A 72,089-nucleotide genomic window follows, 5' to 3' on the forward strand; every position below is an offset into this window, starting at 1 on the left:
TCAACTCTCCTATTACCTACATATATGTATAGTTCATGATAAAGGGTTTTAATGCTTTAGTTCATGGGAACTCTTGCGTGATAAAAAATTAATAAATTATCGGTGATCTTATTTATAACTTTATTAGAGTTATATTGAAAATATGAATTTCGTTTCAGATATTTTAAAAGTTAGTGATCCGGGAGTCATTTTCTGAATGACTAAATCACTTGTCATTATATTTAAATATCACGCGATCGTGAGGATTTAGGATCGTCACATCAATATTCAATTTAATATTTAATTACGGATTACACTAAATGCTTATGATGCAACAAAACTGATTATAAGAAGAATTATTTCAGTATTCATTGACACTAAATAATAGATTATGTCCCTTGACAATTATAAAATATAATAATATGACATAAAAATCAAAATTATTTTATTATTTATCAATTGTAAATAATGGTGTAATGCAAATATATATTTATTTATGTGTTTCATTGATTTAAGTTATATTTTTATTTGTCTTAATTGTTTAGCTAATTTACAACAATTTGTATTTATTACAATTATATACTTCTAAATATCTAGGCATGTAGTAAAAACGTTAGATTTTTTTTACTACTCTCATTAGTCAAAGGTTTATTCGAAAGGGTATTTGCTCTAATCTAGAATACCGTTGCAGTTACAAGGCATCGAAGTCTAAAAAAAATTCAGTGTAGTGCTTACTTTTCTTAGTGTGTACGTTTTGTTGTTCAATATTTTTTTATAAATTAAAAAAATGATATCTTCAACAAAAAATCCATAAGAATATTTTCACTAATTACAATATTTTTAAATTAATAGTGAAAGACCTATATTTGCTAGAAATTCTTGACGTTGAATGTAATGATGATCATCATTTTGATCGTTATATATTTTTGTCAAATTTTCAAGTACATGACAAAACAATTAGTTTCTAAAGTAAAAATAATATTGAAAAAGATATAAAAATAACTTGGAATATACTAAAAAGTAAAGAAGGATTGAAAAATTGAATAGTGGGTATTATAATGCTTATTAATGTCATTAGGAATATTGAAAATATTCTTTAATCTTTATAAAAAAAATTATTCTCTAAAAGTATTATATAATATTATTATTACTTTGTAATAAACTCACTACAATATATTTTATTTACAATAATAATATAGGTACCTTTAAATGAAATAAAAACATAAGAATACCCCATAACTTATCTCATCTCACATGCTTTCTCTTTCTTTAAGGTAAGTATTCATAGATATATATTATAAAATGATGCAATCCAGTGTAGAATGGGCAGGTTAAAAAAAGAAACCAAAAATCAACATAGTAACCCTAAAAATATGAAGAATGTTTTGGAGAAGAGAAAGAATATTGTTCATGACGTTTCATTAGATCAGCTACAATCAGCTCTGATAAGAGAAGAAGGAGAAAATTATATAAACAAGGACATTTACTAGAATTTCTCAAATGCCGATCCCCAATTATACTTTGAGTCCTACAATGACTTACAATTATAACTCCGCGTCAAATCCTCAGGGCTACACTCCGTCTTATATGAGCACACACGAACGTTCAAACAGGTTTTAAATATAATTGAATCTATTTAGGACAGAATGTTCACTACTAAGAAATTAAATAATAATGACGATTGCTCAAGAAAAGAAATTACCACTTTATACTACCAATTACAAATAAACGGCCCAGCTAAAAAAACACACCGGATTTACATCTATATATTTTATCTCACTCTATGGGCATGAGATGTAAACAAGGTCATTCGAATAATCCATGAGATGGTGCTGTATATTTGGGCCCTATATAATATTGAAACACAGAATATATGAGTAATGAGTAAATATTACCATCGATTTAACATAAAATCATAGTAAATAAGCCTTGTTGTTTCAAATTATATGAAAAATGAAAGATGTGTATTTTTAGAAAAATGAAATAGTAGACATTAACTATGTATACTGTATTAGTGGTATATTTTATTAAAAGGGTACCTATACATTTTTTATTCGACATGGTAGTAATTCTTGCCGATGCCTTGGTTTATTTCCTTCTCCCCTCCTCCCTTGTCACAGTTGATCTAATGAAACGTCATAACAGCTTAGCTGCTCTCTTCCAAAACATTCTTCAATTTGTTAGGGTTACCATGTTGATTTTCGGTTCATTTTTTTACATGCCCAAAATACACACGTTTTTCATAACTAATCATTATTTTTTCCTCCCATAAATTATAATGAAGAGGAGTCAATGCTAATGAGCAACCATTGGCATTTGGTAGTGTTCGTTTAGTAATCGCTGCTTGTTCGCGAAAAGCTGTAGTTTGGCTTTGAAGGAGTGTCCCTTGATTGAAAAATTTGTTGTACATGATGTTTTTCATCAAAGATAAGTACTTTTTGATTCGCATGTACAACATTGAGAATAGTTGTAAAAAAGGAAACAAAGCGACAAAGGTATGAACGGTTAAATAAACTCGGTTCAAGTACTCATTTTTCACTTATTTTTTAACTATATTTTGTACACAATGACGATTTGCAACTTGGAGAGGAAATTTTCTCCAAGTAAAACTCTCTCAATCAGGGTCAAGTATTGCTGTTATTGTTTCAAAATTAAGGCTGAAAAAATACGGGTAAAGTGGGAATTGTGATTAAAGATACCTTTATACTTTAAAGGAACAAAATCAATTTGGATTCCAGAATTTAAAATTGTCCCATAAATAATTGCTCCGAATAAAAAACAACTCGAATTTTATTGAAATCTTTTCAAACATTTAATTTAAATATTAATAATATTTGAAATATGAATATATTCAATTTGGACACCTTTGGCCTTTTTACAGCAACCAATCTCTTTCAAACCGCATAACACCTGGCACTCACTACATTATCTGAAATTTGGTTCCATTTCTTCTCAAGGGTTATCATGAGAGTATCCTTATTACATAAAGGATAAACATTGATCTCCCTCTCCAACATTCCCTAAATAGAAAATTCCAGGGATTTAAATCAGGTAAAGAGGGATACCACATGGATTTGTTCCAAAAATGCTAGATTTTTTTAAAACCAGTTTTGAAACTAAGTGGGCACCATGAAATGGAGCTGAATCCTGAGTGAAACAAACTTCTTGGCGGGGAAATGCTTGTTCAATCCAGGGCTCCACTTTTGTCTTCCAAAAAGTCTAAATTAGCTTTTTGACTAATATGTAGTCCATCAGGAAATATGAACATGGGTTATTTTGCCCCATTTGAAACCACAGCGCCCCAAACCTTGATTGAATTTGGTTTTTGCGCTTCAAATTTTTGGGTGGAATACATGCTGACATATGTCTTAGCCAAGAATCTATATTTTGCTTGCTGAATTTCCAACTTAAAGTAAATAGCTTTTCGTTCGTCACAATAAATCATGATGCCATTCTTATGTACGCCAGTTGAGCAAAGCTTTGCTTTTATCCTTTCTCTTTCTACAGTGTGCAGCAGCGAATCGTGAAAGTAATTGATTCCCGTGTACAATTATCCCAGATTTTGAAAATAAAAGTGACAGATAATGGAAATATTTACTGGTTTACTGGGATGTCAATAGCTATATCATTTCTCAAAATGACCTCCCTTGGCCACCATCATGGCCTCAATCCTGGGGTGGAAGGCCAAGGACGTCTTCCTCACAAAGTCCTCACCATGTCCCCCACAGCCTTCAGGGACCCACATTGTGGTGAGAGGTTGCACAAACTTTCTTCTCAATGGCACCCCATAGTCCAGGGGGTTCAGGTCCAGCGAACTCACATCTTCCACAGCCAGAAATTGACAAGGTACTTCTTGCACCAATCTTCTCGTCAGAGAAAACTCGGAAGGTTGATCGATCTGTCTTTAGACAACTGAGTAGATTCGTCCCTTTCTCGATCCTACTCACCTTCTCCACCTCTGTCAACAGCTGACGTCGCCTTTTAACGTAAGAGATGCCTCTCAGGTCCTTTGTTCTCCTCCTGAGCGTCTTCTCGTAGACCTTGAGGTCCATCTTTCTCACGCTCTTCATCGGGTTCATGTCTACCTTCTCGTCCAAAAAGTCTTTAAACCGAATTTTGTTGAGACCACCTCTGCCAGGACTCCGTGCGAGGCTCAGGTAATCCTTTTTTAGTTTCTTCACCTTGAAGACGAGTCTCTTCGAGCAGTCAACAGTCCTGATAATTTCTACCACCTTAACATGAGCGTAAAGCAAGTCGGATATCTTTTTTCTTTTAACCTCCGTCGTCGCTCTAATTCATATTAAGAATGTTGTTTTAAAAAGAAAACATGTTCTAATTGGATTATAGAATAAGCTCATGTTACTTAAAATAGTTTAAATCCCACTGCATAATTCGTTGCCACACACTGGAATTACACCCTTTGACAAAAGATGACGACATTGAATTCTGTAAGGTTTGACCCCAATGTCATCTTTAACAATCTTGACATAGTATTTTGCTTACATTGTTACCCTGGCCCAGCTTTTGTATGGATCTTCGTGGATTTCGCCGGTTTTTTCACGGACAGCAATTTTCTGGATTAATTTAGAAGTGAGCCCTTACTTTTAATAGTTGTAATCTGTTCCCCATAGATTTTTCCATTTTTTGTAAAAATTATAAGTTCCAGGGCAATTATGAAAAATTCATGTTTTTATACATGTAAATTATGGAAAAAATATATAACACAACAAAACCTCTCAGACAGTTATTTTATCCAATACAAGTCTTTAAAATATGGGACGTTTTTAAAAAGCATCCCTGTATACTTCATAGCTAGTTCTGCAGTCTATAGTATATTGGGCATCTTTTATTACATTGTTGCATAAAAATAGAAAACTAACTTTAAATATGGAATTAATTCCGGTTCACGATTATTTGGAATAAACTCTATTTCAATAAATATGTTTTCTTTTACAATTTTGAAAACATTGGGATGAGATTTGACTTCTAGGAGATGGATAGGCATCGATCCATAAATAATTTTAGCAGACACCAGACATGTATTTTTCTACCATTTTCATTTCGATGCAAAAAGAAATTCTTTCAATTTGCAACGTGTATATATGTATACTTTGTATCAAGTTCCCTCCCCTTTTCTTTCTTTTCATACGTCTCAATTTTTTTTATAATCAATATTGAGACTTTCCTTTTTATGTAATAATGTGCAAAATGAAGGCCGCCAAAATTGCACTCAGAGGCACAAAGCAGAAGTTGCATTTTTGTTTTTATTTCTTTTGGAGAAAGGGTTTTAAGGCAAACATGAGAGAGAACTCTGGAAAATAGGACTTAAAAAAGTGCATAGCAACAATGTTGTTCACAAATAATAATTATTATTTGTGCCCATCCTTTCTACAAACTTAAATGAGGTACCCTAATTCAATTCACTTTTTAAAGGATGACACTATGATATTTTCACCTTGAGTTTTCGTCATTATTAAATCCAAGATAATGATCACACACAACTGAAACATTAGGTTTTTGATAAAGTTGCAGTTTGCTTAGTTCAACCTCGAGATGAAGAAGTAAAAACGGCATTGGCAAATAATCATTGATTTACTCCACGTTCCTTTGTCCATTTTGCAAAAATAAAGCAAGGTTATGAGCCTCAGAACAATACAATACCTCGGTGATCAACTCAAGGAGAGGGGATAAGACAGAGGTAGTAGGGTGAGAAGAAAGGTTGGGATGATTTGGGTGAGATTATCTTGGAAAAGGTGAATGAAGCAAAAAGTGAACTCCCACTTATACATTAGGATCCTCCATACTTATACTGGATCAAAGAAAGTAATTCAAAATGATGTTATTGCAGGGTAGTACTCCATCCCACAACTCCAAAACGTCCTTTCGACAGCCAGGGCCATAGTAAGATTTTTTAGGCGGTTGTTGGTCTTTTTGATATAATTTTTTATTTATTAATGCCAAATTTTTAATATTAATATTATGTGTATCATAATATTAGAATATAATATTTGACCCAGTACCTTTTACGTAAGCAACGACACATTTGATTTTTTCGGACAATTTTACAAAAAAATACAACTTTGAAAATTTTTAGGCAAAAGAGGTATGGCCACCCTCATTTCATTTTTTTAGCCGTAATCAAGGTAGATTTTTTAGGTAGAGCGTCCCAATTTGGTCTTCCTCCATTCGGCTCAAATAAGTGTTAATTTATGAAGACATTCATCAAACATGTTCAATCTTTCGTTCTAGTCTAAATAAATATGTCATCACCGGAGGCCCAAACTTCGGTGATAACTCATCATTAACATTTATTAATGCTTTAATAATCAAATTTTCGGATTTTGAGTAAATATCATATTAGTTTGGTTTTTAATTATATCATTATGAAATACACAACCCAACGAGCGGAAGTTTCTGTAGTTGTAAATCCCTGAGATATCCTGAGAAAACGAGATCGTAGGAGAGAAACCATAAAGTAGTTCATATACATAAACAAATCAACAATGTGTTTCAGCAGCAAATAGGGTAAATAATAGATGAACTCCGAACAATTCACTACAAAATCGATAATTTGCAGTATTTACCTATATGTACATTAGACTGTACCAAAATCACAAAAATTGGAAATCTGGTATGGTGGTATATTTTTATATTTTGTATTTTATTCTTTTAAACAAGAAAATAACCATCAAACGTAAAAAAAAATTGGTTTTTCATGACGCATTTTGATTTGAAAATCTATAAAATGTCGAAAAAGGAAATTTTGTTGTTGTTTAATTAAAATTATAGATTTGAATCGAGTTACATAATATTTAATTTATTAAGTATTATTTATTAAGCATATTGTTATGTATTTAATATGTCCTTTCTGGTTTTTATCTTCCTGTATATTCTTTTATGTATTTAAGTACTGAGTTTTGTGTATTATAAATAGTGTCGTCTCTTGTAAATATATTTAGAGTATAATTAGAACACACATGATCTAGTGTAGTATCATTCCTCCACGTCCTTCTTCCTCTCATCTCTCCCGGTCATCCTGGATCTCTCCTATTATAAATAAGCTTGCGTCTCTCCCTCGTCAAGACGCAACATTGGCGACGAGGATGGGATCAGGATCACGTGACCTCCCTGCTGTGGGTTCATCGGCGAAGCTAGCCCTTTTGGAGTTGGGTAGCCCTTTTTCGTCGATAGGGAGAACGCTCGTTCGTCTGCGGAAGGCGGAGCAATATGGACTGTGCCTATGTTTGGGCCTCGTGGAGGAAGGAAGAGAACCTTGGTCACTTTCAAGAAGTGAAGTGTGTGTCCGGGTCAGGGACCACATAATTAAAAATGGATTTGTTCCTACGCACTTTTGGTTCTCTACTGTTCCTACTCTCCCGTTCACATCATTGGTTGATGGATGTGGAACGGTCTCTCTTGTGGATCATCCCGAGTTGGATGAGGTTACATCGAGCAAGATGTCTCCCAGGGACGAGCAGGATGCTCGGGTCCTTAAAACCTCGACAAGGGTGAGTGTTGTTTCTCCCAGGGACGAGCAGGGTGCTCGGGTCCTTAAAACTTCAACAAGGGTGAATGTTATTTCTCCCAGGGACGAGCAAGGTGCTCGGGTCCTTAAAACCTTTATGAGGAGTATTGTCCTCCTTTCTCCGGTGCGCGTGCTGAGAGCACGGCACGTCTATGGAGATAAACTTTTAAAATACAAGGAAGAATGTTTTGTCCTCGCCTGGACATGGATGGAGCGGATCTATAGGCTGCTTTTCATGGAGAGGAACCTGTTTAAGCACCGCCATGGATTTGGTGCTTGGGGGGGTGATGTTATGTATTTAATATGTCCTTTCTGGTTTTTATCTTCCTGTATATTCTTTTATGTATTTAAGTACTGAGTTTTGTGTATTATAAATAGTGTCGTCTCTTGTAAATATATTTAGAGTATAATTAGAACACACATGATCTAGTGTAGTATCATTCCTCCACGTCCTTCTTCCTCTCATCTCTCCCGGTCATCCTGGATCTCTCCTATTATAAATAAGCTTGCGTCTCTCCCTCGTCAAGACGCAACACATATGTTTTGCAACAATATTTCTCTAACTTGTCTCATAATAGGAGTATTTTAGTTTCAAACATGTTGCCAATGAATATTTTTTGGTACCACGTATTACACACATGTGTTTAGATGTTTCTCTTCATTTTAATTACTAAAATCTCATTTTTTGATACCAAATATATTATTACTAAATATACTTTCGTTGTTCATTCGTCCCAAATAAGATTTTCTATTTTACCAATTTATCATTTTGGACTACAAAAACTGTCAATTAAACTCTTAAAAATACGATTTTTATTTATTATTCCTTAATTTATAGCTTTGATTTTATTTTATTTAAGCTTATTCTTATTTTTATATTCTATATTTTGGTATTTTTCATTCGTTATGAATATATATATTTTTTTAATAAAACGTAAAAGTTGACTTTAAGGAATGACTACCGGGATAAAAGGCTCAGTGGCGTTGTTCGAATCCTTGATACTAATAATTGAATTATAATCCCGATTAAGTTTAAGTAAACAGTATGGCCGTACTTTGAAATCTTCTAATCACTTATATTTCTAATGTCTTTATTTTTGATATCCCTAATTTCTATCTTCTTCCTTAGAGCTTGATATTAAGGATAGTAGAACATACTTAGAGTGCAACTAATAGAGAAACTTATGGTCCATGTATTTGTTCGAATAGAGTGTGAACTTCAATACAAAAATAATTATCTTAGGAATTGCAGATGAATAACTTCTTAAAATGAAAATCGTCATGTTTTCACATTCGATATGACTGATATCTCAAAGCATGGGTTGACTGGAGATAAAACAAAAAGTTACAAGTTATATTGGATTTCATTGGGAATTTTTAATTCCATAAGTAATTCTAAATTAAAGTAGATTTAAATATTTTAACCGGTCCCTCACATACCTACATTACATCAAATACAATTAGTTCAAAACAACTAATAAATAAAAAAGTTTCACCATGAAATTTATGGAGAAAGGTATGTGGAGTGCTCGCTCTGAGCATCTTATACTACCTTTACTATCAAGCTCTAAGCAAGAAGATAGAGTATTCAGGATCTCAAAAATAAGAAACATAAGAGATAGGAGTGACTTGGAAGATGTCAGTGTACGTCCATACTGTTCGCCTAACCTCAATTGGGATGCTGATTCAATTATTAATAACTTGGATTGGAACAACGCCACTGGGCCTTTTATTACAGCATTCATTCAAAATACCATGCCACACACAAAGTTCTGAACGTGTAGTAAAAGAAGTAACCAACACTTTAGCTCAAATTTGCTCGTTATACGCGGTACAAAACAAAAATATTTATTTATTGGCAGCATGCTTGGAACTGAAATACTCATCCTTCGATGCAAGTTAAAGAAAGATTGTATAAATGTTTTTGCAAAATATATGTTTCATCCACAATACTTAAAAAAATAAAAATCCCATAACTGGATTCAAATCGATGATTTTAAGGAAACCACATCAAGATTTCCTTCTTTTAGACCTTTTATAGATTTTCAAATCAAAACACGTCCATGAACGACATTTTCTTTAATGCACACTTCATAGTTATTTTCTTGCTTAGAGGAATAAAATGCAAAATAAAATTATCCAGCAATACCAATTTCCCAACTTTTGTCATTACGGTACACTCTAATATACGTACACCAGTTTGATTGAGTAAAATGTAAGTTGACTCATTCGCTATTAGTATCTACAAGGGTGGTCTGAAAAGTTTCCGACCTCACATAAAGATGGTAGTACTTGCAAATAAAAGCTAGTCACATTTAACGTTACAAGAACAAGGTTAAGCAATAAGAAAATGATGGGCAAGCACAGTAGATTTATTAAATAAATCTTTCTCTATTTCTGGTGACGTCATTGGGACGAGTCTTGGTTATTGATACTAAATAAATTTAAAAATAAAAAAAAATGATATCATTATCATAGAAGTGGTTACTCTATATTTCTTAAGTGATATTTTAGTAAATATAAATCCAAAAGTAAGTTTTTAAATTTAACAAATTATGAAACACTAAGGATCAAAATGATAAATTCTGGCTTCATCAGTATTGAATTCGTCTGTTCATCCACAAGCCAAATCCAAGCCTTCCCTTTTGCAAGGTCTTTCGGAAATCGGTGGTATGAAACGCCTTTTGTTTTTTTTACAAATAAACACTACACAAACTTTTAGTTGTATTTACATAATGAAATTAAATATATGAAAAAACAAAAATATTGTAATCTATTATTTATTACATGTGTTACGTCTATGTCTTTATAATTTACTTACTTTTGGCATCACATTTAGTAAAATATCGCTTAAGAAATATAGAGTAACCACAAATTTGAACTTTTCAAATTTATTTAGTATTAATAACAAAGACTCGTCCCGTTGACGCCAACAGATAAAAAGAGATTTACTTAATAAATCTGCTGTGCTTCCTCAGCCATTTTCTTGTAGCCGAACCTTGTTCTAGTAACATTGGTAACATCTATCTAGCATCTGTTGAGAGTTACTCGCCAAAGTTTCATCCAGTTTTGTAATGTAAATGTCGTTTAAGTGAGTTGATGCGAGTGTTTTTGTGAAAGTGGACAAAATCGAGTATCGAGCTGTCATTAAATATTTGTTTTTGAAAGTGTAAACTTTAAATATATTAAAAGAATAGCAGATATATAAGGGCTTGTTGTGTTAAAATTTGACGCTTTTAAGTTAATCCAACTCGTAGTAATTGGGCCAAAAACAAGTGTCTCATGAGTAATAATTTTGCAGAAAAAACCGCCAAGTACTATTTAAACAAGTTACAGAGATAGGAGCATGGCTGGGAGAAGTGTATAGAGTTACAAGAAGACTTTTATGTATAAAAATAAAAATTCAGAAAAAATGTCTATTATCTTTGTTTAATCGGAAACTTTCAGACCACCTTAGTACTAGGGGGTTTTCCTCTGGAAATACCGGGATTTTATAATGAAGATAAATATTTTTTTTCTGGAAAATCTTGCATTCAATCATTTCATTGTAAAAGTTTCATTTAAAAATTAGCTGGTAAATCACTTATATATATATACTTTTTTTTTGCAGGTAGGATAAGGTTACGGAATTCCAAAAGTCAGGATCTAATTTATAAAAAAAACCACTCCACACTATTAGTGATAGGAATAAACATAAAAATTGAGAATATATCATCATGAAGCATGGGAGACTAGCTTAAAATTTATTATTTCTTCTTAAAACAGGTAGGGTGGGGTCAAATGCGTGGACTTTTGTGAACAACTCTTCGGTTTCAAAATTTATAGAGTTTTTTTTAGACGCTTAAATGTTCCCAACACTCAAAACTATCAAACTGTATAAGTTTAAACAAATTTATATGATAAATTGTATGTCACCTAATTTAAAGTTCCTAAAACTATAAGAAATAAATTAGAAAGAAAATTTGATATAAGGTTATTCAATACATTAAATTATAAAGTTTCATGTGCTATAAGGATTTTTTTCTCTTATCTAGATTATATTACCCGAAAAATCACTTTTTCCAATGGGGTTAATATAAGTAAAATGTAATATGTATGAGGTGTCTTGAAAAAGTAAGATGACTTTGTATTTTTAGGAAAAAAAAATTATTCATCAATATTTATGTTATTCCCTTCAAAGTAATTCCCCTCAGATACAATACATTTGCATCAAATCTTTTCCAATCCTCGAAGCACATCTCATAAGCACTTTTCGGAATAGCATTGAGCTCTTCCAGCGATGCAGTCTTTTATCTCCTCAATCGTTGTAAATCTCCGTCCTTTCACAGGTCTCCTCATTTTTGTGAACAAGAACAAAGTGGCATGGTGCCAAATCCGGTGAATATGGAGACTGATGCATGATTCTGGTGTTATTTTTGCCCAAAAATATATCACAAACAAAGATGAGAGAACAAGGGCATTATCGTGATGCAAAAACCATAAATTGTTTTTCCACAATTTCGGACGTTTTGTTTGTATTACTTCTCGCTAACGGTGCATAATTTCTAGAATACTTCAACGTTTTCATCTGTTGTTACGAAGCTCGTCATTGGCATCTTCCAGAGCCATCTTGGAAGAGTTTGTATCACTTGTTAGCAATTTTTTTTTACTCAGAACAATTTCACCGCAAGCCATTGTCAACATTTCAAGTGTCTTGTAGCACTTAATTTCATTTTTGACACAAAATTTGATGCAAATTATTTGATCCATGTTTTTCAGTACCAAAATATCGCCGAACGTGCAAAATACTTCTAATCGTTATACCTCCCACAAACAAACTTAACATATTATATCGCTGAATCAGTAAATATATGTTCGTAGCGAGTGTTCTAACATAAAAAAATCGAGAATGCATAATGTTCTCTGCACGCTAGTTCTAAAAAATCACACTACTTTTTGAACACACCTCGTTATGTCAAAAATAGATGTGGCATGTCTCAAAAGTTGTTCCTCGTTCTTCAATCAAATACAGCGTTTTCATGTAATTTCAGTATAATTGATGATAGCCATTTAGGGGCTTTAACAACCAAGTTATAAGAATAAAAACTATTTTTTGATTAATATTAGGGAAAATAGAGAAAAAATTGGATGTCAAAATTAGGCCAACATACAAGTAGACTTAAGCCTTACTGTGTATCAAAAAATTATATCCATCTTTTGCCTAGTTTTATATATAGAGAGATATATTTAAAATATGTTATTACATTTATATACAATCTTATTTGCATAGGTAGATAAAAATTAACGATTACAATAGAAAAAATAAGATATTTTTCTCTAGTTATCCGACTTTGATCGTCCTTGTTGATTGAAAAATGTACAAATATAGAGATTTTATAAGGATTTTAAGTACATATTATTTTGGTTTAATTCAAATATTAGTATTTATTATTGACATCAAGTAGTATGCAGGTGTTACGTCATTTTTTTATTCCTATAGAATAAAATTGATGTAATTAAATAAAGATTTATTGGCAATTTGTCGATTTTATGAAAGAAAAATATCAATTTTGAGCCTTAGAACGACTATATATTGTGTTTTTACAGACGTCATAATTTGCAAAATAATTAAAAAAGACGCCATTTTAGTGATTCAAAGTTGATATTTTTACAACATAAGATGGATAAATTTCAATTAATCTATACAAAACATCATCCAATTGCTTAAAAAATAAACAGATACTTTGTTTCTGCATTGAATACTACTTGATGCAAATGATCAACACTGAAATTTAAATTAAATCAAAGTAATTGTACTAAAAATGGTTAGATTTGTTTGTACAATTTTTTTTCTTCATCGATTAGGGATGAGAAAATGTCTTATTGATATTTTAATAAGTTGATATTTTTACAACATATGATGGATAAATTCCCAATAAATCTATACAAAACTTCATTCTATGGCTTAAAGAATAAACGGAGACTTTACATCTGCATTGAATGCTACTTAATGCACATGCTTAACACTAAAATTTGAATTTAATAAAAGTAATATGTACTAACAATTTTGAGATTAGTATGTATAATTTTGTTTCTCCATCGATTAGGCATGATAAAATATCTTATTCTCTCCCTGTAACAGTTAATTTTTTATCTACAACACGGAAATAAGGTTGTATAACAATGTAATCATATATTTTTAATTCATCTTAGGAATTAAGCTTCCCTCAATACGTAAGAGTGTCTGGTTAAAAAAAAGATTCAGATAAGAGCCAATTTTTCAGTTATTCACGAAAAAGTCTGATACATCCATCAGACCCCCCCGTGTTATTTTTCATTTGAAAAGTTCACCTTATTTTTTAAGAAAGGCCTCCAAACCCAAAAAAATACACCCATTAGCCCCCACCTTATAAAATGAAATACTTAGATTTTACAGTACTTAATATTTACGAGATCTCGTAATTTAAAAAAAGTATTTACCCAAGGGTTTTATTAATTAACGTTAACCATCATAATACTGTCAACTAAAAATAAAGTGATACTAAAATATTCCTACACTTTGTCTTAACACACACGTCGTAATAAGAATCCCTGATCATTTAAAGAAAAACTCAAGTGAATTTCACCTCCAATTGAGTTTCTTATATGTGTTAACATTAATAGATTAAATAAACTAATTCAATTATTATACCTAGAAAACTGGGTAGTAATCACCTCCACAAACAAATTTGAACAGAGGTTATATTTTTGCCTCTGGTTGTTTATTAGTTTTTTGTCTCTTGGTCACCAGGATTACAGTTAAAGTTACGGATCGATTTTGATGTAACTTAGTACGAAGAACATATATGGTCACAGTAAGAGGGCATTCAATTTTGAGAGGTTAAGTCAGCACAAAACGTTAGAAATATATAATGGACCATAACAACATATTAAGGTACAGAGCACAAATTGGGGTCCTTATGTAGGTTTAATAAAAATGCTTCATATAGTAAAAAGGACCATTGCGCTATACCGAGTGCTCATTTTAGTTAGTAATTGATTTACCAAGATCATTGATGGACGTAATAATCATTATATATACGCAACAGGAGTGCAAATAGGAGTTAAAACTGTAGAAGGGAAATTTTGGTAAGAGTGCCGTAGGATTATTTATAATGAATTAAACAGAACTATGATAACAGTAACGGTGTGATTTTTAAAGTACTTTAAATCTCAATTTGTTTTAGGTATATTTAATATTTTGCGTATGTTTAGGTAAATACTGGAACTATATTTCAGGTAGAGTTCAAAATGAATTCCTATACGAAGTTCATGCATCTATCCTAATTGAAATGGAATTCTTTTTTTATATGCACGTTTCTTTTCATTTTTATAATTTAGTAAAGGCTTATTTTATTATTAATAAATCAAAATATTGAGAAAAATAATTATATTTATGTAATTTTTACGTATAATACGCAAAAAAGGAACATTACAATTGCAATTTCTTAGCTAATTTTGATAAGAGTAAACAACAAATACTTATCAATAAAATCGCATTGCAATATTTATAAACTATTACTAGGAAATAAAATTATTTTGAGGGAGAAAAAAATATTTTTTGTTTTCTTAGATTTTATACTCAATTTCCGTTGACATATAATTTAGAACAGATATTTCATTTTTCAATTACCACATAATTTGACAGGGTTTTATCTATTCTATCCAACGAAAGAAAAATATATTAATATAGACTCCAATAGCCGTCTTAAGCCTCTTGGTAATATATATAAAGGACCATAAATGTATTTAACTGAAAGGGGGACGAATGGGAGTTATAGAAAATTTGGAGTTGTCTTCCCGTTTCCAATACCAGCTGTGATCATGATTCGCACAATGGATCAAATAAACTGCTCCAGAACGGAAAAATAATCAGAAGATTATCTTCTCATTATATCATCTTTAGATGATATAATAAACATTGGTAATTACATTAACAGTAACTATCACTTCAAATAATTACTATGAATGTATACTACTTCAGATCTTGCTTCTTTAAGATGATGATTGGCGATGTATTCATGTACCAGGTACACTTATAATATATACATGCATAATGTCCGATTGAACTTTTATTCAAGGGTTTCTTTAAAAAATTACGTTTTATTACTTTTAAGTCACGAAATTTACACTCAGAAGTGATTGTTTAAAAACTTAAAGCTCAAATAGACAGGTCTTATTAGCTTCACAAATTGATATAACTCCCATTACATGATTTTACAAATTATTCACGAAGGATTCCATCTTTATATAGAGTTGAATGAAAAAAATCGCAACAAAACGTGTAATAATGGTGCAAAAATATTTATGCTCCAATTAGATATGATTTGAAGGGTATAAAAACGATTAGCTTCAGCTACTAGGACTTGTAGTTAATTAAGAATAATTAATACAGACTGTATAATAGATAAAGGTTGAAATACAAAAAAAAGTCAATGAACTCTGATAACTTTACAAAATGCATGGCCAGTAACAACACAATTGAGTCTCCAATGTACAAAAAAGAGCAAGGTCTCCCGCTGCAAAAATCTTGCCTTGCATTTTTTCTTATTTCAACTTTCTTCTTATTAAGATCAATCATTTTTAAATAAAAGAGAGCTGCAGATTCACTTGCAATAACACAATGTGAAGCTAGGAATGGCGGCCCCGTCTCGTATTCATTGTCCCACGACCTCCTTGCACTTCTCTTTCTTTTTCATTCTAAGCGCCGATATGACCCCATTTCTAAAATAAAAAAAAACAACACAACGAAGCCCTTCCTACGAAAAGTGCATTTGACAGACTTAGCCCGATACCGGCGTGGGAAGAAAAAAGGCTTGCACTTTTAACAATGAAATTAATATAGAACACATAACATGAGGCATTATTAAATGCACTTGAAACTGCCTAGACAGCCTTCCTCAACAGAGGGCTCTGATGATATCAATGTTATTCTATATACTCTACGACGCGCACAATCTCAGACTCAGACAAAGCGTGGCGGTAAATGAACGAGCCTTTCCTCTTCATAATTAAGGAATCAATGTAAATTTTTGTCTCAAAGCTGTTACGATGTGAATAATGAATTTGATTGGCTAGGAGTATGAGTATTAAACGAATAAGAGTATAGTCCTTGGGACTTGGATTTGGGCGCCATTTTGAAAAATGTATGTAGGCCTGCATTTGAAGGAAAAGAAGAGAAGAGAAGAGAAGAGAAGAGAAAAGGAGAAAAAGAGAAGAGAAGAGCTACTACAACTACTACTGAAGTTCGTTAGGAATGAGGATAATGAGAAGAGAAAATACAAAATAACTAATAAGAGAGAAAGTAAAGCAAAGGCAGCGAACTAACTAAAGTAAAGTAAGTAAGTACTAAGTAGAGAAGAGTGAAAACTGAAAAGAGACTCAACGGCATTTCTGGTCCTTGTTGTTATTGTCGTTGTCGCCGTTTTCGTGTTCCTCTGATCTGAAGTTTGAATTGAGTCTTTTCTAGAAACGAAGCACAATCTCTTTCATCCTTCCTAGCCTTAGTTTTAAATTGATCAGCAAGAAGAAACTGAAGGTGAGCCGAACTCCTCCCTCCCTCCCTCACTCCCTCACTCCTCACTCGCTGAGTCTGACAACTCCAATCATCTAATGCTAATTACTTTTCTTTATTATTGACTAACTTATGACTCTAATGGAATACTAAAGGTGAAATGTATTTTGTTATTTTGTAGATGGGGTCCACAGAGCGTCTCTGTCTTCGCTGGAATGACTTCGAGTCCAATATCAAACATGGTTTTTCCGAGTTACGTGAAGAGGAAGAGTTTTTCGATGTGACTTTGGCTTGTGGGTCCAAGCAGATAAAGGCACATAAAGTGATACTAAGTGCTTGCTCCCCTTTCTTTCGATCCATCATCAAGTCAGTACCTCATCAGCATCCTCTGCTCTATCTGCGGGGCATCAAGTTCAATCATCTGGAGTCACTGCTCTGTTTTATGTACAATGGAGAGGTCAATGTCACACAGGAGGAGCTCAACAATTTTCTGGCAGTTGCTGAAGAGCTCAAAATCAAGGGACTCACCCAAAATCAATCATCCCACTCTCCACCCTCCATGAATGAAGGGTCGCACCCACCTCCAAGTAAAAGACCTCGCATTGTCAATAAAGTGACGTCCTCTCCCGGGCCCATTGTGTCAGGAGTACCTCCCTTGTCTTCGGTCCAATCTTCTGTGGGAACGCCAGGAGGAGGAAGTAGTACGCCACGCCCCCGTGTTCCACCTCCTTCTCAACGTCCTCCTCCTCTTCCTCAGCCATCTAATGTCGTTGAGGATGATGATGAAATCGAAGATATCACGCCTGTTAAAGCAGAACCCAAAGACACAACTGGAAATACCATGGTTGTTACACCTGATGTAAGTTTAGGTCCTGACGATTTAGGAGATGATGCTTATACACATGAGGATGAAAACTACGAAGAATATGCGCAATATGGATCGGAATCTGGAGAGATGAGCTATAATGAAGGAGGGTCTTTAATGGATCCTGGTTTGGCTGCTGTTCCGGGACCCTCCGGGGCTCCCACAGCTGCCGACGGAAATAAAGGTAAGAAACAAGTAATTCATTGTGTAAGAGGAGGAAAAACAAACATTTTGAAGCATTTACTCAAAATATTTTTCTAAGATTCTTATTGATATTATTATTTTTCTTGACCACTATAGTCAAGATCTGAGCATTCATTTTCACTTGATTATTATTAAATTAAGAAAATAACTCATATTATCCATCTTAATAGTTGATGTGTATTCAAAAGGAAGGGGATAATTATTGGTGCAGTATTTGATTATGTGTGACTACTTATGGAAGATCTTCTTCAATTTTGTTTACATTTTTCATATTTTTTGTGGATAAAATGTAAATTCAATCATTGAATGTAAATTTGGGCCTATTAAATATACTTTAATAGGTCAAATTGTTAACTAAAAACCAAAAATAGTTATCATTGTTTAGAAAATAATTTAGTTCTGCACTTTTACTTGTTCCATTTTATGTAGTATTTTCTCTATGATTTTGAGTTTACATACAACTGTTGAAATCAAAAATGTATCATAATAAAAATATTTTAAAGAAGCTCATTTAAAGAGAAAAAATTGAATGAATCAAGCGTTAAATAATGTTTGTTTGTTTTTGTTATTTTGTCTACTTTAAAAAAAAAAAAAAAAAAAAAAAATTGACATCTAACGCTTAGAAAAACAAAAAAAAAAGTTGGTCAAGATCAATATAGATTAATCATTTTTTTTTTTAAAGTTTTGAATATAATGTTTGTTTCTTCTCTTAAACAGTTCAGCAAACTGTCATATATAAAATATTTAAATGATTGTTATTGCATTTGTTAACCTAGCGGTTTGCTGCCCTGTGCATTGTGGTAATTTTCTATTTTACATGTATTGCCAAGCTAGATATTTTAGTATTACGTTATTTTGGAGCTTAGTTAGGTGGCCAACCTTTATTACGAGGGAGGGGAGATCAATTTAGTTAAAACTGAATCTTCTTTTTATCTTTTGGGAGTGTTTATATTTACTTACTTATTTAAGACCAATGCAATTCATACTCTTTTGTTTCTGTTTATGGTGAGATCTACAAAGCCAGGAAGATCTCCTTTCACTTGGGATTTGAGAATTATTGAAAACTATATTATACGTTAGGTTGGTTGATATTTTGTGAATTTTTTGGTTACTATCCAGGTATTATGAGTCTTTAGCTTAATTCTGGGCTTCCTGGCTTTGTCATTAATTTTAGAACTAGCTTCAATTTCCGTAAAAAAATTATTAAGTTATTTTTACAATGTATCGTATTTCACTTCATAAAATAATGATGATTTTTTTTTTTTTTCATTTTCTATTGAAGCATTTTATGCATATATATATTTTTTTAAACAAATAAGTTAATGTATTTTTGGTTTCGATACCGTAAGTATCAGAGTAAGTATACATATACACATCATGTGACTAAGTTTTGGAAGCCCAGAATTTGTATCATTTTGAAGTAACAACTCTTACTTACTTGTTCATGTTACATTTTCTTTCAAAATTGTTGTTGAGGTGTTTTTGGTTCAATATATTCAAAGAGAGAAAATCTAGTTTAAGCTTGTCCTTTTTTCTTATACATACTACATGATTAACAAACCTTATTTATGTTATGTTTGTCGATCTTCTTGATACATATCAAGCATATAATTTAGTTCTATTTGTCAAAACTTGATTTCAAAATGGTTTAAAAGTCCATCTTTTATGTATTCCTCTCGTCGGCTCTATGCTTGAGTTAAAATGTAAAGTAAAATTAAATGAAGATATTGAAGTATGGTTTGTTTGTTTGGTTATATTTTGTTCTTATAATTTTTTAATTAGGATAAACTTGAAAAAAATTATTTGTAATCTTTCTTTTTTTAAACGTCTGAATTTTAATTGACATCTTTTTATCAGAAATAATTTCAACCATGAAGAAACTACTTGTAGTCACTACTTAAAATAGAAGCGTATTGTATATTCTTAGTTTTTGAAATTCTGAATGTATATTAGACTGCCCTGTTTTTGGGTTAATATACCTGGACAAATACATGGGATTTTTGTGTCAAAATTTGGTCATTTAAGGGCATTTTGTAACATCTCAAATATGGGGATATGAGTGAAGCATTAAAGTTTAAAAAAATTTAAGGGCTCTAAGATGTGGTTCATGAATGTCAACTTCTGTTTTATAAAAAAAATCAAAATGTAACCCCAATTGAAGTAATAAATTGCTAAACATAAAAAAGGTACTTTGATAAAATAGAGAAAGCACAAATCATTGAACACATCTTAGACCCCTTAAATTATTGAATACAACATGAACAGTATTTTTCAATTATAAACCAAACACTGAAGAAATATTAAAAGTATAACTTTTGAGTCTAATCATTATATTTGGGACGGTACATGAGGCCTAAAAATATCCAAATTTGACGCAGAAATACCTTTTTTCTAAAATAAAATAGTCTGAGAGGCCTCAATCATTGCTTTCCATCAGAAAAGGCATTTGTGCAAGAGGAGAAGGAGGATATATACCCAAAACGGGACAGTTTAATATACATATATGCAGATACTTTTAAATGGAAGATATTGTCTACCTACTAAGGCAGACAATATCTTTAGTTTTGCAGAAAAGGGGAAAGAAAAGAGAACTACTTAGGAGAGGGAAAATAGGAGGAGAAAATTATGTGTACATTTGTGTAGTATATATACATATATATTTATGCCAACTTGAAAGGAGTATGCACTTTTCTTTGGAGCATAAATACAGTATAAAGAAAAGGAGAGGAGAAGGCCGCAAGAATTTTATTCTTTAATATGTTTCCTTTCTCTATTGACCTTGAATTCATATAAATTCGTCTTGCTTTTAATGCATTTTGTCTAGTTCTGAGCACTATAATACAATTGCTACTTTTCATGTTAAATAAACAACAACAACGATAACAACCCAGTTTGTTTTATATCTTTGCAAGAAGAAAAAATCATATACATGTCTGTTATATCAATATTCTTTTCTTTTGGCGGGCTCCAATATCTTAATTAATTCATCTTGAAATATTTTCATTTACCTTTTTAGCCAAGTTTCTAATCATTCGTCATCCTTCTTTAAAACCATTACTATTATGGGCTAATTTACTTTAATTTATTGATTCATTGTGTAAGAAACAACTTATTTTAAAGTTTGTTGATATAATAGATCCAACTGTACTCGGGGGAATTTTTTTATTGGGAATATTCCTATAGAAGAAATATTTTAAAAGAAAATATTGATCTTCTGGATGTATTTTCGTTGTTCTTCAATGCTTTGGTTGATAATATAAATAACTTGGAGGAGTGTCAGGTCAGACATTCTTCTTCAGTAATGGGTGAAAACTTTTTTACTTGTGGTGTTGAAAATATATGAAATATATCTAATTCAAAAACAATCTTTTTATGTAGATTCACTTAAATTAATGATAATTATATAAACTTGGAAACGTCGATTTTGATTTTTTTTAAATATTAGAGGCAGCAACTTGTAATTATATTTTCCATTAAATGTACTTATACATACAAATGCATTTTAAAAACAGCCATAAAATCAGAATAGTCTATTTGGAGTCCTTGATATATCGTGTTCGCTCTTGATATTCTTGAACCTATGATGCTAGTTAAGTTACTTCTTTGAACAATTCTCTCTTTTTGCAGGGGCAGGAGCTATCATAGCCCTCGATAGTGCTATTAATCGTTTAATTATACGGAGTGCGTCAGGGTTTACATGTAAGAAATGTGGAAAACAAAGTGCACAGCGAACATGTTTGAGAAACCATATTGAAGCTAAACATATTCAAACAGATGGTTTCAGATGTCCAGTTTGTACAAGGGTCTTTAAAACTAGAAATAGCTTATCTGTCCACACAAGTACAAAACACACTAATGCAACTCCGTATATATCCGGTACTAGAGAAATGGAGCAATCTGATACACCTATCAAACAGGAGTCATATGAAATGTAACCTTAGTATGTACTGTTAAATCTAAATATAAAATATTTATTCATTGTTCCATATGATTTATTTGAGGATCAAGCTTTTTCACATACCTTCATAATTAGATTTGTGAAAATGTTTTTAATTCTTACTAAGTTAATAACCATTTTATGTGCTGTGTGTTGTTAATTACAGAAAGGTGCTACATTAGTTCCTATTCGTGTTCCAGATATTAGATGCTCCTGACTTTTGCTTTACATATCAAAATAATAGTAATGAATAATTTTCGAATACGTAGCCAAGTCCTTCTCCCATTCAATCAACTAATATAATTAGAATATAATAATGGTTGCTCTTATTTTAATACACAACTTTAACCTTTTACTCGTCTTCACACACTTTTAATTCTTTCGAAATATATAGTAGAAATATTTCTTGTCGTGGAGGTATGCTTAACCAGACAATTTTATATAAAATATTTAAAAAAAGTTATTTAGAGTTTATATAGTCGTGAGGCTATAATATTTTCTGGATAAATTTATTGATCCTTTTATTACAATGAAGAAATTAGCTCTGTTACCGAACAGTATTATAATATTTTAGTAATAATGGATGATATTTTCAATAAGTAATATTTAATCCTTCAATATTTTCATACAATTTTGTATCAGTAAATTCAAATACGGAATGTAAAAAGTCCATGTGAAGGAATTGAATGGGCCTGGTATTTGATGTTAACCTATTCACTTAATAATTAGTGTTGATTATCTAAAACCAATACAGTGCAAGTTGTTAGTTTACAATGAGTAATAGCATGTTGATTCGTATTTTGTAGTATAATGTATATTTTTCACTCAATTTATAAAATAAGTACTCGTATTGAATTTAGTTGTCATGAGTTATAAGAATAATCCAGTAGGGGTTAAAAGCTTCGATTCTTGTTTTACTATGTATTTGGAGTTCAATTAGCATATTTATGATAGGAAATGTGATTGAATGATTTTTTTGGAATAAGTGATTTTTTATGTTGGTAAATTTAAGAGGAAACACTTAGTTGCAAGTAATATCAGATCGGTCATAGTGTTATGGTTTGATATTTAACTTCCATTAGGTCTCTATATTCTTGATTTATATTTAAGCAACACTCTTCTAATCTATGTAGATGTGTCTTGCTGAAGTGATATTGGAAGATTTCGATTGACTTCATTAGAATACTTTGATAGGATTTTGATGTGAAATGTGAACTTTTAATTATCTATAATCCATTCATTAATAATGGAACATAAAAGTTCTGATTATAAACCTTAAATCAAATATTCATTTATAGAATAATTATTCATGGATACATATACCAATTCAAGATAGGTATATGATATTGATATGGGTTTTAATTATACTTCGTTCACCTTAGAACGCATATAATTAATTAAAATAAATAGATCTGTACATATAAATATTGAGTAATAATTATTATTTGGTGATGATGACGTGTAGGAAAGTCAGTAGTAGTGCTATTCTTTTGTAAGAGGAAAAGTTTGTGCATTCTCTTGTTATTATTCTTTTAGGTAATCCCGAAGATCTAGATCGTCTGATTGATCTGTTTATTACGAGAAAAGGATCCAAATTCCAATGTACAAAATGCGAACAGATTCTCGTCGTCATATTGAAGCCAAACACTTCTTGACGAGTGGATTTAAATGCCCCATATGTAACATCTTTTGCAAAACAAGACACAGTCATCAAATGCACTTCATCACAAAGCATCAAAATGAACCTGTTAATTACAATGAATAAATTTTATGTCTGACACTTCGTACACATTTAATGTTGATTATTATTTGTTACAGAGTGAATGATAACGTATGCCAGAGGCATGTATTTTTATTATTTAAAAAAATATATATATATTTATCTATATATATATCAACCTTTTGGCAGTATTTGTTTGTTTATATGTAGGAAGATTGGAATTTTTTTAAAGATTATTTCCCCTTACTTACTTAATATGTTAGAAGAGTAGACATTACCATTTTTTACGAATTAATATATGTAGACTATTTTAAATATTAGATTAATCCCTTATAGGAGAGTGGGTGGGGCAGTTGACCTGCTAAAGATGCACGAAAGGATGGCAATTATTTTTTTCTTTCAATTAAGTAGTAACACTGAAATATTGTGTTTGAATTGGATGCTGAGCATGTATTATTCTTTCTGTCTGTTATCTAACAAACAAGATTTGAGTTGAATACATAATTAATGCTCTACATTGTACATATATTAATTAGGCATTACCTAAATATGTAGTAAATCAAAATCAAATCTATCATCTATCTATTAATGTTGTGTGAAGGGTTCTTTTTCATTTATGATAAATCTTTGATGATGGAGTGGTGATGCTGCTAATAGTGTGTTAAAATCTGAATTTTGTGTAACTTGTGATTTTTCTTGTGGTTGTTAGTGTGCAGTTGGTAATCGAGATTTCGTAGTTCCAAGAACCCTTGTATTATTACATAACACACGATCCTTAACATCGGGTTTCACAATTTCTTGGTTTCGTGTCTTTCAGTAACACCACTTCTGCTACTGCCACCACACCATACTACTACATACATACATACTTAATATGGGAGAACACACATCAAATGAAATAGACATACATAATAGGTCTATTTTTTTCAATATTGCAGGATTGTTAGAAGAACTCGAACGAGAAATTGATACGTATGTTATGGATGATACACCCGGTATATCTTCTTGTAGAAAGTGTGGATATTCGACGACGGTACGAAGTCGATTGCGAAGACATATTGAGGCTAGACACGTTACAACTAGAGGATTCATTTGTGACTTTTGTGGTTTCGTTTCCAAGACTAGACACAGCTTGAGAGAACATATAAGGCACAGACATTCCAAGTCAAAATGCCTCAATTAATTGATACTCACAGCTCTCTCTCTCTCTCTCTCACTCACTACTTCGACTACTACAAACTACTACTACTCTACCACGCTACACTAAAAAAAGCAAAATAATTGTTATATAAATATACATATTTATATTTATATGAATTTAAACTTATTCTTGTTATATACATATTAGTGTTTTGGCAATGCTCTATTGTTCAATTCTATATTAATACATATATATATCTATCTATCTATCTATCTGCATACAAGTTATAGTATACTCAAATTGTGTATATATATATATATCTATATACATAAATACATGCATATATTGGTTTTAAGTGGGAAATTTCTATCTATAAGCATAAATATGCGAAAACTTTGAATCCTGTTCATTATTTATATTTAAAAAAAAAAATAAAGCGTAATCCATTATTTCGCAGACTTTAGGTTGATTTTTTTTTTCTTCGAAATTACAGATTTGACGGCTAATCTCGACAGAGAGATAGAAAGTTTGATCGAACAGAGGGGTAATCAAGTATTTTGTACCAAGTGTGGCTACTACACGAAATACCGGAGCCATTTGCGAAGACATATTGAGGCCAGGCACTTTTTGACATCAGGTTTTCCTTGTCATATATGTGGATTCGTATCCAAAACTAGATATAGTTTAAAGGAACATGTTAGGGCCAATCATAAAGTCAAGATTATTTATAACTCATCTGCCTCCTCCTCTCTCACTTGATATGATAATGATATGTTGTTGATGATCTTATTGAATATATACATACTTTTATTTTTTTACTAAAAGAACAAATTATTCTATGCCCAAAATTGGAATTATTTTTATTAATATAATTATGATGTCGAGTGGTTTAAACATCTATCTTTTAACAAGATACTTTTTTAGACAAATTATATATATATATATGTAAAATACATGTATATATATATATATATATATATTTAAATATGCGTAAATATTTTTTAAAACATTTGATCTTTTTATACATACATAAACTTGCTGATAAATTGTTGTCTCCTCCGTACCTGTAGTTTATACATTAACTAATGAGTTAATGGGTTAAAAGAATATACATACAGTAAATATGAATCAAACTAGAGCTTACAATGTGATAATTCTTGATAATTGAAACGCCATTCCCCTTTAGGCACATTCTTCTTAAATTATCAATAGCTGTTGTTACTTGTAGGGATGGTTGTCTTCGATGCATTGGATGAACAATTGATTCGAGTAATTCGGAAAGTCGGCTCGAAATATCGCTGCACTAAATGTGGAAAGGAATCACTTTACAAAAATAATTTAAAGCATCACGTCGAGGCCAAACATTTCGTGACCGACGGGTTTTCGTGTCGAGAATGTAACGCGTTGTTCAAGACTCGAGATAGTCTAAGAAAGCATTTTTCTTCTAAACACAAAAATGTTCCAATTTATTTCTCGACTTCCACACATAATATCCTTTAAAAAAAGCATTATATATTTTCTTGTGTTTTTTTTCTTCTTTATATTTGTATTGTTGCAGAGTTACTGGACGTCCGCATCCTGAGTTTTGCAAGTTCAGACCGCAATGGCAGAGGAAATTTCAAATGTCTTAAATGTTCTTACGAATCGCCGCGATTATTGAACTTAAAAAGACATATTGAATCCAAACATTTTGTTACTGATGGATTTCCATGTGAAACATGCGGTTTTAGATCCAAGACGAGACACAGTTTATATCTTCATAAAACTCAAAAACATAAAAAGGAACCAGAGTATTTCTCAACTATGTAAATTATTTCGTATTTAGTCTCAATCAATTATATGGATGTTGTTCTATTAGGCCAGAATTTACTTCATATGTATTTTTAAAAAAACTTAAAAAAGTGGATAAAACATATTTTTTATTTGTCTTTTCATATTGCTTTATAATAATTATTTAATTATTGTGTAAAATCACGTCATGCATACATCTTATGTTTTTTTTCCTTTTTGCTATAAATTATTATTACTTCATACATATATTTTAGTTGGTCAATCATATTTATTCTTGTTATTCAGGTCATTGTTTTTCATCAAGAAAAAAATAGTACTGTTAATTATTTGTTAGACATACGAATTCGGCAATCGGAAAATAAAGAAATCAAATACACATATTAAACGTATTGGATTCTGGTAGCAATTATATTTTTCTTTTGTTTTTATAATTAGGAGGGATATTTTCCATTGAGGACTTGGATCGTGAGATTCTGAATTTGACAGTTCACATTGGTCAAAGCCAGTACAGTTGCTTGGAATGCGGACACTTTTCTCATCAGAGCTCCGACTTGAGAAAACATATAGAGTCCAGACATCTGCACTTCGAAATGAATTGCCCCATTTGTCCACAAATTTCTTATACTCGTCACCAATGGCAGCGACATATGAGAACGAATCATCCTCATAAATATAAAGATTTTCTCAAGAATAATAAATTGAGTACCTGGTTGCCGATTCGGCACCGATGAAAAGAACTTTAAATTTAAATGATAAAATATAACAAAACACACAACCACAATATTTATTTTACTTACTAATGATGAATACCCAGTGTTTGAAAAGAAAAATAAGAGATGAATATAACAATATATAATAATTAGTAATCATAAGATACATACTTATTTGAATTATTATTTTAATATGAATCATCATTCATTGATGTGCAATAATTATCTTAATACATACATACATAATACTATTGACAAAAAAAGCATTAACTTCACATGATGTACTCTTGTTGTTCGGATTCCTCTGTTGTTGCACCCTTCATCCTCACATTCCCGATCTTTCTTTTTTTCAGAATCGTTTCAGAATCTATTGGATTTGTATATTCGTTTAGTTGTTGATGATGACAAGGATATTAACAGGAGAAGGGAGTACGAATGTGTAATTTGTGGAAAAAGGCTGGGTGTGCAAGTCACAAACGCCAGGAACCATGTGGAGGCTAAGCATATATCATCTGAGGGACATAGCTGTGATTTCTGTGGAAAAATATACAAAACAAAAAATACCCTGGCTTCCCACGTCAGTATTAAACATCGCCACAGGTCTGGATCTACCTATGCATAGAATCCAGTTGATTTTGTTTTATTTGTAATTGTTTGTTGCATTAACGACTTACAATTAGTGTGTGGTGAGGATTGTAACGCACGACCAAAATATTTTGTATCACTTTGTAACGATTTAACTCTCTGCTATAACTTATCTATCTAAATCAATAAAGTGATACTGATAATGAAACACATCAAAAACCTTTTTTATTTCATATTCTTGATTCTTAATTACATACATATATTAAACAAAGTTTACATGAAACACGGTTTCCATAAAACGCCCATAAAGTTGATGATTGATAAATTACTTTTTGTAATGTTGGTTTTGTTGATAGCTGTCCAAGACAATTAGATTATTAATTCAATCCCTTTATAGATTTATTCATGGATTTCGAGTACTATAGACAAAATAAAGTTACGTCTACGGTATCTGGAGTACTATGTCTAATTTGTGGAAATGTCATTCGCCAAAGAGGGAATCTCCGTCGACATTTTTCAGATCGCCATTCTGCTGACGGAAAAATATATAAGTGTCCCGAGTGCCAAACGACCTACAAATCAAAAAATAGTTTTCAATCTCATGTCTCTCAATACCATAAGCTTTGGAAAAAAATGGATGTAGAAAAGTGCTCGGTGTATCCGTCTTAAAAAATCAACATTTTGTCATTTTTGCTATTTTTTTTTATCTAGAGATTTTCTAACCTACTTTTTTACAATGTCAGAATAAATGTGTGGTTAAACACACCTATATATACAGGGGACTAGAGGAGCAATGCCTCGCAAAATTTGTCTATTTTTTTAAATTGATTTGTTTTTATATAATAAAGACAAGATCAAAAATGAAATTAGTGTAATCATATAATATATGTGAATAACGACCCTAAACAGATTAGGATTGGCATTCGCATTAGGGATGTAATGTGACATTTTTGCTATAGGTTGCACTCTTCAATCATTGTTTTTATACACATTTACGATTGCATGATCCCATTTTGAAAATGTTCGATCGAGGTTTAGTCGACCGCATTTTTGATGTGAAGTTCTAAGATTTAAGTAAATATGTAACTTAAAGTCTGAATAAAAGTATCTCAACTATTATATAATATGTTGATTGTTATTTTAGGCTTACTAGCTCACACTATTGAGAGAAAAATACCGTATCATAAATTTTAGTTGGCTATAATCAATCGTTTGAGATTTTGGGGACTTAATAGAAGTTGTATTTTCTTGTCCAAACATAGTAATAGTATTTAAAAAGTTGATTACTATGTGGTGGGATAGATGGTAATGTTGAGAGTCGATCTAAGAGTGAAGTTGTTCTTCGGTTCGGTCTAAATTGATTTTTTTATGGACCGATTTGGACCAATATTTCGGTTCAGACAGTGGACCAAAATGCAATAGTTTTCAAATTTTTGACCGATATTTTCCGGCTCACTATATAGACCGATTTCCTCCCATCCTGATTTCTGAGTTGTACAAATTACATTATTGCCCTATTTTTAGGGTGAACGATTTCGCGACTGTATCAATAAATTTTCAACTCGGAATAATTTAAAACCACCTTGGCAAAATATGAGGATTTTCACACCATTTTTGGCTCGGTATTTGCCATGTCCTATTCTTTTCCACAATAAGCTCCTATTTTCTTCCTACTTTATCTTTAGAAGTAGAGATTTTCAATAAGATTCTAAAAAATAATAATAACTCAAGATTCAAATTTTATCTATGTATAAAAGAAGTTGAGAATAAATAAAATTTTCAAAACAAATAAAAAAAACATTCACAATTTGCAAAGAATCTGCATTTTTGACATTGTTTGTAAATAGTTAGTCTATTTTTAGGTCAAATGGACCCATTTTAAAACGATGTGTACCGTTTTTAAATTCAAATATATCAGGCTTTATGTTTATTATTTCACACAAACTTTTTTCCGAAAATAAAAATAACCAAAATTAGTTCCTAGTTACCCAATTTTTTCCCTATTCTTCTTAACTATCGACTTATTAATTAATTATTCTTAAAAATTGTTAATAGCTTAACAAGAGGTAATTCTAATTTAACTTATCAACGTTCAAAATATTGATTAGTGGTAAAGAAGCAGAAATATTGACAGTTGAAAACAAAATACCAAGTAAATTTTTGTGTTAGTTAAGTAACACGATGGCGATGGGTCAAATGTATGCAGTCCTACTATTCAATCAATCCTAATTTATTATATGAAAATGAAGGCTTTCTTATAGTCGAATAAGATATCTGAGATGCGTGCAAAGTAAAGCAGTTTCCCTATTTTTAAGCCTAAAAAAATTCTTGATTTGTAATGGGGAGGGCTGAAAAAAATTATCTGTCATTTGAAGCAAAATAAATGTATAATGGCGTACTGGGCCAGAATGATCACCACCTACTTTTTCTTTTTACAAAAAAGAGGTCTTAAGTAGGGTTAGATTGGACTAAGATTTGAAATCCTTGAGGGGATTTTCCCCTGTTCGCAGTCAAATAACTTTCAGGGGGGGGGGAGATTAAATCGACTTAGAATACTTTTCAGTTTTAGTTTTTTGTTCATCAATTCCTTTTCCTCCACAAAAAGAGGAGTTGTAAAGGAAAAGAAAAAACGGATATGGAATAGGCTTTAAAAAAATTACTGACCCTATTTTAGTCAAGGGCTGCATTTTGTAGGGCACTACAAATTTATTTTGTACAAATAAATTGAATACAACAATCAAAATTATCTATGAGCGCAAAATCCAAAACTGATCTCAGTTTTTTCTCTTAGTTATATAAATTCTGAAATATGTAGGATTATGGTAATTCGGGACTATTATCGTTCAGAGTCATGTTTTACCCTTAAAATAATCCCAAATTAAAAGTAGGATTAATAAAGCTTATGTAAAAGTATTATTTATGATTAAAAAGTGTTTTATTATTTCTGTATCTTGTTCTGAACTCGATATATTTCATTTTGTGGCTGAAACATGATGAAAAACGACACTCTTCTATAGTTATTCATCATCCATATCAATAAGGAATATTATAAATTATATTATAGAAAATATTCAATGTTGAATTTAAAAAAATACCTATTTAAAAAATATGCATCTCTAAGGATTTTTGTTCAATTAAGTATTTTGTAAGTGATCCCATTTTGAAATATTAAAATTATCTACTCATCTTAAATTGATGGCTTTATTGTTTCAATCCTGGTATCTCATTCCCGAGGAAGGAGTCTAGTCTACTCTCTTATGAGGTTTGATAATTTCTCTCTGATGAATTCTTCTCCCTTCGTCTCTCATGGAATTCAGAATCTGATTTCGAACATCTCTTGAGATGGATCATCAAATTAGAAGTATCTTCGTTCAATTGCCTCAATCTTCCTTTTACGGTATATGATGTCATTATCTTAACATTAAAATGGTAAACATTATTAAGATAATATTGCATATTTACTATAACACTCCCATAAAAAATCGACACCCTTCTTTAGACCCTTAGAACTTATTCATCACCCATAATTATGAAAAATATCATAGCTTATATTATAGAAAAATATTCTATATATAATTTTAAAAATATGCATTTCCAAAGTTTTTTGATCATTTTTGTAGTGCTCCCATATTTTTGGGGGTGTACTGCCAAATAATTAACATTGTCACTGATTTCTTGCAATTTCAATGGCAATATCATGAAGTTATGCCTCGTAAAAGGAAGATCGAGGCAATCGATCGAAGATAATTCAAACTTCCTCATCCATCACAGGAGATGTTTTAATTGGGATTCCAAATTCCATGTGGGACGACAGGAGGGGAAGTGATCCTAGGAAAACTACCAGACCTAATAAGGGAGTAGGGTTGCCTCCTTCCTTCAGAATGAGATACTAGGATCGAAACAATAAAGCAATCGATTCATTAGAGAATTTTAATATTTCAAAATGGGATCACTTAAAAAATACAAAATCGAACAAAAATAATTGGAGATGCATATTTTTAAATAGGTTTTTTATAAAAATTAAATATTGAATATTTTCTATGATATAATTTATAATATTCCTTATTGATATGGATGATGAATAAGTTCTAAGGGTCTAAAGAAGGGTGTCGTTTTTCATCATTTTTCAGCCACAAAATGGAAATATATTGAGTTCAGAACAAGAAACAGAATCAATAAAAACATTTTTTAATCATGTAAAACACTTTTAAATAAGCTTTATTAATCCTACTTTTAATTTGGAGATTGTTTTAAAGGTAAAAATGACTCTGAACTATAATTGTCCCGAATTACTATAATTCCAGATATTTCAGAATTCAGATGACTGACAGAAAAGCTGAGATCAACTTTGGGTTCTACTCTCGAAGATAAATTCCTTTTTTGGCTTGAATTCATTTGTACAAAATGAGTGTTCCCCCTGTGTAATCTGTCAAAAAAAAAAAAATATATATATAGTACAAACTTAGCAATTCATAGGGATTTTCAGTCCATATTACTTGAATTTAATTTAAATATAATTATTAATCAATTGTATGAAGTAGTATTGAATGCAGTTGTTAAGTCTTATTTATTCCTAAAGTCATTTGATGAAGTTTCATCAAGATTTATTTGAAATCTGTATATTTTATGTAATAAAAATATCAGCTATGAACTCCCAAGATTACGTCGCCTTCAATTATGATGTCAGTGAAAACACTCTAATGGTAAAACTATTCTATAATATGTATTCTGTGTTGTTTCTAGTTTTACAAATTAATATATATGATGTAAGAAAAAAAAATAAGTTGCCTATTCAATTTTTTAGTATCGGAATCATTACTTTCCAGATTATATATTGGTGGAGTATCTAGATCTTGTGAATGAAATCGATGAATTTATCAACCAGAGAAGTATTCATGGAGGAAGAGGAAAATATTTTGAATGTCTTGTATGTAAAATACGGCCTCGAGATACCTTCGATAATAGAAAACATTTAATTACACATATCACAAAGAATCATGATCTTTTTATTGGAGAAAAGCCTGGATTATTAAATAGAATAGATGCTTATATCATTTCACGTACTTTTGAAAAACCCGATGGAAATAATGTATGTCTTATTTGCAAACAAACATTAGGGAACAAGTTTGTTCCTCTGAGAAAGCATTTCCTCCTAATGCATTTAAAAAGAAAACACAAATATGCTGATAACTGTATGCTGTAGAATTGTGTGATCTTCGTTATTTAAACATAATCAAATAATATGAGATTGTGAAATCAAAATAAATAATTATTAATATATAAATAAATATGTAGATAAAATTTTATATATATTGTCGTTTAAGAAGGTATATCAGAGACTGTTTTTTTTTTTTTTTTTTTTAAAGATTGAAAAGCAAACACGGCAAATTTTTTGACAGCGTATTTATTACTAGCGGTAGTACTTACCATTGCTCGGAGATATTTGTAATACTATGACACAAAGTATTTTATTGCCTTAGATATCTACATTCATTGTTTAGTACATTTGAAAAATTTCACTTTTTTTGTACCTATGAATAATTATGCCCAATTTATAATTTAAGTAGGTATTTAAAAATTATAATTATTTTAGAGAAAATTCAAAAAGTATTTGATATAAAATTTAAAAAAAATATTCAAACTTGCACAGGCATATAGGTACTAAAGGTCTTCTTTTTAAACAATTTTTTTTAGTTCTATCGTTTTGGGTTAAAACTTTCTTAGTATCAACTCTTGAACATCCAACGTATGATAAAAAATGGTTTTTACAAATTCAGGCACACAACTTAAAATAGATGATCTTGTACCTTATGAATATTTTTAATAAAACTCAATTTTACAGGAATTCTCTTAAAATCAATCAGTGTATTTGAAGGCCACAATAGTATCCTTTGGATAAAATAATCTTCTCCTGCAATGTTCCCCGTAATGATTGTTGCCTTTATAACAACTTACATCATCTTCTTAAGAACCAATCATGCACTTACATCAATCATTACAAAGACTGAGACCATATATATTTCTTAACAAAACTATTGGAAGACCAAGTGTTAATGATAACTTATGTGGAGGTATTTTAAGTAGCTAGATTTAATTAACTCGGTTGGATAGTGTACTGAGCCATTTATATACACAACCTCGTCAACAGATTCTTATGTTCTGAAGCACCCTGGTATTTTAACCAAAATAATGTCATTGATTTTGTCAACTTCTTGATTCCTTGGTGCTAGAATTGCTTTTTCTTGATTCCATCTACTTTTTTTGTAGCCCTGAGCAAAAAGAGGGAATACCGTCCCTTTAAGTTGAGCTGACAAAGAAAAGGAATTTCTACAATCTAATTTTTTCATTCCTTTGTGGACATCAACACCCTGCATGGATCAGGGTCTCTCCTTCTATTTTTTTTTTTTTGTAAATATATCGCAAGACACCTGTTAAATTTACTGATAAATATCGGGTGTGTTTTTGGCATGTTATAAAAAAAGAAATCAAAATTATAACCCTGACAATTTGAAGAAAGTTTTAAAGGAAAGCAAATTATCTTTCATGACGTTTCATTAGATCAGCCACAATCAGCTGTGAAGAGGGGGCAGGGGAAGAAGGATATAATCAAGTGGCTGTGCAGCAATTATTTCGATATCAATCCCCAATTCTACTCTGAGGACTTGCCATTATAACTTCGCAACAAATCTTCAAAGTTACTCTCCGTCTTTTATGAGCTCCCACAAATGTTCAATTAGCTTTTGTAAATAATTTAATGTGGTACCAAAGGAAGTTCACTTTTAAGGAATCAAATAACTATAACAACAGCTCATGAAATAAAATATACTCTTCAGTTTACAAACTCCAAAAAAACGGTCAATCTAAAAAATACACTCGATTTTCATTACTACTTAAATTACTATTTATTAGATTCACGCTGTTATAAGTAAAGAAGGGAGCTGTGTAAAGAAAAAAAACTCTGTTGTGATTACATAAGGAGAAACGGTTATTGTTTGTGTTTCTTCTTCTTTTTTATTCATTATCATTGTGGTGTTAATTCCTCCCTTTGAAGTATGCATTATCGCCTATTTTTGGTCTAAATTCTTTTAAAAATGCATAATAAAATGAGTATATATGAATTTAAATATAGTTAGAATATTTTCCCTGCACTAATGCTATTTCAAGTGCAGAAAGTTCTCCTCGTCAGGGCAGTAATTCATTTTCTCCCTCCAACATGATATATCACAGATACATCATGTAAGGCAGCTAATGTTAACAAGGGTCTTAATTCAGTAATACTATATGTCTGTCTTCCACCTTCTCATCTTCTCTTTCAAAAATATCATCTCTAGTTATGAGATATTAAGTGCACACTTCAAAATGAGGCTTCGATAACTATACAAACACTCCTTGCTTTATATTAACTTCTACATAGATTAAACAAAATCAAACGTTGTTTTATTCTGTTACTCCTAAGTGGAAATTATATATCTACCACTCATCTACTATAAGATAAATTAAGTGAATTAGTTATGGGTAACAAGTATTTTGCTCCTGCAGAATTACGCCAGCATTTCTAGAGGTCCTAATATGAGTTTTCAAATTAAATACCCTGAAAAGGTGACGAAATGGCTAAGGGTAATTGTCTGCGACTAGACACCAACAGCGAATTCAAGAACACATAGTCTACATTTCATTGCGACTGACAACATTACTACATTAGAAGATACAACCGTGAAGGAAATGACTCTAACTTAAGCAAGCGGTACCCTGCAAGTATAGGAATATAGGGTATAGCATAAAATGCTCGTAATTCCTTTAGTTTTCTTGAAAATATTTTTGCAAGTGTCGATTGCTTTAGTGAAACTTTCATTCTTATATCATTTTTTTAAAGTAATTTAATAATGTTATTATACATCCACAGCTGGTTGAACGATGATTACATCCTATTAGATGGCCTAATTTGGCAAGGTACCTTACACCATCATCCCCTCCTCAAGTCCAACACATAGCACCAAAAGATTACAGCAGGAGGATGAGAACCAAGAATCTATGGAGTATGCAATGTTCATGCAAGGGCCACAAGATCTCTATGACAAACTCTCTTTTGAGTTATTTCCCTTTTCCTCTTCAATTTGAATTCAAAAACGTGTTCAAAAAACTATCTTCTGAATATAAATTATGCTCAAACCTTCCATTCATTATCACAATTAACCCATTACAGACGATTATTATTAATTACATTTTGTAAAAATTTGGGTCTATAGTTTATCTATTTATGACTCAAATAAGAGAATGACATTTAAAAAAAATTTAAACAGAACCTTGAGGCCCCAATAGGTGCCGGTTAATTAATTAACCTACCGCCAGTAGCATTTATATATAAATAAAAAATATGTTACTTTGAGACATATTTATTATTTAATTATTGGATTCCAACTTGAAAAATTAAATAAACATGTTCAGATAGGTTGAGTTTGTATTTAAATGATAGGTTCATTTTGTACTTACATGAACTAGATTTCTAGAAAAAGTATAATAATTACTAGTATATAAAATATATTACTGTGTAGATTGATTATTTTCTATGACATGTCTCAGAGCACACCTTTTAGAAATCACTGGACTATAAAATGGTCATGTATGAAATACGTATTCTTGGTAGGTAAGGTTAGAGTGCAATTTTCTAAATTCCTAAGTATTTCATTTAAAACAAGATGTTTAATATAGAGTAAAATCAACCAAATTCAAGAGGATGATTGGAAACATGTATTTTTTTTTGGGGCGCCAAAGTGATTGGTCTCAGATTTTGTTTAGCCAGAGTTGTGATTTTAAGAACAAGGAAGGGGTAACAAACGAGATTTGACATTTTTAAACAATGTAAAGAAATATTTGGAATGTAAAATAAATTGTTTTCAATTTTAGTAGCCAGGGAATACTTGATACAAAAATTACTCACAGTCTGAGGAACGAATGAATGCATATGTTATGACTTCTATAATTTATAAAAAGATTACTACACAAAAATTGTATGCCTGGTAATATTATATTAGGTAAAAAATCTAACATTAGTTTTATTAAGCTTGTCAAGCTTGTCGTACATAAACATTCCTTTTTTGAAATGGTTAGTTAACAAAAGTTTAAAAAGTTCAAGCAAATACATATGTATTTTTTTAAATGTTCCTTTATAGCTCAGATGTAGTTACACTGATTAAATATAAGAAAATATTATATTATGACAGTTACTCCATGTGACCTAGGAATTGTCTTGATGCCCATATACATAATGGATATTTCTTTCTCTAGGACTGACTGTGGGTCGAATTTAGGCACATGGAATTCAATATAATAATTTCTCCCTATTGCGTGATCCAGTAAGATCCGTCGCTACATTTTGTATTTTCGGAATAGTAAAATTGACTTTTGACTTCATCTAATAATCATGAATTGTACGAAAGTTCTTATTATTAGAGTTTTAAGAGCTCTTATTTAAAAAATATGTCAGAGTTATTTTAAAATTGAATCTTGTATCAAAATGAACAATTCATGTAAATAATTGTTATTTTTAAATTCCTCTTTAGTTAGAAACAAATATAAATTCAAGTTCTATCAACACTAAAATATCCTTTCCAAGGTATGTACTATATCGTGACCGGTAAATTCATTCCCTGTATTTTCATTCCTAGTAATTTCGTTCCCACTAAATTCATTCCTTGTAAAATTTATCCCCACTTTGATATTTAATGAGACATACGGTCAAAACTAGTTTGTAGTTTTTATATATGTAGAGAGGCCGAGGCAGTCGGCACTGGAGATGACTGATGACTTGTGATAAGGATATGAAGGATTTATGGTGTTTATGGATTATAAATGACGTCATCATAAGTCTTTAATAGTGAGTAGGAATGGAGTCCCAATCCGTGGATATTGTTCAGACATAGAGAAGTAGAAGTAAATGCAATCATTACTCTTCCCTGCTATCTTCTATCATTACTAATACTCCCTCTTTTTCTCTTCCAACAGTTCAGATCAACGTAAATAATCAGCAAATTTACTCGGGCCCCTCATGCACTTCTCCAGGATCACCTATTCTCACCTGTTTTAAGTTCATCTCTGGGTAGAAACCGTATGAAGAAACTAATTATCCATCTTTAAAGTGGGATTGATATGTCCAGGGATGAATTATACAGCGAATGAAGTTACTGGCAATGAAAAGAGAAGAAATGAATTCTGTGAATGAAATGACCTAGCACCGTACTATATATGTATATTTATTATTTTTCTAGTGGACAAGTATATTTTTGGGTATGAGTGTTGTTAAATTTTAGATTTACTATTATAATTGAATAGTTTTATTTGAAACCTTAACGATTTATTTCTCTTTAATTAGATAAAAATTACAGTAATGAGAAATTTAGTATTCGAATGAGAATGTACAAACTAATAGTTTTCTCGTATAACGTATCGAGTTTTAAACACTTTACCAACTGCTATTTGTCTCTTAAGTACTCCTAGACTATCATTGCCATATTATTTCTAATCATTAAAATAAATTTCATATTATTAAAATCCTACAAAGTACTTATTCGATACTGTATTATAATATTATATTTAAGACTTAGCTGTACATTTGTGTTGGTATATGATACCCAAAATGTCTCCATACAAATAATAAGATAGCCAATATGTATTATATACAATGATGTAAATTCGGTGTTTTTTAGCTGGCCCGTTAATTTATAACTGGTAATATATTGAAGGAATTTTCTTTTGCTTAGCAGTTGTCATTATTATTTAATTCCTCATGAGTGAACATCCTTAAATAGATTCAATTATCCTCAAAACCTGATTGAACAATCGTGCGTGCACATAAAAGACGGAGCGTAACCCTAAGAAATTTGCGGGGGGAATTATAATTGTAAGTCCTTGTTGGACTCAGAGTAGAATTGGGGATCAACATCGTAGTAATTCTAGCAAATGTCATTTTTTATATCCGTTTCTCCTTTCTCTCTTTTCATAGCTGATTGTAGCTGATCTAATGAAACGTCATGACAATTATTCTTTTTCCCCTCCAAAGCATTCTTAAAATTGTAAGGGTTACCAGATTGATTTTCGCTTTATTCTTTAACATACTCATTCTACACTGGATTTCCATCATTGATTATATATAAGACAAGGGGTCAATAAGAAATTGTATATCCTGTCCTTTTGGAAACTATACCATAAGTATAGTATAATTTATTATTTCGTTTATTTATCAAAAATAATAAATTATTATATTGCCATGACGCGTCAAATGAGACGAAGGAAGCAATAGCCTATCGCTGATAGATGAAAGCAAAATACATAAGGGATTTTTTTGTTAGCGAGGTAATGTCGTGTCTAGGACTGCATTCCTAATCAGTCTTTTATTAACCATTTATAAGTCTTAAGGACCGATAAGTCGGTCCTTCAATCCCAAGTTACATTTTATTTCCTTCAAGAAAATAAAAACGAAGAAAAAAATGAATGATAGCTAGACCTTTACTGTTTTTGTTGTAGTTACAATGAAAGACCAATAATCACCGCTCCAAGGCTGACAAAATTAATCAAGAACAGACTGATCGTTCTGCAGTCCCTTATCTTTGCTATTAACACATTAAATGTGAAAAATATTTAGGGTTAGAAATAATTCAGAGATATAGATAATCTATTTATGATTCAAATGAGAGATTTATATTTTTTTAAATATAAAAAAAATAATACCTGGTATCCTAACGGGGTTGGTTAATTAGTTAACCTAACGACAGTATCAGTAACATAAAGACTAAATAAGAATAATAATAAATATATGATTCGGAGACATATTTATTATTGGATTCAAACTTGAAAAATTAAATAAACATTTTCAGATACATTGAGATAAATCAAATTTCATGATTTTTTTTGTTTCGTTACCATTATTTCAGATAATAATTAAAGCAATGTAGATGTAGCCCAGTATTGCAGTATTTGTGACACTCAAATTTTTGTATTTTCCTTACACATAGGAACTTTGTAACGTCTGAACTGAAATATATAGTTTTAAAGATTGATGACATTGTCGCCTCTCAATTTTTGCTAGCTGTTCCTCTCAAAAATAGATCGTAACTGGGTTCTGGTAACTGTTCTCTTTGCTCTATGATTGATTATGGTCTATCATACAATATCACGTATGATTTATAAATATGGGAGACATACATTTGTTCTCGCTTTCATGGATCGCAAGGCCTGAACATCAGAAGCACAACTGACAAGTTAAATATAGGCCACTGCCCTTTCTTTCATATCATTCTTTTTCCAAAGTAGCTCTTATTGCATGCAAGATATCAACTCCTCCTACGCCCTGGTTATATTTAGAAACATTATCAGGATCAGTTAGGTTTATATACTTCTTTTCAACTCCATTCTACCCTCTTCTTTTCGAATTTTCGAATATATCTTTGTAATTTTCGCTGCCTATTCTACCCTTTTCCACACAACCCTTTCAACAACATTTTTTTTACATGGAGGATATAGAATATGTTCTCTCGAGTTTATGTTTTCGTCATTGGGCCAGAATATCTTTCATTGAGTTGGTCTAACATTTTGTTAACAGTAAGATATTTCTTATGGAAACAATACCTTCTTATAAATCACTAGGCTTATCCTGCTAACGAGAGGTTACATTTTTAAACAGCGAATTTCAAAATGAAATAAATGAAAATTATTAAAAATTAATCCTAAGTAACATCCATTATCACAAAAACATTTTCTATTGAAATTTAATATGTAGGCCTTTACGAGATATTTGCCTTTTCCTGGAAGCCATAATTTTGAACTAAATAGTATTCTCAATTCAAGCTAGACTCTTAAGTCATGCAACGCTCAAGTAAATAGTTTATACTTTTTTCTTAATATGCATAACATTAAGTTAATTACTCCAAAAGACAGATAAATATAAATTAATTAAAAAATATTACATATAGATTGAAAAATGTATACTGATATGTAGTGGTAACCTAATTCTTCAGTAATGGGTTAACTGTTAGTATTTATGTTTTTATAATTTCGTAATTTATTGATTATTAAAATATTTTGTAATATCTGTCAAATGGTATATGTATAAATTATTTTTATAATTTTCTTTCAGGTTGTCCAACAATTGCCTTATATTTAATTGGTTTTGGTGTATTATTCCAAAAGGATTTAAAATTTTGGATATGAGGAGCTATTCTGGAAATATCAAAAGAAAAAGTGATACATTTGCCTCTAAATATATCAGGCTTTTTGAAAACGAACAGAATGGAGAAACTTTTAATCTCAAAACTCTTGTTAATGAAAAGAGATAAACATTACTTATCTCTTAAAGTTTAAAAAAATAAAACTATTAACTTGTAATAGTAAATTTAAAATTTAACAACACGATGATTGGTCATGAGTGATGAAGGATGAGAAAATAATATTCATTTATGAAAAAATGAAATATGTCAATATGGATAAATAACAAAGAAAATGACACTAACTTTTCTTTTTAAGAAGCAATCATTCGAATGTTATGAAATAGGACCAACGATTCTAATGTAAATTTTTATAAAATCCTTATTTGTTGCTGTAGTCATCCTAATATACCCACATTTTATCACGTTAATTCAAATTGAACACCTCTTGGGCATTAATTTTAGTTTGAAAAACAACTGAGCCATCTGGTTGCAGAGAAGTCGTATGTGGGTCATTAAACCACCACCACCACCAAAGTTTCACATACCTTTACAGAGCTCTCTAAATATGATAGCAAAAATAGGTCATAACATTCAAATGCCCACAGTTTTTTCACTCCTAAATCTATATTAATGAAGCAAAGTTTGTCCGTTTGTTTGTCTGTGAAAAATTCATTTTAAGAACGATTATTTGTAGCTAAAGCTCAGTGTGCTATTTTAAAAAAGAAAAGAGGAGTACCTCAAAAAAAAAAATGAATGTGACCTGTAATAAAGAATCTATAGATTGCCTTTACTACTATGTAGATGGTATTAAAATAATTTATGTGTATGTGTTAGTGTCTGATGTACGTTCCCCTTAGAAAAACAATGATATAAACGCATTTATTTAAAAAAACAGAGACAGATAGGTACAGACTTTAGACATGAAATAAAAAAACATTCTTCAGAATTTTGAGATACGTACGTAAATCCATGTTTATTTCGTATAAAAACAGATTCATGAGCTCGGGAGGACACGTCTGATTTTTTTCATGTTTTAAGATCGATTCTCCGTATCTCAAAGTTTTTTCTAATGTATGGTTGTCTATTCGAAAATGGACCAAAAAAAATTAAAAATCAAAAAAGTGAATGATTGTACTAACAGAACGTATATTAAATACGAATTAAAAAAGGGAATTAGGAAGAGAATTAGGAGTTAGTCTTAGTGTGTATCCTAATTATGATTGAAGGGGGTCATAGCAGCAATTTATCATTGACAATGACAATAAATAAATCACATTTTCAAACATTTGAAAAAAATGATTTACATTTACCAAAAATCAGTAATTTCAGATGGCCCATTATATGTTGCACTTTCAAGAGTGTCAAAAGGGGTGCAGTTTTGATTATATTTACATCAAATGGACAGAAACAAAAAAAATAATGTATACAAGGAGGATTTACAGCCTAAATTTACCTATTATATAATTATAGTTTATAGTATATCGTTTTAGTTTAGAATTTTAAAATAAACAAGGTAATTTTAAATAAAATATTTTTAATTTTTATTTGGCAATTTTTAAGATAGTGAGTTTGTCCTAGTCTAATATTAATTCTATTTGTTAAATGCCTAAAAAATTACAACTACCCCTGGGTTGCTATTATGGAGGCTATGAAATTTGGAGTTACCTTCCGAATGACGAAAAAATATATTTTCGAATATAACTGCCTTTATACTACCTTATGCAATGTCAAACTACACTAAATGACCTCGTTTCACTTTAAAAACGACATTTGATTCATAGTAATGCTCGTAACTCAAACTTATTAAATTATTGATTTATTTAAATATTCATAAAATTAATTTTACTACTTTTCGAATTAGCATATTGTTAAATGCTCATTATTTTCGAGATAAGATGTTTGAAAATTACAGAAAAATGAACAATGACAATTGGTCTCAATCGCTATGCTTATTTGTCTCAGCTTCGAATGGTGTACAAATAGTTTGTCTAACATCAGTTTCTTCGTGTAAAGACTATGGGATATGTATTTTGATGTCCGATTTAAAAAAAATGTATATTTAATTATTTTTAATAATTACTTTTCATTTTTAGCTTTACATCTGACTTATAAGACGAATAAAGAGATTCTACAAGCAATTAGAAGTATGATAGGAAGAAGACGGATTTTATTTCTACCCATAATTAATATATTTATTTATGTATAAAATGTCTCATTTAATTTTGTATATGGTTAACTTATACTTGTAGCTAATAATTTGATGAATCCATTTATTTGATTTAATATAAATACATTTTTTATCGTGTTATTGTTAATTAGTTTGAATTTATGTGTACAATTCGTATTAAAACTTAGAGTTGAAAATTTCCCTTATCGTTTTTTAAAAATGACTTTATTTTTAAATTATCCGTACTCATTTAATTTTGTATCACAAATGTAAGTTAGAATACTTAGTTTATCAATTTACTAGTAATCTTATGCCACTGCTAAATATTTACGACTTTAAGAGAAAAAATTAAAGAGATTTCAATGTAAATAGATTTATAATATAGAAATATAGGTGCTTTTTCATGAGTTTCACGAAGTATTTCCAATATTGAAATTTAAACTTTTTTTTTATCATCACTCCTCTAGTGTTATTTTAAATATAGAAGTTTCTTATTTCAAGAGCAGAACCACATCATATTCTATCATCCAAAAAATCCTCACATAATATGTACCTGATTTAGAAAAATAAACTTTCATGAATAGTGTCTTGAATCCACCCTTCCCTCGCACTCACTCATATAACTAGAGCATGACAAGAAGTAAAAAAACAAAACTATTTTAAGATAAAAAAGGAAAAAGTTTTGGAGTGTGTACAGGGTTAGGACTCAAAAATTATAAAATTAGAAAAGCCGTTTTCACTTCTACATATTTTTATCTTCTACCACTTTTATGGCAAACTTTTGAAGCAAAAGTTGGTAATTCAACAATTTTGTACACTTTTTATTCAATATGTCCCCCTCAATTTTGAAGGATGGCTTCAATACAGGGACGGACAGAAGTACAGCTGGCTTTGATGAAGTCCAAGGACAAGTTTTCCGACTCTTCTGAGATCATGCCCTTTAGAGCATCGATATTTGGCTGGGAAGTGTTGTCCGTCTTAACCTCTAAGACACACCAAACAGCGAAGTCCAGGGGAGGGGGGTCGGCCGAGGACGAAGGCCAGAAGTCTGCCAGCAAGAAAGCAGCCATGTTATACCTGCAGAAATGCTGCTTCCTGGACGTATGCCGGGCAGCGTCTTGGGTACGGATATATATTTGTCCCTGGGGAACGTGTTCTTCAACCATGGTAGACGTCTGTGTTGTCTCGTTGGCTTTGAAAAATTAGGGAGAAATCCTGATACTATCATACGCCACGACGCCGAGGACCATGCTCTGAGCTGGATGTTTGGTCCTGAAGGTTCAATGAACTAATTTCTCGATTCAGCCAAGAAGCGATCATTTCTCCTGTTCAAAAAAGCGTCCACTTGTTGACTTGTGCGTGGAGGAGATTGCAAACCCTCTACCGTTTTGCTTGTTGTTTGTACTTTTTTGATCTACAAAAACAATACAAACAAATATCAAATTGTAGCTTTTGTTCAGTTCTTTTGAATGGTGCCAAGTACAAAATTGTCAGAGTTTTAGAACTGAGGTTAAACAATATCGAAGAGGATTCTAATTTTTGAGCCTTCTCCCTGTAATTTTTTTTATTTTTTGTTTATTCTTTAATGGATTGTCGTGGTGTTGTCATCTTGTTCTGAATGATGAATTCACGCCAATTTTTGGTCTAATATTATAAAAAATAAATTATAATATATTTGTACATGTTTAAATAAAGCTCTAAAAACAATATTCCCTTCACTAATGCTATTATAATTGTTGAAGGTTCTCCTCTCCCCCTTATAGTAGTAAAATCATGTCAGAGGCCGCTGATATTAACATGGATGTTAATTCAGTAGTACGTACCATATCTCCTTCTGCTCTCAGAAATACCCAGCCAAAGATATACTAAGGCTAAGCTCATCATCTACAAAGAGAATAAAAAATATATATATTTAGTATTGTAAATCCTAAGCATTTTTTAGCGTGTGAGTTTTGCTGTAACTGGGATCCTGAACAATGTTTTTTTATATATTTCCCAAGCTGTTATCGTTATTATTTCATTCTACTGAGGAACTACGTGTTGTTGCAATCATGTAAAAAAAAATGAAAAGTAACACTAATTATGACTTGGGAGTTATCTTCTATATTGATAAATAAAATCTATATTATTTAACAAAGTTGGTATGTCTTTTTGTCCGTTTCAAAAGCAATGTCGAATACTACCGTTAGTGCATGATAAAGGAATAGTCATAAGTCTTAATAATGAGATCTTTTTTAGGGAATTATTGGCAACTTCGGCCAATTTTTCGATTAATTTAAAACTCCCTTACGTCGGACAATTTTATTTCTTCGACAAAATTATATTCCTTATTAATGTTTTGAATAACTTCACTACTAATTCACAACTGTTTGAGATCATTAGTGAATAAGTTTTTCTTTATATACGTAAAATATTCGCATTAATTTGTGTTCTTTCTTAATTTGGTTTATAAAATCACTGCAGTATAAGCAGAATTTAGGGGTATCATCATTAATAGTGTACGGGGGAGGGGGGCATTAATTGTTGGAGTTGAAAATACAAAAAAAAAAAACCTCCCAAAATGGAAAAGTGTCAAGAGTACAAAATTTGGAGACAGCACAGATCTAGCCATATCAAAAGCTACTTGTGTAGGGTTTCCGGGTTTGACCGGAAGATTTATGAAAAAAATAATTTTTTTCCAGATAGTATAGTTTTACTTTAGTAAAAAAAAAAAAATACACGTAACACCTCTTGATATTGGCATTTAAATTGACTCTGAGCTAAAAATTAATTAACAAAAACAAAAAAAAGTAGAATCATATATTTTTACAACAGTTAGTTCCGATAAGTCCACTCTCTCAATCACTTCTAACCCCCTCTCAGTTTTTTAATTAACTTTTCTTAAATGCATTGAGTTATCAATAGTCAATGTTAAGTTTATCACCTTCACTTTAAGGAATTGACATTAAAGGAGGTTTTCAGGTATTTAGTTGTTAAAAAGAAAATACTATGGATTTAAAAATAACAGATGTGGTCAATTATTGATTTTAAATGTGTTCAAAGTAAGTTGGAATTTTAGATAATAATTTATTCGCCAATTAAAGTTCCCATCAGCGCCATCTTCACAAAATTAAAAATAACAATTCAAGCACTTCACTTTTAATATTTTTACCCCTTTCTATGGACATGAGTCAATTTTTTATGTTCAAAAAAATAAAAGCAACATCAAAAATAGTTAATTTAGTACAACTAGTGATAATGCATCTAAATATGTATCTAAAACATATTTGTGATAACTATATTTTTAGAAAATTCCATTATAAAGTGGAAAAAACTATATACTTTTAATATTTTTACTCATTTTTATGGACATGAGTATATATATTGTAAATGAAAAAGTTAATATAACACTTTAAAAATAGTTTATTTAGGTTAACTATTAATAATGCATGTAAATATGTATCTTTAACGTATTTGACATCACTTCATTTTTAGAAACTTCTATTATAAAGTACAAAAAAACACAAAAAAAAAAGACACATACATATACTTTTGAATATTTGTACCAACTTTTATGGGCATGAGTCCGTTTTTGTTCATAAAAAAATAATACAGCAAATCAAAAATTTACTGAAACATATGCATACATACATAACGTAATTATCATGACTGTTTTCTTTTTTCTTTTCTAGATCCCTTTACAAAACTTATAGCCCTAAAATAACAATATCTGCACCGACCACATTTGTTTAGAACACTGTTGTTCACGTTTAGTTTGTGTTCATTTCGTTTCTTCTCAGTTTTCGAGCATTTTTTGTCATAAATTATTTTATTACAATATTGATAAAATTATAAGACGCAATCAACAAATTTACATGGTCACTGCATTCTTAGGAATTTCTATTATAAAACGAAAAAAACCAACAACATTTACATATTTTTACACATTTTACTGGAAGTAATTTTTGGATATCCGTATTCTCCCGTTCTCTCCCTAAAGGGTTTATTTTTACCTTTACAATGGAATGCTCTATGAATGCAGTGACGACATATACGTCATAGATACAAATTTAAGTTCATTTTCATTAGTTACAGTAAATAAATTATTTTTGTATGTGATCTATGATTTTTTTTTCTTCAGAAAAGAAAACTCATATCCATTAAAGGAGTAAAAGTACTTAAAAGTATTATGTTTGTTTGTATTTTATAATGAAATTTTCTATTAAACATGAAGTGAGGACAAATACGTTATAGATTTAAATGGAAGGGATCCCCCAAATTAATGAATTTTTGCTTTTTACTAGAAAATTAATACTTGATTTTTTTCCCCTAAAATTTAATACTTGAAATTAAATAAAAAAAAATTACCAAAATATTTAATTTTTTGTGATTTTGGAAATTTTTCTTGAAAATTTTATTATTTTATTTTTGAAACTTTTCCAAGAAATTTAGTTTTTTGTAAACAAGTTGAATTTATTAAATTATTTTTCAAAAAATGTAAATGTTGAAATTTTTCGGTAATTGCTTTGGACATTCGAAAAAAAAATTCAAAAATTTAATATTTGAATTTTTTTCCGAAAGTTTAATATTTGAAATTATTTTCAGAAAATGTAATTTTTGAAATTGAAGGAATAATTTTTACCTAAATGATGAAGCCTACTTTCTCCTTTACTACGGAGCTTTTTTAAAGATAGCAGCTCCCTAAGATTAAAGTTGTATCAATAAAAATACAAATGTGGTGTGAATCATCACTACCACTGATTAAAAATGTTTTAAAGAGGAGAAACATACAGTTAACTGAAAGACAAACCTGTAATAGTTTTCAAAACCCATTGATGACTCCTTCTGAAAAATGGTTTTCTTACCGTGTGATTACTAGAACACGGGAATTGTCAGCTTTTTTAAGCAACAACAAGCTTTGGTACTTTATTAGAGAAGAGCAAGAAACAACGTCTCACATTCTACATGAATGTAAAACACTGTAACCAATTTATAACTCAATGGCAGCAGAACTAGAAATGGTTTTTGGAGGGCCAATAAAACGACAGGATTTTTTGGTTCTAATATCAAAAAGTGATGTAGACCTGCATCCAGTTATCATAAAGTTACATTACTGTGTATATGACATCAAACCAAAGAAAATGGAAATTGGTGTATCTATTTTAAACATTGCAAGAAATTATTTAAAAAATTTAATGAACTAGAGTTTTTAATTTATTTTGTTTCGTTTTTTTTAATCGTCTTATTGTTCTTGGAAAATAGATTTTTTGTGAACAGTTGTGGATTTTTGAATTTTTTTGAGAGTAGCTATGGATTTGTGAAATTTTTTATGAATTTTTAACTTTTATTTCGAAAACGTATAATATTTGAAATTTTTTATCAAAAAAATTTAATTTTTCCATTTTTTTTCCAAAATTTTGTAAGTCAAACCCAGCCCCTACCCGCCCCCGATATAATCCTGGGGGGGGGTAGGGGCAGTGGAGTTATGAAAAATTTGTTATCGATACATATGTTTCAGATGTAAAACTAAAAAAAGACAAATACTTATTATAAATAAATTGGACATCAAAATACAAAAGTCCATGGAGCTTCTTACTCAAGTATTTACACGAAGAAACTGATGTTAGAAACACTACTAGCACATCATTTGAAGCTAAGATAAATTAACATAGGGATTGATCCCACTTGGTTATTTTTCTGTAGCCTTTCAAACATCTTATCTCGGAAATAATGAGTATTTAACAATATGCTAATTCTACATTTGAAAAGTAGTTGTTAAATACATTTTTGTGATTATTTGAATACATCAATAACTTTCTACGTTTGAGTTGTCAGCATCATCATGAATCAGATAATGTGGGACAAGGTCATTTAGTGTAGTTTGTCATTGGATAAGAGATTAATAAAGGCACTTATAACGACATATTGTTTATATCGTCGTTTTTATTATGTTTGTTTTTGTGCATTGTTGTAGTTTCTTATACTATTTTTTTTATGAAACTAACATACTTATTATAAAGATGAGGAAGCATTCATCCTCTATTAAAAAGATGCAAGTTTTCTAGATTAATAAAGAGGAAAAAATATTTATTGTTTGGTTGTAGAAATTGACAAGAACTCTAATTAAAAAAAAAATTAGAAAATTCTTACAACGCATACACATAGTGGGGATAAAATTGTAATTCACAAGTGATTTATTGAACACATTTACTTATAAAATGTGGATGTTAAATTAACATGTGATTGCATAATAAGTCAGATACAATTTAACTACATAACAGGTGGGCTGAAAAGTATGTAGCCTAAAATAGTAAACCCATTTATTTGACAACGTCCGATTCATACATTCAATGTAGTTACATTCGAGGGTGATATAATGGTTATAACAGTCATTATGCCATTTTTAAAGTATTATTTCGTCTCAAAATAGGCCTCACTTATGTCGTTTATCTCTTTGTTACCTCTACCAACGGCAAAAAGTCACTTGGGGACAGAATTGGATAATTCAGGGATTCGGAAACAATTTGTAGCTAAATCAGGGATTTGTAACACAATAGAAACTGCACATGTATATTATACTATGCTCATCCCAGAATACTGATGTTCTAACCTTACCAGCCGATAGTTGCGTGATTCCACCCTTTGGATTCGGTCCATTGACTGCAGTTCACTCAACTGACTGTCCATTGTATATTATTGTATTGTCATCCATAGTCGCATATCGTCCATAAAGTTCGTTGTTATTATAGTAAAATTTTGCTAAAAATTGCTCTTTACACTTTGTTTCTTTTGATCGATTATGAGCTAGGGCTGCATCTACATTGTAGACAGCTTTTGCCTGTCAAAATTTTCTTCAATATGTCCAACCCGTTCCTTTGATATATGTAGAGTCTCATCTACAAATGTTGCCACTTTACGATCATTTAAAACTATTTTGTGGACTTATATTTTGTTTTCGTGGGTAACTGCATTATTCGGACGTTCCTCCTCTTCGACGCTCATTTTGCCTTTTAAGTTTTGCAAACTCTTTTTCAACGTCTGATTTTGCTGGTACAGAGTCTTTAAAATGATTATGAAGGCTTAGTTTGAAGAGTATTTTTTTCCTCCTTTACTCACAATACCATATCTCACACAAAAATTGTCTGACAGCTAACAAACTTGGACACGTATCGTTTGAAGGTTGATACTGCTCTCATTTCAACGGTTTTTTATCCAGAAATTATAATTTTGAGTCATGATTTGATTGAATATTTTTTCATAAAAAGTGAACAAACTAGTTATCTTGATTTCCATTAACTCATAATCAAAATTACGATCAAAAATGTGTGGCAACATTAATTTTGATATATATATACTTACATAGATTTTGATAAATATTTGATACAACAACATAAACAAAAGCAGCAATAAATACTATTTTCCCCTGAAATTATACAACATTGGCAGTTATTCTCCGCCTTCATAGCCCCTGTTTTTGATTACATATGAATTAATTAATCACACTTCTAAAATGTGTCAGATGATTTCTTTTCATATTAGATGGAGACTCTCAAATATATGTTATCATAACTTGAAGCATTCCCATATGTACCATATTTATGAAACAGTATACGGTTTTAAGGTCAAACGATGCAATTGGCCTTGGCCCTAAATCCATAATTTAAAAGAAAACTCAAAAAGTTTAACGAAGAAAGAATCAAACATATTACTTTAAAGACAACATCAAAGATCTTTTATGGAAAGAGAAACGAGAAAACATTCAAAATTCCATTCCCGTTAAAAAATCAATTGGACCATTTATCTGTGTCTTAATCTCTGCATACAGGTCCCTCACCTCATTTCACATTGAAAATCTTATCTACAGGAAAAAATTAATTTTTTTCACAGCGCCTCTTCTTCAATCTCAGATGTGCCCATAGATGAAACAAATACTGAAAAGGAAAAGCTTTTTGTAGTTGTCATCTGAATAAAGAGGGGGAGGACTCAAAAATTAGAAAATTTTAAAAGCCTTTTTCACTTCTACATGTTTTTATTTCGAACCATTTTTATGGTAAACTTTTGACACAATATTTGGTAATTCAACAAATTTATACACTTTTTTTTCAATATGCCCCACTCAATTCGGAATGATGCCTTCAATACAAGGACGAAACGTAGCACAGCTGGCCTTGATTAAGTACGAGAGCAAGTTGTTCAACTCCTCCGTGAAATGATTGACATTTGGGTGAGAAGTCTTGTTCATCTTTCCCTACAAGACGTACCAAACAGCGAAGCCTAGAGGGTTCACGTCGGTTGAGGAATAAGGTAAGAAGTCTGCAAGCCAGAAGGCAGCAATGTTTTCCCTCCAGAAATGCTACACCTTCTTGAAGGTGTGTGCCGGGGTCCCGTCTTGGGTAAACACATTGTTGTCCCTAAGGAACGTGCTCTTCAATCATGGTAAGACATGGTACCTGAGGATCGTATATTAGACGCCCGTGTTGACTTTCTCGTTTTTGAAATTTCTGTCAAAAAAAAAAAAAAAAAAAAAAAATTTTCCAATTTTATATTATAAATTTAATTTAAAAAATGTATTTCTAAAAAAATTTAAATTTTTTAGTATAGCTATTGATTTTTGGATTTTTTTTTTTAAAAAATTGATATTGGAAATGTAATCTTTCAAATTTTTTTCAAAAAAAATCCAAAAACCATGCCCTTCACCATGAAAAAATAAAGTTGCTATATTAATATGAAAATCTACTTAAAATGTATCATCAAGGTCTATATTTTGAAGTACAAAATACATCTGATCACAATATTCATGCAAATACATGTTTTTCTTACTAGAATGATGAGATGCAATACTTTAAACATTTAATTCTAACCTTACTTTTCATCAGGAAGAGCTGTTGTGTCAATATATAAATTAGCATATTTACTTTGCGTCTTTCCATTGACTGGTGGAACATGTTATTATGAAGCCCGTTTATGGGACGACTTATGTAACGTCCATAACGTTTTTTTAGGAAAAGTTGACATAAAACATGCATTTAGAAAGCAATATCAACCAAACTTTCCAAAGCAAAACCAACTTTTATAAAGATGACATATTAGCTACAATTGTCATCCTGATTTTATTTTTTTATTATTTCCGAGCATTACGGACGTTACTTGTCGACACAGCTATAATTATATATGATCCTACATGCTAAAATTACTGTATTTATTAATAAATAGACGAACAGGTAGAAATGTTACTTTATGGAATGCATCTTATGAATTGAGTAAAGAACTAATAATGATTATTTCTTCTTCTTTTCGAGAGGGGAGCAGTCGACTGTGTGGGAGGCACAGTGAAGCGGGCTGTCTACATGGTTGTGTTCAGCCGACAGGGAATTTTCTACCCCACCATCCAAAAGGTGACTCCTGAGGAGATTAAGAGCTTTACATACAAACAGTAAGCGGTAGGGCAAGTGGGAAGATGTGGCCACCCTTCATGGCACACAGGGAGTGCATCATCTCGAGATTGTATCATGATGGAAATCCCTGAGTGAGAGTGTGATAATGTGTATGGATATATATTTTTGGGTGATAGTTGTGTGTGCGATAGAAATGGTTCATTCTGCAGAAAAGAATTAAAAGATAGCCATACATTAGATATGTTTACATACAGTCAAATACCAGCAGCTATCTCCATAACTTTGTTACCCAACTTAACAGTGAACAGTCCACAGTTTCCATCAGAGGGCTACATTCTCTCTGTTTGTCTGACAAGCAATATTTCTAAACTAAGCAGTATAAATAAACAAAAGTTCGCCCTCCAGACTAGTTTGACCCTTTAAATGGGCCACTGAAGTTAAACATAATTTGGATAAAAATAGTGTGTTTTTTTTTCTATTTCAGACGTGTAGCATATTTAACCCAAAAATGTAACATCAGTAAGGGCACAATGTTTTTTTGACTTTTCTCTAACAGGAAAAAAAAAAGTTTTTCTAAATATGATTCGGCTACCTCAAACCCTTCCCTACAAAATGATATTTCAAATTGTTAGTTTTTGAAATATAAATTCACAGAGTTTTCATCATGTGTTCAGTGAGTCAAATATGCTTATCCATTTCTGTAACCTCCGTAACGCTGAGTATTGTGGTTCGATACCAAAACTTCGATACCAACTTTGGTAATGGAACGTGTACAAAATATTGGTATCGCTAACACACATTAATTAATAATTAGTCTCCTAGCCGTTATAATAAACAAAAATGAAAAGTGAATTAATAATTTCCTTGTTAAGCGTAGTTCATGTTAAATGGACGTTAAAATATTTGTTCTTCCATGTTGTTTAAAGTTTTTATTTTATTTTATGTCCATATATTTATGTGTGCTACAAAGAAAAATGGATACTTATGTTATAAAAAATGATAAGCCACGTATATGTATGAAAATATTAGAGCACCCTAGAAATAAAAAATGAAATAATAAATACTGTAACAATAACAAAATAAGGGGGAATGAATGAGTTTTCCATTAATCTTTTATTTGGGATCAAAGTATGTCTAGAGTCAGAGACATGGAATAAAAACTAAATTGTAAATTAATTTTGGGAAGAAAACATAGAGTAGTAGAAAATTTGACTTGCCGGCATGCCAAAAAAAGAAGAAGAAAGAAACTGCAAATCAACTCTTGACAATTTTAAAAATGTTGGGGAGGAGAGCAGCTTTGCTGTGATTACGTTTCATTAGAATGAGATAAAGGAAATGAACACAAATCCTGCTCCGTAATTAGTAAGGACATTGACTCCGTTGTTAAACTTCTATTCTACTCTGAGTCCAAAAAGGATTTACACTTACAACTCCCCAACTAATTATCAGTTTTCTCTTCCTCTGTAACGTACTAATATTTACTTTGATACTCTTTCTTCAAAGTTTATGAAAGTAAAAATGACGACAACTTGGGGGTGGGCTGGAGTGGTTATAGTTCCATATTTACTCCTGTGTTTCCTGCGTTTTAACAGAATGACGACGTAGGTACAAATAAACAGATGAAAATCCGTTATATTTTTTAGCTGGCCCGTTTTTTTGAATGAATTTTCTTTTCCTTAGCAGTTGTCATTATTCAAAACCTGTTTGAATGAATGTTCGTGTGTGCTCATAAAAAACGGACCCGTAACCCTGAGGATTTGTTGGAGCGTTATGATTGTAAGTATTTTTTGGACTTGGAATCGAATTGGGCATCGACATCGGAGTAATTCTAGCAAATGTCCGTTTTATATCCTTTTTTCCTTCCTCCCTTTTCACATCCAATTGTAGCTCTCTCTTCCAAGAGCATCTTCAAATTATCAGGGTTAACTTGTTGACTTAAGTTTTTTTTAACATTTCCATTATACACGGGATTTTCATTATTAGCACAATTCTACGTCGAAACTCTTTTTTCCTTTTTTGCTGGATGAGTAAATAAAGTTCCAATGTAAATGTACGTCCGTCGTTATTAGACCCCCCTTGAAACTGGTTTATTTTTTTCCGAATGCAACATTGCATGCACCAAAATTTGTAATATCTCAATACAGGGGCGTCTGCAGGCGGTGGGCTGAAGGGGCTGTAGCTTCTTCTCCAAATTGCGGAATTTTTCTTTTTTTACTAGAAAATTTAATATTTGAAATTCAATTTAAGTTTTCAATTTTTGTTTCCAAAACTTTTAATTTTCTGTGAATAGCTATGTATTTTTGAATTTTTTCTCCAATAATTTTTTTTTTTAAATAGAGCTGTGTATTTTTGATTGTTTTTTCGAAAAAAAACTTTTTTTTTTAATTTTTAATTTCAAAATTTGATTTTTTTTTTTCAAAAAATTTAAGTTTTCTGAACAACTGTAGGTTTTTAAAATTATTATTCATAAAAATCAATTTTTGGGAATAGTTATGGATTTATGAAAAATTTTTCCAAAAAAATTAAAATTTGAAATTTAATTTTAAAATTTTTTTTCACAAAAAAATAATTTTTTGTGAAAAGCTATGGAAATTTTGAAATATTTCTTCAATAAATTCAATTTTTTGAGAACAACTGTGGATTATTGAATTTTTGTTTTCAAAAAAATTCAATTTTTGGAGAATATCTATGTATTTTTGAAATTTTCCAAAAAAATTAATAATTGAACTTTTTTTGCAAAGAGGATTGTTTTGATTCAATTTTCTCTTTCATTTCATATTTTTTCTACTAATAGAAAATAATTGCATTAAGTTGGTGAAAAGAAAAGGAAGGTCAAAAAGTGAGCATTTTGCAGTTTTTCGGTTACAAAAACTAAGAATTTGATCATTTGAATTATTTAAAAAAAAAAATATCTTATTCGAGTTTATTATCACACAAATACAATCAGCTCTATACATAATAATATTATAACCTATAACCTTTTGTAATAGTATAAATTTCCTTAAAAAATATCGCTATAAATTTCACCTAAAAAGTAATTTTGTTAAATTAATATAATTGATGATTTGAGTAGAAAAAATATATGACCTGTAGAACGTACATTATTTTCTCCTTATTTATTTAATTAGTTTAACAAAATATTATTCTATATAATAGGTTGGGGAAAAAGTAATTTCGTATTTTTCGCTTTATTTCCATGGTTTATAAGAAGTGCTACAATCATCCAATTTATGAGTTCGTTTTTTTTTTCACTGGAAAAATAAAGCATCAGGAACAAACAAATGAATCAATTCATTACTTGGCCATTCTGTCATGAAAAAAGAAAATGAATCTAATTGAGTATTTAACTACATTTTCATTTATTTCCCACAAAAAGAGTAGAAAAGATTTATTAATTTTTAAAAAAACGCTTTATTTTCAACAAATTTGACAAGGTTTTAGTCAAGAATGTGTAGCCACATCCCTAGTTGCGGACTTGCTTGGAACAAAGTGATTAGCTTCTTAATTAAGAAATAATTTATGGGAGAGAGGACTAATTTGACTCCCATTTTGGTAATATTGAGCTCTGGAGTTTTTCTTATAAATTTCAAAAAAACATGCACCTTTTTCCAATAATTTTATACCAAAGTTAAAAACATTTTAGTTGTCATATCAATTCTAATGTTGGCAGTGAACCATCAATGGGACAAGTTGACTTTGTAATGATCATTTATAAGAAATTGTAGAAAATAATAGTATTTATCGGTATAATTGAAATAAAATTTAATCTAAGCAAAAATATATATTTCAAATAATATACTTAACAAATAAATATTATACATCAATATATAGAAAAAAATGCTGAGTTTTTGAATTTTTCTGTCTTCTTGGCTTTTTATTTTTTATTATTTGGTTTATGTTCTTTTTTTCCCAATTAGCCTTAGCCAACATGCTGATAAATTGGATCCAAATCTCTTTTACATATCTTTAAATTCTATTTATTATAAGGATAAGATATAAATTGAGTATGTCACATATTTAGCTTTATTTTGTTTTATTCTAGGGGATACATTTTAGGATTATCTTGCTAAAATGAGAGAAAAGAGGAAGTCAAATGATTGGTTTATCTCTTCATAATGAAGCAAAGTAGAGAAAGACGATATTTGAAAGACTAAGGATAAAAATATACTTGGGAGAAAAGCTGTAGGTACTTTACTTTTAGAACTGACGATTTATCTTGGGACGTATACATATAATGTGGCATTTCCTTCGTTAAACCTTCAAATTTATACCTATTATATATATGTTATGTACAAATATTGGGTACTCTGCTTTTATATAACAACTACGTAACTTTAATAAATCAAATTGAAATGATAGATAACACGTTTGAGTAGTTGGTACTTAAAACAACATAGGTTATAATTTTGCAACGTATTGCAACGTATACAAAATCGTAACATGTAAACAACTCATAAATGAATTTTCCAAACTGAAATACGATTTTCTTATATGTATATATTCTTATTTAGTAAATTGACATAAGATCTCAAAATCTTACGTATGCATAAGTTACAAAAACTTGGTAGTCCTGTGTTTAAGTTCAAACTAATTATCAGGCTTAACTGGATGATAGTGCACAAAATCTCGTAATGAATTGTCACCTAAGATAGTGGTTTCCAAACTTTCTTTGCCCATGGCACTCCAAAAGACAAATGAAAATTTCTTGTCACACCTATTTCAATTAACCCAATTATTTGGATTATTATAAGCTATTGCAAATAATATATTGTTGTCACAAATCGTACGGGACACTTGAACTTGCCTCAAGAAACACTGTTTGGGAACCACTATTCATTAGCATTTAATATTATCTTATTTGCATATGGTAATGTGATTTCTATCAATTTAATATTTTTTATACTAATATATATTTGAGTATATGGTGGAATTGTCGTTAAATCTAATCAAGAACAAATGTTACCTTTTGATTTATACACATATGTCCTCAGCAATCGATGAGAGAGTATTTTCTAAAGGTATTCAATTAATAAAGGATATATGCCAGAGTTTAAAAGATGAACACTTTGTGAAAAAATAACTTTTGTGAATCAATCAAATATTTCATATTTAAAACATTGGATTAATGAATTTATTGAATTATTTTATTTTAAATATATTTTTCGGATCTTTAGACTTTATTTATTCTTGTAGCTAATTTAAATTTAAGGAAATGAAATGTAATAATAAATAGTTGTCCAATTCAAATACTCCTATACGGAGTATATATATTTTGTAAGAGCAAATTTCGAAATTTTGTATAATGAATAAATGGAAGTAGGCATGAGTGTTGTTTACATATATTAGATTGTAAACAAAGCGACAGAGAGTGGTCTTGTGAGCAATGCTTGAAAAAGCTTCCCATTCCTTGTTGATTAAAAAATAATACTCCGTGCTTGGAATAATATGTATATTGTCTTCAATTTTTAGGTTAGTTGTAGTACTGTAATATCTACATATATTTAATTTGTGCAACTCCATCTGACCAATAGAGTATTTTCACGGATGTCATACATTTTATTTATTTTTATTCAACTTTATACTATCAGATTATGCACGAATTAAAATGTTTTAAATTTAAAGCAAATCTATATAATTAAATATTAAGCAAAGGAGAAAACACGAATTTCGTGCATTAAAATGCGTAGATAACGAGGGGACTAACGTCATGTTTTTTTCTTTTTCTAGATCAAAAGGTTTGGTAAATCCTTTTTTTACAACTTTGATACGTCCTTCCATCATAAGAGAAGCCGTGCAATGACTCCATTCTTCTCTCGAGCTCATCTAGAAGAGGTTAGTTTTTAATTTTATCATGTAAATAACTTTTTGGATCCCCATAATATTAGATTCCATTTTAAATGCGTATTTGAACGGAAGTGAAGTTGAGACTAGATAATTTGAAGAGCTCAAGATTAACCTTATCAATAAATAGTATCAAAATTGAAGGAAAAACCATCTTTGAGGACTTTAAGTTGGTGGTTTTACTACATAAAATGGACAAATCTCCAATCAATCTTGATTTGACTCCATCAAATGGCTTTAAAAATAATAAAGACTTAAAATTTGGATTGAATACAACTTGATGCCAAGGGTAAGCATATATTTGTTTTATTCAATCTAATGTTTTAGCCATTTTTATAAAAAAATATTTAAATATAACAAAAGAAAAAAACAAACAAATGATTAATATAATTAATAGGACATAAGATACCTTCAACAATAAAAGAGGCCTTCACACTTTATCGTAGGGATGATTCTGTGCTTCTGGAATTCTTTGGACCAAATTATTGGATTTTGAAGAAGCTTTTTAAAGTTGGGTTGTCAAGTAAGAACCCTATTCCCTCATTAAAATATCCAATTGATATGAGGTAAAAATCCAGGCGGCATTTCAACGGCTCTAAAGGCCTCGTGTATCCATCCATTTTATTAACTATTATTGATTGTTTAATTAAAACTAATAAATTCATTGCTATGGCCGCCTTCCTCCCTCCTTCTATAGGTCCGAAAAGGAAAAGTCGATGCCCTATCTCTTCATTTTAATTGTGCAAGGATCTAAGATGCAAGATGCCTTAAGTCTTTCATCATTTCACACGACGTATAAATATGAAGTTGAAGAAGCACAGCCTTTCCTTCTTGGGGTTTCCAATAAAATTATTGCTAAAAGTGTCTTGCAGTTTAAATGAGCTAGTAGGTTTCACGTAGGTAAACACTTTTTAAAGATCGAAAAATATTTAAGATTTATTCCTTTCCGTCTTTCTCCTCCAGTCCAGTACAGTGCAATCTAAATAATGGACATGAGACAGTCTTATTATAGTAAAATCTTTTAAACTTTCAAAATCTCTCAGCTCTTTCTACAGCTCTTGACAGGAATATATTAAAAGATGTTATCAATTTTTTTTAAATATATATATTTAGCTTTTTTAGCATTTTCGCTAGATTCAGCCACAAGATCCTCATCCTTGATGATTCCTTCCAGTATCGTCTTCCTTTCAATTGCTCTCAATCTATTTCTATATCTCCTATGAGATAATTGAACTAAATAAAAGTAATATGTGCTACAAATTCCTTTGAAATATCTGAATATATATTTTTTTGATCGATTAGAGACAAGAAAATAGGATAATTAAGGAAAAATATCTTATTATTTACCTTGTAACAGTTGTTTATTATCTAAAATATTAAAAAAATATTGTACAACTATGTAATAACACATTTTTATTACATTTTAAGGTAGATAAGTAATAATACTAGGCAATAGAGGGATAATTTTGTGGTATACAGTATGGGTTAAGTTCTTTTATTACTTGGTCCTATTTTGACATCGAATAGTCCACTAAAAGCCTTAATAATAATATAAAAAAGGCTTTATTGCTATAAAACTTGATTGTTTAGCCCCCCAAAATGGCCCACATCAATAATGCTTACGTCAGATGAAAATGCTTCATACTAAAAAAAATATTTATAACTTTTTTGGTTTATTAACCCGAATGTTACAATTCAAAATTAAGTATATGATTTAAATCGAACTGAATCATTTTTATTTTATATGAAAATTAAAAAATATAAGACAAATACTTTAACACCTAAAATGACAATGAAATTCAGTTGTTAGTATATACTTTACGTCATTACAAAAGTTTGTTAAGAGGAAAATTCAATGGTATTTTTTTTATTGATTTATTCTGTTCAAAAAAATATGTATGACAATTAGGTATGTAGAAATATCAATAGGTAAAGTCTCTGTTCCCCTACAACAAATGGTTTTACTAATCAATATAGAAGCGGGAAACTTTAAAATTTTTTGTAAAAATGCAATTAATATTCTTCAATTAGACATAAATGGTTTTACTCAATTTAATAATAAAACGACGATGGTACATTCCATTCCATTGCGGACTGCCGGGATCAAAAATGATTCTATATATTTTTAAGTAATGTAACTCTAGTCGATTTATCTAAAAAAAAATCAAAATTAAGAAAAAGATTTAGTGAATATCATAAATTTCTTTTTAATAACTTAATAGTAAATACACACTACAACGACACACGTGCCCCACCTCTTAGCACACTGCTAGTATCAAAATGATGCCACGCAAATTAATAACTATGCTGCCTTAACAAAATAATGATGTTTGAGTGTACTGTTTTGACTAATATAGTTACAATACAAGTATTCACTTTCTTCTAAACAAAAAAAAAAGAATTCCAATATGTCTGAGTAGATGTTTGAACAAGTAAAAATCGCTGAGTACAAAAAAACTGTTTGTTGAGGTTTTAGGGATTTTTAGAAAGTATATGGCTCCGATCTAGATGTTGGGTTCACATACTTAATGCAAACAATTTTTTTAGGGCGGCCAAAAGGAGGAAACATTAGACACTATATTACGTCAAAGATAAAATGGAATCAAAATTCATGGTCGTTCTAGTATTAATAAATAGTCATATTAGTAAGGATTTGTACCCTTTACCTTCATTTTGTTTTCTTAATCCAAATAATATTTTACTTTCTTCATCTTTTTCTGGATTGAAAATGATACTTCACTACTGAACATGGATCATGTAAAACTTGATTAATATGAATATATCTGTTTATGTGTATTTATATAAATAAAGCAAAGTTTGTCTTACTGTCTGCTCATGACTCATTCTTGAGTGTGTGCTTAATAACTTAGGCCATCATAACTACTTCATCTTAGAAATAGCAATGTAACGATGTGTGTGTGTAGGTAAAGCTCAGTGGGTCATACTACAAAAAAATATTTAAAAAGTCATAGTCAGTTTTAAGTTGGACGCTAAAGAGTTGATAGAAGAAAGGGTTTATTTATTTAATGCAAGACAGAAGTACTAAAAATATTGTTTAATAATAAGTCACTTCGTATTTGTATTTGCCTTTTTTAATAATTTTTTAGAACTGTATATTACATACTTTTTTAATTTTCTTCAAAATAACTATAATTTCTCAACACATAATTAAATATAAACTTGGAAAAATCTTCTATACAAATAAGGCAAAGTTTGTCTCTCTATGTTTGTCAGTGTCTATTAACTCTGAGCAATGCCTAGGATATACATAATTACAAAATGCAAAGAAAAAGTCGAAATATACATATATATATAAATACGTAGGATTAAGCATGCTTTTGATTTCAACTAAAAAGCATGGCTTAACACATTCCTTAACCATACCTGCATATGCCTAAGCAATTTCAAAATGCACTCCTATCCCAAGGGTAATTCGAAAAAATATTTTTGAAGATCTTCTTCATTACCTACGTGTCAAATCGACTTCTTTTTTTTTCTAGGGGGGAATTAATAAATATATTCTCAGATATCTGGGGCGTCTGCAGGATTATTGTTATTATCATTATTTTGGCTTGGTTTTTTGAATTATTTTTTTTAGAAAATATAACAAAATCCTATTTACAAAAAATTTCAAAAATCTATAGTTATTCACAGAAAATATAATTTTTTGGGGAAAAATTTAAAAAAAACATAGCTATTCACAGAAAATTAAATTTTTTGGAAAAAAATTTGAAGCATTAATTTGTTTGAGAAATTTTTTTGAAAAACTAAATTACATTTTAAATATTTAAACTTTTTGAAAAAAAAATCAAATATTACATTTTCTATTAAAATGCGAGCATTCCTTATTTTTGGGGGGAGGGGACTACAGCCCCTCCTGACCTCCATCTGCAAACGCCTCTGGCTATGTATGTAGTTATAAATTCATAAGTAATTCTAATTTATTTTTCATCAAAATTATTTCCGATCAAATATTTCAATTCAAAATAATATAATCAGTTAGAATCCGTGGAACAAAGTTTAATCGTTTTTAAATAGTGGACACATTTTCTCTTCTAATAAGTTGTAGACATACAAATTAAACTTGATATTTGGAAACTTAATGTTTCTCTTCTCAAGTCTAAAAAAATTAAGAAAAAAGTTTATATTAGCATAAGCTATTATAAAGAAAGGCAGGATATGGGAATATACTCATCTCTTCAAACTCTTGAAGAAATTGAAAACTCGTCAAGACTTATTATGAAATTAGCAGGGAAGGAGGGGACAAGGAAAATAAATTCAGCGAAAGGGCAAATTGAAGCGCTCAGGGGATTTGAAGAGGAAAGAAATAACAAACTGAAGAAAATAATGGAAAACAAAAACAAGAGTGATGTGATAAGAGCAATAGCTGAGCTGGTTAAAAGCAACATCTTTTCTACTGAAAATTTTAAACGGATGGAAAAATTCTCTCAAAGAAGAAAATTACAAACGTTAAAATACCTAATGGCTCAGTATCCAACGATCCAAAGATGATCTTAAAACTTACTATCCAATTTTTTCCCGAAATTATATAAATGCAAAGACTGCAACGGAGACACCAAGTGCAATTTCTCCGAAAGTTGGCGAAAAAGTAATTTCAGCTATTGGTGACAAGTTTAGTGGAAGAATAAATACTCTCATTCAGGGAGCCAGACTAAAATAAACTTTGAGGGAGTCGATGAGCCAATTAAGTCAAACAAAATTTTAGAATACTTATACAGTTATTAAAAAAAAAAGAAAAAAACTATAAGTCCCCAGGGTTATCAGGACTCCTTATTGAATTATATAAGACTTTTGCTTCTGACTTAGCTCCAGTCCTTGAGGGTGCCTACAAGGAGATCTTTGATGAAGGCGGTGTTTTGGGCTTCATTACTTCAGGAACTTTGGTGTTTTTCCCTGAAAAAGAAAAAGATAGTTTTGATATAAGCAATGATGGGTAAGTTAACTTATGTTTTTAACTAGTTAAGTTAAAGTTAATTATTATTTATTTTTTACCGTAACTAGTTGAGTTACGATTAATATCGATTTTTATGAAAATTAACTTGTTACGTTTAAGTTACTTTCGAGTTTACTTTTTTTTACTAAGTTTAAGTTAAAATTAATTTCGATATTAAAAAATAACTGTTTAAGTTTGTCCATTGAGAGATTTATCAAGACTTCATAATAAAAATTATTCCGTCGGTCTCTATAGCTGGGATTTCATCTTCTTCCTATTAAATAATCAAGAAAAAAAAATACAGATTCAAACTCCCAACAACTTCAATTTCGAAGCAAAAAAGCAATACAAAAGAAATTAACTAATTAAATGGAGGTAAAAGAAAGCTAAAATTTTAGATTTTTGAGATTTTATGTAATTTTAAACATTATGTAAAACTATAAAAATATCGGAGATAATAAAAAAACGATTTGGTGTGTAATGATCCAGTTCCAAAGTTTGATAAAGCAGATAGTGTCGACATACCGTTTAACTAAATTATTGGAGAACTAACAGTTATTTCAAGAAAGGTTTTTTAGTATTTCATCCGAGAATAAAAAAAATAATTTAACTTTAACTAATTAACTTAAGTAAAAGTTAAGATAATGCAGATTACAAAATTAACTAGTTAAGTTAAAGTGAAAATAACGCTGTTCAAATAACTAACTAGTTATGTTAAAAGTTAATTAATTTATCTTATTAACTTATCTAAGTTAAGTTAAGTGAAGTTGCCCAACTCTGGATATAAGTAATTAAAGACCAATTACTCTACTAAACTCATCATATAATATATAGACAGGCATACTAAGTATGAGAATGGCGAAAGTACTCCAAAGTATTATTACGAGCGAACAGAAAGGATTTATGAAAATGAGACTGCCCGAACACATTCCTCCCATTATCCAGGATTCCATCAGAGAATTAAAAAATAAGAAAAAAGGCTTGCTGTATCTTTGATAGATTTTGAGAAAGCGTTTGACTCGGTTTTTCATACTAATATACTTCGCCAATTAATCAGAGGTTCATTCCCCCCTTCCCCTCCGGTTGGTCTATATGATTTCCACTGTCCTTCATCGAGTTCCCTGTAAAATAGAGAAATGAGGTTACTCCTCCTGGTTCCATAATACAAGAGGCTGTAGACAAGGTGACGGCTTTTCCCCTTCCTTATTCTTACTGGTGGTCAATAGCCTACACAAGAAATTTATGAGTAATGACCAGACTAAAGGTCTCAGATATATATCTAAAAAAAACAACTTAAAAATCATTTTGGTATGCAGACGATCTCACACTGATCCTCGAGGATACTTTAGAGAGCTTAACCCACTCTGTAGTTACAACTTTCCGAACACTAGATAAATTTAAAGATGAATCAGGCCTAAGAGTGAATATCGACATAAGAGAGGTCTTTATGTCTGATGAGGATGTATTCAGAAATAGTTTTCTACATCTGAAGGTTTCGCAATTCTTCTCTCTTTTGGGCTTAAAAATTGACGTCTCAGGGGGATATGTTGCTATAGAAATAAACGAGACACAAGTCATTTCAAAATCAGAAGATCTTCAGAATTTTTACTCATCCCTTCATCTGATCCTCTTAGACAAAGTCAAGGTTTGGAGTATAATTATTATTCGAAAGGTTATACATCTGCTGAGATTCATTCCATATAACAAAGGCGCCATTCAAAAAATAGATCGTATTCGTGAGACTTCTTCTGGAGTAAAATATCAAAATGCTGAATTGAGGCCTCCATTCTCGATTGGGAGTTAGGATATTTTAACACTGAATCCCTATGGAAGTCCTTAAATCACTCGTGGTTTTCAAGGCTATTGAAAAGGGAGAACCTTTGGGCTCTAAAGATAAGAATAACTTCTGGATGTGGGCAAGATATCAGCTGAGTGAAAGAAATCATATGGGTCCATTAGAACTCACAAAAACAATAAAAACTTTGTACTGGGCCAAAATGGTGTTTTCTTGGAATTCCGTTTTCCTGTCGGCCCTTCCTTTAGTAGGCCCACACGAGTTCCTAAATTATAATTTAAGGATACATAGTAATGAAGAACTATACATATCAGATCAACTCACCTCATTCGGATAATTAAAAGGTAGGAAGCCTTCCTTGGATTCCCACAACTTCTTGGTGGGAGGTCGTACACACATCAGGACTACCTAAAATTGGGACCCTACACGCTGGGTATTATTGCACTGTCGACATTGAGCATTAGCAGAGTCAGGAGAGCCTTTTCTGGAAGAGTCCTGGAGAATAACCCAAAATATGGAATAAAAAGTCGTTTGGAGGAGTTAGGTATATCCCCTAACAGTCCTATTCTAAATTATGTAGGATGCATTCTTCAAAATCCCTTCACAAACTCGAAACGAAAGTGGTTTCGATATAAATTAGCTACCAGGTCATTATTTAGTTGAAACTTCTTTTATGGGCTACATTATTTCGGTACAACAAAAACAATAACCGTCTCAGACTGGTATGGATTTCCTGATCGAAACTCAACACTAGAAGTTAGTAAATTATTTATGTAATTTTTTCTTCAAATATTCCAATATTTTTTACCTAAATATATTAATAATAAATATGTGTTCACTCCTTAACAAGATTTACTTCAGGTTAAAGTCATTGAATATAAAACACTAATAATGTGCAGAGTACATGGAAAGAACGACAGTGGACAACAGCAATACAAACAAGTGTGATGGTGATTCTTTGTAGGATTCATCATGAGCATAGATTGGGTTTTATATCTCATTGGACATTATGGCAATGCTTAGAGTAGTGATTCTTACAACCTTTTAACTCGGAGGAGCCCCTTAGCGTATTTTGGAAGGATGATCTAATTTTAGTTAGAAAAAACAATTTTATATTTTTGACATTTCTTGATAATCTCGTCGAGCAATAGAGTCCCAGTTAGAAATCACTGGCTTAGAGGAGTGCTACATACATTGTAAGTTATATCATTTGGTGCAATTTATACTTTTATGCAATGTATCCGATGAAGTTTGACGATGAATGAAAGAATATAAAAGTTTTATGACAGAACTTTTCATGTGTCATGAGCTCTTTTGTATATTTCCTTCATCTCCCTTACTCCTTTAATTTAATGTGACTTTTTTTCTCTCCCTCTCTTTTTTTCTTCAACCATAATAATGTTTCTATATAACTATGTATGTATATCAATAACCAAAGAAATTACTTTTCTAATGAAATATAATTTAGTATGAGTACTTTTTGACATCTATTTTATTAGTATGCACAATATATTAAAGTTATTGGATGAGAATGAGTATGTTTGAGTACTTTTCAATCCTGCTCAGTAAAGAGAAATATGATCTTGTATCAATACCATTAGTTACTCATCTTACATTTCATGTCTAGTTTTGTATGTAGAGCATTATGAAATACGATATATTATTTAAGAGAAAGTCTTCTTAGGCCCTACTTTCCATTTAAATCCTAACAAAAAAAAAGTTATTGTGGGTTTTAAACACTCGAATTGTCATATTATGACAATTACGTCATTAGAATATTTTGATGTTTTTCTAACGAAATTAGTAGATTTTAATTAAGCTAGAGTATTTAATCTCAATATTTTACAGAAAATAGGCAAAGAAAACTTGATGAATTTCACACATTCTGAGAAGCTCTAACTAAGACATAATTGATACGTGAGATAAAGTATTAAGAGGTTAAGTAGTAAAGAAAAAACACTATCACGGTCCACGATCTCCCATCTACCAAAGTGCCTCCGGATTTAAGAAAATATCACGTTAGAGATAAGTACAAAATATTATTATTGGTTACATCGGATCATACGATAAAGCGTTGTAAAGGTGGGAGTTTATACTACAAACACTTTTTGACAGTACTGCGCTTGGTCAGTTAAACCGTGAATTATCACGCGTTGAGTATGGAGGTCTCAAAGGAAGGTATTCACAATTTTTTACATTTTTACAGCCTGAAAGGGGAAAACCACGTTGAATGCGACCAAGAAATTTTGCAATGTATACAGGGCTGATGCGCAATCGGTTCGTGTTGTACAATAATAGTTCTAGGGAATTCCCCCCCCCTGGTCAATTCTGCCATCTAAGGGGAACAACTCGGCCATTTGAAGCTTGTAATTTTACAGCAGCGGCCAGCATTGGTGAATAGGACACAACAAGACATTATTAAGACACACACATATTTAATGGTGCACTAGAAGCCCAGGGAACTCGGAAGGGAAGTTCATATGCATACACCCTACAGTACGAACCTGCACCAAGTAACTACCAACTGTTCCTGTCTATTGGTATCACACTTGGGTGTACAAATTGGTCCTCAATAGAGGCCTGTGAAGATTGGTTGTCTTCGTTTTTGCCTATAGGTACAAGGACTTCTACACAAAGAGCATTATCAAGTTGAATTCTTGTTGACAATAAGTTATCAAATCCAAGAGGGCATACTTGAATTACATCGGATGATTCTAAAACTTCTTAGAAGGCATTGAAATAAAGCGAAAAATACAAAACTACTTTTTCCTCAACCTATTATAGTAACACAAAAGAATAACCTTCTAAATTTAAAATAGCATTAGTGAAGGAAAAATATTGCAATTATATTTAAGTTCATATATTTTTATTTCATTAAAGATTTTGAGCAATTTAAACAAAAGATAGGCAATAATGCATACTTGAGAGGGAGAAGTTACGATTGATGAAATAGTGAAAAAAAAGAAAGAAGAAAGAGCATACGCAACAACTGTTTTTCTTTTTTGAATTTTTAAAGAAGGTATTTTTTTTTTTCAATATAAACTACTCATCTCGTGTTATTGTTCATGACACGTCCAGAACGTGTTTAAAAAAATAATTATTTCCAATAAAACAAACATAATAAAACGAGCATAAATTAATAATATTTAATTAACACAAGGAAAAATCAATGTATTAATTATTATATAAATAAAATAAATGACAATCGCGATTAAATCTCTTCACGGTGAAGTTTTTTACTGTAAGCTTTTCTTAAAGGTAAATTTACAGATATTTGGATATCAAAAGAAGTTGAATGACATATCATACTGGATAAACGGTAAAAGGAAAATTGCCCGAAGGAAAATTGACTTAGGCTAAACACATAAAACTTAATGCAAATATGGATTTCAGAAAAATTGCATAGAAAGAAAATAAAGAATATGTTTTTCTTTTTAAAAACATTTTAAAAGTTATTTTAAAATGTTTATTTTGGCATGTGAATCATTTGAAAAAACTATTATTGTATTATAAATGTATTATTTATAATCAAGGCCTCTTTTTTAATAGCATTGCTTTCATTTTTTAGAAAGCTTTGTAACATACTTTGGTACTTCAAAGTACCTAAATAGCCTCTAATTCATTTTACAAGGACTTATTATTTTTTTAAAACCACATTCAATTTTTAGAACCTATATGTTTTGAGGAAAAATAAATAATAACATAGATTTATTGAAACACAGAAAATTTTAGTCTAAGTAGGCATTGAAACAAAAGAACGATTGCGACACAGATATATTTAGCTTAGTTTGTTTTATTTACGCATTTTTTTAGGAATTCAAAATATAACCGTGAAACTTGTCTCTCGTATGAATTTGTGAATGAAAATAAAGATAAAATTGTTTGTTGCAAAGATTAAAGATAAAAATAAATTTTAACCATTTTCTTAATTTTTAATCAAATGTTATTCAAAAGAGCAAAATAAAATAATGCAATTAGAAGCTTAATACTATAAATTAAGCATTTTAACAATAAACGTAAATCAAGCATTTTAACGATAAACGTAAATCAAACAATTTAACGATAAACGTAAATCAAGGAAATATATTTTCAAAAAAACTAAATTGTTTTCTAAACAAACTTTGCTGATTTCAGACGATTTCAAAAGTTTAATAGGTTTTAGTCATGAAAACATTACTTTGTATGTTCTAAACTAACTAAAAATTAGGCTTTTTGATTTCAATATTCCGCCTCTGTACTTTGGTCAATTTCCCTGCTACTTGGATACACTTGTATAGTAGGTTTCTTATGTAAAAAAAAACAACAACAAGAAACAGCAGTATAGAAACCTCAGATTTCCTATTTTTGTGATAAACGATATGACCTAAATAAGGTATTTTTCCTTCGCGCTAGGATCATAGCCTACTACATGTCTGGTATAGATTTTTAGAGGGTATTAGGACAGAGCTCTCCAAGACAAAATCCCCTCGAGAAAAAAAAGAATAAATCTATTTACTCTAGTTCATATGTAATAATCATTTCATGAAAAGTCCCCCCCCCCTTCCCCTCAAATCAAGTAATATTCCTAAGATTACATCTTTTTGTATTTTAACATTTAATTACTATGATAATCTTGCTTCTGTTCGTCTCCATATTGAATCCATCATTCAGAATGGAGGGGAACATATTATTGAATAAAAAGTGCAGAAAATTGTTGAACTACCTACTTTTGCTTTAAAAGTTTGGCATAAAAATGGCACAAAATAAAAATATGTAGAATTGAAAACGGCTTTTAAAATTATCCAATTTTTGAGTCCTCGCTCTGAATATACATAAAAAGTGTGATAAAAAAAAGTCGCACTCACCATCATAAAACAAGAATTGAAATCTTAACAAAAATGGATTCGTGCTATAAAATATATTTACCATTATTTTAAAAGACACTTTTACTCGAACTTTGTAAACTACTTATACAAATATTTTAAAGCATTACAATTAATAGCAAAAATATATTGTTCTATGTATTTAGATAAATCTTTATTCGTGCATATTATAACAACAAAAACAAAATCACGAATCGCTCTCATTGTTAAATAAAGAAACGCACCATTTAACATCTTCACAATCCCATTCCCTCGATGTATATGTACTTAATATATAAGCAAATCCCAAAAAACAAAGCTAATTTACATACACACAGAGTTTTATAAAATATGTTATATAACCCAAACGCGTGCGAGACTTTACTTTCTGGTAATTTCAAGGAAATGGATATTCTCAAAAGCTGTTTTAATCATTATTTAATTCTTGAATAGAGAACATCTATATTAGTATAAAGTAGAGATGATCTCTGAACGATAATACTCCCGAATTACTAGAATCCCAGATATTTCAAAATTCAGATGACTTAGAAAAAAACTGAAATCAGTTTTGGATTCTGCACTCAAATATAAATTTGTTTTTTGGCTTGAATTCATTAGTACAGAATAAGTGTTCCCCTCTGTAATTTGTTAGTAGAAGTTGAAAAAAGTATTTTGTCAAACAATACATATGTAATCCACCAGTGAATTTTGAGAAAAATCATTCTTCCTTATTTTTATGGAGACAGCCACATAAGTATTTCGCAGCCCTATAAAAAATAGTCAAACATATATGCCACTTATAAAGCTTAAAACAAATACATACATAGCAACAAAAAAACAAAAGCACACATTATGTAGTTACTGTCAAATACACGAAAAATCATATTTTTCATTGTTTTACATTAAATAGGAGGGTAATTACATTGTTAGCGTATTGACACTTGCCCTTCCTAACAATCCCTTCATCAAATAAAATAATTCCAAACGCTAAATGGCTATTTTGATCCGTTATACACCACTATACTCTAAAAGTAAAGAAAGAAAAATATATATACGTTGAATAAATTAATCAATTTAAATAATAAAGTGGCAAAACATGACGAGGTTTATTGAACGAAGGCACATCGATATGTATAATTAATCAGTCAATATACCCCGCAGAGTTGTATATCTTTACTTAGGGGGCTCGTAGGATTATATTTTTTAGAGATAGGCTCGGTATTTGGAATTTTTGAAACAACAACCATGATTATAACTGAAACCAAATTATGTTAACCGTACATTGAAATATAAACGTTTAGAGGAAGTTCTTTAAGCACAAAAAGGAATATATATCTATAATAATCATGTTATTCCTGCCGTAATTTATAAAGCTACTACATGTCTTATAATTATAGTGTGGGCGATTTTGAAAATATACGTTTAGAAATTTGGCTTGGTGGACTGGTTTTTTATTTTATTTGAAATTACATTAAGATTATTAAAATACAAAAATATCAGATAATGGGGGAGTTGTTCATAGATATAACCCAGTAAATAATTTTCTTCCGTAAATATACAATAAGATTTTTAAAAACTTGTCGGGGAATCTATCTCCTTGAATGTGGAAAAGCAATTAATGTGAGTAGGTTTTGAGAACTAATCTCACCAACAATGAAGCCACTGCACAGTCTCAAGTTTGGGGTGCTACTCAACGAGTTATCAAGACTAATATACATATACTAATAGGAAAATATAAGTAAGAATTTTGGTTACGGAAATTGCCACCCTTCAATGACAGGAGATTTAAGTTTCCTATTGAAAAGATCTCGGGTCTTTATACTATTCAAAGTCCAAGGTATTTGAAAATGACTTTGTCTAATTTTGAAGGAGAGGCAAATATACTATGCGATCTACATACGTACTAGAAGAAGACGTTTAAATTTCCTT

At 30.5% G+C, this 72,089-nt stretch overlaps 1 protein-coding gene and 3 long non-coding RNA genes across 22 annotated transcripts; 1 reads left to right on the forward strand and 3 right to left on the reverse strand.

Annotated features, from left to right (window-relative positions):
- Nucleotides 1–2,751: 2,751 nt before the first annotated feature.
- Nucleotides 2,752–4,553, reverse strand: LOC121114498 (uncharacterized). The gene is made up of 2 exons (XR_011779136.1): nucleotides 4,483–4,553; nucleotides 2,752–4,425 (listed from the first exon to the last, which is right to left on the reverse strand). It is a non-coding gene; the product is annotated as an uncharacterized lncRNA (long non-coding RNA).
- A 10,344-nt stretch (nucleotides 4,554–14,897) lies between these two features.
- Nucleotides 14,898–16,427, reverse strand: LOC121114497 (uncharacterized). The gene is made up of 2 exons (XR_005863277.2): nucleotides 16,306–16,427; nucleotides 14,898–16,246 (listed from the first exon to the last, which is right to left on the reverse strand). It is a non-coding gene; the product is annotated as an uncharacterized lncRNA (long non-coding RNA).
- A 146-nt stretch (nucleotides 16,428–16,573) lies between these two features.
- Nucleotides 16,574–43,555, forward strand: LOC121114494 (uncharacterized). Of its 19 annotated transcripts, XR_011779131.1 has the most exons (6): nucleotides 16,616–17,060; nucleotides 17,218–18,085; nucleotides 32,816–37,919; nucleotides 37,992–38,273; nucleotides 41,119–43,223; nucleotides 43,282–43,555. XR_011779131.1 is itself a non-coding variant. In XM_040708475.2 (4 exons), the coding sequence occupies exons 2-3, from the start codon at nucleotides 17,218–17,220 to the stop codon at nucleotides 22,038–22,040; spliced, it is 1,176 nt and encodes a 391-aa protein (XP_040564409.1). In that variant the 5' UTR covers nucleotides 16,574–17,060; the 3' UTR covers nucleotides 22,041–22,045; nucleotides 24,701–25,361. The 19 variants fall into 19 exon arrangements, 12 of the variants coding, with proteins under 12 accessions (XP_040564409.1, XP_040564408.1, XP_040564412.1 ...); XR_011779132.1 differs by having other exon boundaries at nucleotides 16,607–16,859; nucleotides 41,119–43,555; XR_011779128.1 differs by having other exon boundaries at nucleotides 41,119–43,555.
- On the reverse strand, nucleotides 22,841–24,701 carry LOC121114496 (uncharacterized). Its single transcript, XR_005863276.1, has 2 exons — nucleotides 24,014–24,701; nucleotides 22,841–23,787 (listed from the first exon to the last, which is right to left on the reverse strand). It is a non-coding gene; the product is annotated as an uncharacterized lncRNA (long non-coding RNA).
- Nucleotides 43,556–72,089: the final 28,534 nt, after the last annotated feature.

The sequence above is a fragment of the Lepeophtheirus salmonis genome, chromosome 3 (genome assembly GCF_016086655.4).
Source record: "Lepeophtheirus salmonis chromosome 3, UVic_Lsal_1.4, whole genome shotgun sequence".
NCBI classification, from domain to species: Eukaryota; Metazoa; Arthropoda; class Copepoda; order Siphonostomatoida; family Caligidae; genus Lepeophtheirus; species Lepeophtheirus salmonis.

Excerpts from the sequence above, each read along its gene's own strand:
- LOC121114494 (XM_040708475.2), top strand. The coding sequence starts at position 17,218 with ATGGGGTCCACAGAGCGTCTCTGTCTTCGCTGGAATGACTTCGAGTCC. Across the intron at positions 18,086-21,732 it reads AGCTGCCGACGGAAATAAAG|GGGCAGGAGCTATCATAGCC; the intron begins GTAAGAAACAAG and ends CTCTTTTTGCAG.